This window comes from Coturnix japonica, chromosome 4, assembly GCF_001577835.2.
Source record: "Coturnix japonica isolate 7356 chromosome 4, Coturnix japonica 2.1, whole genome shotgun sequence".
Lineage (NCBI taxonomy): Eukaryota > Metazoa > Chordata > Aves > Galliformes > Phasianidae > Coturnix > Coturnix japonica.
This window is the reverse complement of record NC_029519.1, coordinates 5,168,309-5,240,397: the sequence shown is the minus strand read 5'-3', so window position 1 is coordinate 5,240,397 and position 72,089 is coordinate 5,168,309. Positions and strand designations below refer to the sequence as shown.

At 42.0% G+C, this 72,089-nt stretch overlaps 1 long non-coding RNA gene across 1 annotated transcript; it reads left to right on the top strand.

Moving 5' to 3' along the window:
* The first annotated feature begins 36,482 nt into the window (after positions 1-36,482).
* On the top strand, positions 36,483-71,136 carry LOC107312753. The gene is made up of 4 exons (XR_001554610.2): positions 36,483-36,645; positions 42,574-42,699; positions 64,386-64,472; positions 66,044-71,136. It is a non-coding gene; the product is annotated as an uncharacterized LOC107312753 (long non-coding RNA).
* Positions 71,137-72,089: the final 953 nt, after the last annotated feature.

Below are 72,089 nucleotides of genomic sequence, written 5' to 3'. Positions count from 1 at the left end.
AGATGAGTGCAGTATTTTATGCTGACTTTGGTTGGGTTTTCTACATGGACTTCTTTGTGTCTGACTTCCATGTATGCCCTCACGTCCCTTTGGAGGAGGGCTTGCTGGAGCAGCCAGGAAGCAGGTGAAGGATCAGCATCTGCTGAGCTCTTTGAATCTGCTCTCTGAGTCTCCCAGAGAGGTGATGTGGGATCAAAAGTGATAATGGAAAAACATTCACAGGCAGACTTTTTTTGAGACTGGTTGTTTGGTTAGAGAGATTTCTTTCTTTTTGTCTTAATACCCAGCTGCTGAACTGAAATTTATATGTACTTGGTCCGTGCAGATCCCAGATGACCTGGTCCAGTCCCAGCTTTTCCTTGCCTTGTCTTTTCTCACCCTATCCAGAGCAGGAATGCTTACCACAAACGAGTTCATCCTTGCCAGCCTTTCAAACTGCTTTATAGATTTAAGAATACAGCATCCAAAAGCTTTAAGATACCACAGCTCTTTCTGAAGGGAAAGCTTCTGTCTGGTCCTTCCATGGTTCTCTCCCAGGAAAACGCTGTCTCCAACCTGGCTCTTCCCATCTTGAACCCTCATAATCACAAGTTAAATTTAAATGTCAGTGTTATTCACCTGGGAAAAATAAGGCAATTTATTTACATGCCTATAGCAGAACTGCGTGTCACAGAAGGTGGCCAACCTGAGAAGGGCAATTCATATCTCTGGAAGGATAGGATGTTTATCTAAGCATTAAAGCAAGTTTTAAAAAACGGCATTCCCCTTCACATGCAGCTTTGAGAAAGTAGTGTGTTTCATGCTTAAGTCAGTTTCCTAGCTGGCTGGCAATGTGTTAAGGATGGCTGTATGGGAAATCACAGCTTGGACCTCTGATTAATTAGCTGAGGCAAGTGTTGGGTCAGCTGCAGGAGCACAGGTGAGAGTAATTTAGCTGTGCTCCCGGAAGGGGTGGAGCTCAACTCCACCTCCTCTAAGACCTCATATAAGGGCTGACCACCACTAAGGCAGCATCTCTTGGAGGTTGCTTCCCAGTGGAGACTGCCTCAGCTTTCTGGTCAAGGCATCGACATTGGTGAGTTTTCCTTTGCTAATAACCTTTGAATATCTACCATAATCTTTGTTAACATCTTTATGTTAGCCACCCTTGCAGATGGTTGAATGCTGGAGAGCAAAGCATGGTGGCTTTTCCCCTGCTAATCATACAGCATGGTGGGGACAAAAGTGTAAATGTAATTCTGGGATTTTGAAATCAACAGAGCAGCAACAACAGGAGCTACAATTTCACCTGAAGCTTGGAAAAAGGCTAGCAGAATGCTGCATTCTGCTTATCACCCTTAAGAAAAAAACTGTTATTGCAAAAGCCTAAAAGTAACACAGCCAAACATGGGCACTGCCTCTTGGTGTGTCCCTAAAGAACAAGGGTTCTTATTCCTTTGTTTGTTTTTATGCTTTTAAATAACAGACCTCCAACAGTTATATAATGAGGTCTTTGACTACTGTGATCATAGAATCATAGCGTGGTTTGGGTTTGAAGAGACCTCAAAGACCACCTTATTTCAAATTCCCTGTAGTGGGCAGAGTTGACAAGCAGTAGATGAAGCACCAGCTCAGGCTGAATTGGGTCCCAGCCAGCCTGGTCTTGAACACCTCCAGCAACCCATAGCTTTCTGCCAGCACCTCACCATTCTGTCAAGTGAAAACCTTCCCCTGGTATCAAGAATCTGTATAGAATAGGTTGGACTTCTCACTGGACCAAGAGAAGTCAACTTTACGAGGGAAAACAGCTGAGTTAGGCTCTTCCTCTCTCCCATTGGGCCTTTTTCTGTTTTTTCACAACAGTACCAGTGGTTTCTTTGGCTGTAAGTTCAGACTTCAAGGGAATTCTTGCCTGTGATATTGGAGGGAACCACATCTAAGCCTTTGGAAATCTCCCTTCTCAATCCTTTTTCCCTACACTTCGAAACCTGCCCTTTAAATCCAGAATCTTTCTAATATGTAGGTGGGCTGGGGGTAGTAGGGGGACAAAGAAACACTTTCTGGGAATGTGTCTCCTTTGAAGTACCATAGAGTTAATTGGAAGAAAGAAAATCAGCTTTCAGTTCAGGATCTTTACCTGGTGAGGCTGAATTCAATATGAGCAAGCATCATCCTTGGGTTTGCTGAGAGCTGCCAGTATTCTCTCAGTGTATGGAAAGGACAGGAATTTTTCTTTTCATACATCATTTACAAGTAGCTGCAGTGACTCCACAAAGGCAGTACAACTCTGTAACACAAAGCAGAAAAATGCACAAAGGAAAATAGGATGTTCTGTCAGTGTTTTGTAAATAGAGGTTCTGTTTAGGAATTGTTGGGATGCACTGGGATGGAAACAAAGGGCCAAAACGTATTTTTTTTCAATTTCTTGTATTTTGATGCTTGGTTTTTGTATCAATCAGTGCTGTTTATTTATTGAAGAATGCCTCATTGGAAGAAAGCACGGTAATTTAATATTTACCAGTGTAAAGCTCATTTCTAAAGCAGTGGTACTGGAACTTACAGTGGTTTTCACACAAACCATTTGCCAGAACTTGAAAGAGAATTGTTCTTGAACAAACAGCCATTTGGCGTAGGCCTGTGTTTCCTATGACCTGGGGAGAGGAAATTTGCAGTGAGAGGTGAAGCACAGCTTCAGACCTTTTGTGTGCAGTCTAAGCACTGTGGCTTTCTTCTTATGCACCCTCTCACATGCAAGAGCCACATTTTCCTCTAGCAGCTAGCCTCCAAACACAGTCATTCCTGCAGTTCACAAACGACTTTCAGAACAGGCTGAAAGCCAGCTTTCCCTCCCATCCTCACTATTTATTTGCTGGAGTGATGACAGGTCCAGCCAGTTATGGAGTAAAACTGCAATTTTTCCTTCCAGATGAGACTACATTCATAAGCATGGTTCCCTGCTGTGTGGAAGGGCTCCTGTCCCAAATATCTCTGTTATCCCCACTGACTATGGCTCTTCCGGAAGGCAGATGAGATACTCTTGTTCCACAAGTGCCTTGAACTTGATTTAGAAACACATGCTTCATGATAAAGAGATATCTGTGAGCAGAGCTTTCTCCCCGCAGCTGAAGCAATAGGCCAAGCAGATATGCAGAGTTTTGTGAAGGACCACTCACAGAGAGTGAGCAAGGGAGAGATAAGAGGTATCATGTATGGGAGAGAATAAAAGGAGAATGAGGCAGGCAAAACTCTACATGCAACAGAGCGGAGAAGGGTTTAGAAAAAAATCCTTTGTGCTTGTTAAGATTTTTGTAAATCCCAGTCTGCTTGAACGTGGGCTCGTCCTTCAGAGAGCAAAAGGGCTGGCAGAGAAAGAAGTGGTTTAGAAAATTACCTTTGTACATTAACTCACTAGAAAGAAAGAAATTTACTTGTAAAGGTTTGTTTTTGAAGGTCTTCTTACAGGTCTTAACAACTACAGCTCTGTTTACAAGACAGTGGAAAATGCAAGTTTGTTGTTTTCTTCTTTACTACGTAACTCTGAGGTTCATTGTCAAGTGCCAACAAAGAGTTTAAAAAGCATTTATCCATCTGTCTTGAGCATGACAGACCCTGTTGCTATTCTATTATTGCCCAGATATTTCTCTCTTAGAAAAGCTGAGTCTCTTTTAAGAAAGTGTGGCTTTCCTTTTCTTTCTGCAGCTGAATGAGATGGAGCCTATCACCCCACTCATCAGATCACAAACTGGGGCTGTCCTCATTTTCCTACCTTTGCCCTTGGATCACTCCTGTTTTGCTGCTACATTGTCTTAGAAGCAGTAATTGAGATTTTGTGTGATGTTCACACATCAGCCTATTAAGTATCTGGTATTAATGATCATTGTAAAAATCAGTCTGGCTCTGACGGTCAAGTGATGCTAAGCTCTCTGTGATACACTGAATTTTCTGTTCTGAATATCTGAAAAACTTAAGGCTCTCTGCCTTAAAGCCTTAACATTACGCATGCCTAATCTTGGAACAAGCTGCTCAGGCAACCTCGTCACTGTAGTCTTCCAGATTTTCTGATTTCATCTTTGTTAAAGCTTTGTTTCTACAGCTCATCACTTTAAGCCATCAGCATGTAGTATATATAAGCTTCCTGCATATCAAAAAGGATATGCAGAGAGATAAATTGCCAAGGAAGGATGTGTTCAAGGGGCAGACTTAAAAAGGCAGTTAGATAGTAGAGGGGCACACTAAGAGAAAAAATGATCAGAGGAATTACAAACTGACACATGTTTTGGAATTCTCGGTCTTTAAAATCTGCCCTGAGCTCCCTAATTATGGAACAGGTCCACAAGGAAAACTGTAACCTATTTTCCTTTGTTCAACTCTTTCTGGTTGGAAGGATTTATTAAGCCAATGTCAATATTCTTCCCATCAATTTTGGGATGTCTGACTCTTTGTTGAAACAAGCTATTAGCAGCAATAAAAAGACACAGGACTAGAATAATTTGTCCGGAGTTCTCTTGTGTGAAATATTCGCTATAGTGTGAAGAAGCCAGTAAGTAATATTATACTCACAGCTTATTTTGGCTCACAGGTGGCAGCAAAATCAATTAACTACTTCTATCCATAGGAATTTATTGACTTCCACCCATTTTAGAAAGAAATATGACTCTTACTTGGTAAAGTTACAAAATGCTTGTCTGATGCCGCACAGTTCTGTGATGTGCTGCAGGACATTCCTTTCCCTGCTGGTCAGCCTGGCTCTATGGCACTGTACTTCATCTGGTCATCTCTTCTGGAAAGCAGAAGCTCCACCAGCATTGAAACACTGACACTGTCCTGACACAAATGAGCTGCTGATCTGCATTCTCATTCGAAGCTTCTTGAACTACTGGTTGGCAGCGCTACTTACCTCTAATTACTTCTTGACGAAACTCCAGTCAGCAAAATTTTCAGTGACTCGTGTGAATCTCGTAATGCTGTGAACAGTGGGAAAGCGTGTTTTTGCAGATAAGGCACCACACACTGCTCATTTAAGTCAGTGCGGTCCCCTCACTGTGAACCTGGCATCGTACCAGAAGGAGGATGTGGGAGAAAGAGGCCAAGCGATTACAGCAAGTAGATCAGTGCACATAAATTTAGGCAATCATTTAATGGGAACTCAGCTCAACAAGCTGTCCCTCACCTTTTGTTCCTTTATAGATGTTTATGTTACTAATTAAGCAGTGGGTTTAGGTCTGCAAAGTAATGAGGCTCTTACACCTGCTGATGTCAAAATATCTGACTGTTTGCTGATACGTAACATAAAGGCAGGTAGGAGAGCTGGCTGTGATAATTGACTTATTGCCTGCAAAAGTTATTTCAGGGTGAATGCTGGAGAGCTTGGACTGGCCTAGAAATGTAGAAATAAAGGTTGATTTTTCCAGAGGTGGCTGGTCAGAATGTTTTCCTGAGAAGTCTCAGCATTTGGTTGTGTTCTGCACTCTAGGTGTAGTACGTACTAAGCCTACATCTGGGTTTTCATAAGGGAGCAGATTGTGTGTGTCTCTCTTGTATAGCCTAATTAAAATAACTTGCATACATATGTCAGTGTTCCCACTGAGTCGTATGGTATTTAGTTAACTGGTTTTCATTTTGTTGAATGTGGGCTGGGATGGGTTTGTGTTTCCAAGCTTTCGTTGCTGACAAAGTTTTAATTGAATATATAATAGATGCTGTTCTTAGGTAATTATTTGAACCCTGTGTCAGTGAAAAGCTGAAATCTAATGTGCTCTATTGTTTGTTGGTTTTTTTTGTTTAGATATTTGTGTCAGTGTTTTGAATACCTGGAACAGTATCTGGGGCTGCACATTTTGATACTGAACTACACTTGAGAGGGAGACCTCTGAGGGACAGCACAGATTGACTGAGATGAGCAGGCAATACTACACATTGCTCTCTCCCTTTTCTGTTCCTTCAGGATTCGACCCTGAAGCAAAGCCGTCTTTACAGTTCAGATGATTGCCAAGCTATCCAGGATGAGCTGCAAAATCCTAGGTGCTGGCAATGATGTTTTCCAGGGGTAAGACCATTAACCTAGATCTGCTGGCCAAATTCCAGTCTTTGTGTTTAACTCCTTATCTGAGTTCCTCTGGTAGTTTCAGTTATCATGATCTTCACCCTCTTTCATCTCTGCAGCTGCCATGCGGCATTTTCTTGCTGACTTCAGCACAAGTTGCAGATTACCCAGCTCCGGTTTTACTTCAGCAACTAAGTGTTGAGTTTTGCAAAAACACATTGGTGCTAAAAGATGTTCGTGATATCTTAAACATATGTTAAGTAAAAATCTGGATCAACACATAAAAATGAAATAATTTATTTCCATTTCTGAAAAGATATCGTAGCTTTTTGCTAACTACTAAATCCAGTCAGGAACTATTGCATCAAACTGTCTGCAATGAATGGGCCATTAACAAAGAAGCAGGTTATTAAAGCACTGTGTAATAAAAAGGATTAAATGTCCTTGTGTAAGAAGGATTTCAGCAATGGGATAATATGGCCTGTATGTACTGTTAAAAAGTAGATAAAATATCATAGCCAAAACAGAGGTGATGTGATAAAAAGGTGACTACTCAATGACTTCATGTCTAAAAGGAAGTAATGAGAGTGCAGAAATCAATATCATAATACAGATAGGTTAGCATGGGTTCAAGCAATAGGTGATGCAGCTTTTGAATAGATCACCTGGTTCAAATCCAAATTACAAAGCAAATTCTGCTTTGACATAAATCACATATTTAACCCCATCGACTTCAGTTATTAGAATTTGGCCCTGCTTCCATGATGACTTAAATTCATTATTGCACACGAGTAAAAAATTGAGAATGAATACTTTTCCTGTTTTTACCTGTTTTTATAGTCACAAGCAGATTAAAGACCTCCTGAGTATTTTTCATATTCCCCTTCCAAAGAGCTGGTTCTCAGATGGAGGGAACTATTTTTCAGTTGTTAGCTTTTACAGTCTGATATCTGTTTAGTGGCTCATGAAAAGTGAATATAAGCCTACTGGATGGCTGTACAGCTGGGAAGCTTGCCTGGACTCTTATGATAGTTATTGCTACTTTGAGCTGCTTGAAGGGAGGGACGGTCTGCATCTGTAATCTCTATAGTACTTTTGGTAAAGTTTCTCTCATCACTCAGATTTTGGGTTGTGCCTAGAGACAGAAGTTTGAGTTTTCATTAAAGTTCACCCAAAGCAGTATCAAAAAGTTGGTTTTCCTACTGAGCTCCTGATTCAGACTAAAGCTGAGTGTTCAATAGGAATTCTGCTGTTAAAGAGCTGTGCAGAGTAGGGATATACTGAAAACCATAACTGATTTTGAAGATCTAAGAGGGAAGAATAAAGAACAGAAGGGAGTGGAGAAGAATGTATTATGTCTGTGATTGTAGCCAAGATCCACAATAGCTTGAATTGTACCATAGCAGTAGTCTGTTGGCTATCTACTTAGAACACTGAAACTGAGGCATCATCTCATCCTTTATAAACTCTTCACCATGAGATCTGACTAGAAAAGATTTGCATTGCTGATGTCTGTTAAACAGATAGAAAAGACGGTCTGAATTTAGTTCAGCCTCAAAATGACTTTGAAACCTGATCTAATTACTGCATTGTTTCCCAAATAATGCATTCTTCTAGCTTGTAGAAATGGGCTGCAGCAAAGCTGCCACACAAACATAATGCAGGAAAGAGACCTTAATCAATATTTCAATCAGCCACCTGTGGGTGACTGAGAATTGCTAGTTAGGGGATCTCACTGGTAAATAAAACGCTACTTGTTTTCTTTCTTTGAGCAAAGAGCTGTCAGAAAGTTTGCTTCCTTGGGAATTTCTTTGTTTATATAAGCAATAGCATTCTTTATTTAAAAAAAAAAAAAAAATTAAAAAAAAAAAAATCAGTGAATTCAGTCCTGGCTTTTAAAAAATGCAGGATCCTGTTAATTTTGACTGCTAAAGGGAATGTTAGATGTTTATGTATCAGATCCAAGCTGGTATTAAATGAGTACAGCCCCATCAATTGTCATGGGGCCACACTGAGTAATACACGCCATGTGACAATCACACCCACACTTTTGCAGGGAAGATTGGTTGGGGTATTTTTATTCTTTTGTTGTTCAGAAATTCTCATCTGAAGAAAACATGAAGCTGTATCTTCTTGGCACTGACACTGCTATGACCCCATTGATTGAATGAAACTTGCTCTGGTCTGACTGTAGAGTCTGTTCAGTGATGTATATGGTATCACCACTGAAAGCCCATCATCTGCCGAATATCACGTAGTGATAACTGGGAGCCTGCATTTTCCCTCATGCCTCCCACCTTCACGTAATGCCATATGGTAGCTGTTGCAATGGCTGACCTTCCGTGGCTATGAGTGTGCCTTCACACCACCCTCATTTATTAAATCACTCTTTTTTCATCTCTGGGACTTAGTTGCACACCAAACTTAATAGGATCATTTACTACTGTAGATATCTTCCTAGAAGAAGCACGTCCTTTTAAAGCTGCTTAGAAATAATGACAGCAGGCTACAGTTTGTTCCCTAAGGCACCCATAGAGCTGGCAGGGTAGGTTTAGAGCTTCCAGCAGACAGTGCTGCCTGTGCCAGGGATCTTGGTGGACATGAGCTGCTGGCTGTGCCCATGTGTAACAGTCTCAGCACATGTAAACTGATCTTATTTCCATGATTTTCCATAAATTTTTGTGTATAGCCATGAGTGTGTCTCAGATCTGTAACTAAAGGGTCTTTATGGCTTGGGAAGAGCTAAGGGAAAGCCAATAGGTTGAATATCAGGGAAAATTCCTTCTCCAAAAGAGTTCTCGGGCAGCTGGACTGGCTGCCCTGGGAGGTGATGGAGTTACTGTCTCTGGAGGTGTTCCAGAAACATGGAGATATAGAGCGGAGGGGAATGGTTATGGGTTGGACACTCGACTAGATGGTCTTAGTAATCTTTTCCAGACTTAGTGATTCTGATTATAAGGGCTTCAGGAGGGATTACTCATGTATTGCCTGTCTATAGAAGGTGGGGCAATACTAATATCACACTAATGGCAAAGCTGTGTGCAGTCCATGAGATGTGATTCAGCTGACCACAACAAAGTGGTTTTACATACATAACGTTAGCCTGGAGAACTGGGGGAAGGTGTGTCACAGTGACACAAAGCTGCGTCTCTTCCAGCCCTTTAGTAAAGAAGCGGCACATTGGGTGAGGGGGGGAGGAGGGCAGCATGGGGGGAAGTCCATTTCTATAACGTTGGCCCAGGACACGAGAAGAGCTACAGCTGTGCTCAGTGTGCTTCTGGATATTGAGTGAGAGAAATGCCATCCGTGTGCTAGCAAGGATGAGTGGATAAGTGGGAGTGAAAGAGGAGAAATTTGCTTGTTCTATGTTTCCGTTAAGACAGATGTTGGGGAAGAGGAGGAATCGAAATCTATTTGCTCTAATACAGCTAATAGACCCTAGAAACTCTCCAGCTACCTTTTGCCCTCCACTATATGAGTTTTGCCTTTATGAGTTTATTTAAATGCCACTATAATACAAAAGCAAAGCTTTAATTTCTTCTGGCTACATGGTGTCTAAAGCTTTCTTTGCATGTTCTTTGTGCTCTTTGTAACTGGTAGAGATGCCATCCTTCATATCCCAGATTGAAGCTAGTAAGATGAACCTGAAGTGACATAAGAGAGTGTATCAGCAATGAAAAAGTCCCGAATCCCTGGGTTTCAGGTTGTCAAATCCCTGAAGCTCCTTCAGGGATCTAAGCAGCACAGTATAGCTCTTACATACTGTATGTACACTGGGGTGTTCCTCTTCTATTTCATGTGGGGTTTCCACTTTTATTCAATGACATGCTTATATTATATATAATCCTCCTTTATTCTTCCTTTGTACTAAATACACAAAACAAGTAGAATAGTATGAACAAACCTAATCATCTAGTCATTTTACTGCATCATATGCACAAGACAGCTGATATATTCTAAGATGTAGAACAAAGAAAAGGGAGGAGGAGAAAGAGATCGCTTCTGCAACTCTGATTTCTCCAATGATCTGTCAACAATTTTTTTTCTTAAAAGAAGTTGGATATCAGTGCCTGTCATGTCCACTAAATTTTGCCAGGGAAAAAGGCAGTGCTGATCCTTTGATTTGAAATTAAGTAGATATGTAGGGCTTTAGATTTAAAATAACAAGGTTTTTCACTGGTAAAGAAATCTTGTTTCCTCTGTTCCTGCTCTCTGACAGTTGGTTGGCAGAGAAGGGAGGAATAATAAGTTTTAATTATATCTCCCCAAACAAGCAGATTTGAAAGCAATGCAGGGATTACATGAGAATAAAATCCCTTCAAGCATTAACTGTCGCTGGTAAAAGGATGTTAGATATAATCCTATAAGGTTAGATGTCCAGACATCCTGGTTTAACCAGGACAGTCTAATTTTTAATTTAACGTTCTGTCATCCTGATTATTTTCTTCGAGAGGCTCATGTGTCATGTTTGCCTTTGTGCCATACTTGAGAGTGGCACAATCATGAAAATAACACTTTAAATCATCATGCAGCTTTTCTCCTCCAATTTCATCAACCAGCATCATATGTCAAAATGCATTGAACATCACAAGCCAGGAGCATAGGAATTGTATTATCTTCTGCATTAAAAAGGAATAGATAAGCAAGAGAACAAAGGAAATGTAATAAAGAACAGTGGGGAAAAAAAAGCTCCAGATCTATACATGCTACTTTTTCCTTTGTGAGGAAAGATGCCCGTGACAATACACAATACACTTGTCACTCGCTTGTTATGTAGAGCTTGAACTAAACCAGTTCCAAAAAGCTTCAGGTGCTGTCCCCTTCAGACACTTCTTGGTTGGCAGGAAAACAGTAAGCAAATGCCAGTGGAATAGTTACAAAGATGGGAAGATTTTTTTCATTCCACTCATGAGCTTTCAAACTCCCTCAGACAACAGATGGGTGATCCAAATTGGGTCTAATAAAGCACAGATAGATAGATATTTTTTCTGAGGCTAGAAGAAGTTTGATCAGACTTATCAGAGTGTTTATTGTGCTCTTGCAGTTTTTGGTTTTAGGCTGGAAGCAGAAAAATCTGCAGAAATACAGTGAAGTTTCCAGTTGAAACCAGGGCAGTATTGTGAATCACATGAGAGACGTGGATCCTTTGTGATTTCTAGGCAGAACAGGTTCAGAAAAGCATCAGAAATCCTCCAGGATTTTCTGATCATCCAAGCCTGAGGCTTCGCTTTTCTCATCCCTCCATCCCCTCTCAGAGTCTCATTGTAAAAGTCATCCAGCACTCTCTTTGTCCAGCTCCGCTGTCAGGCAAGAACAGTCATTACCTCTGAGAAGATGCCAGTATGGGATGAGATCTTAAAAATACCATAGCCACAAGGTAACACACAAAGTTTTAATAAGCATCTGATTAAACCAACTGGTTGTTTTCTTTTCAAGCCAGATTTCCTTTCATAAAGCGTTTAAGTCTCTTGAATGCGTTGCTCTTACACCCACATACTCATCATCACTTTGCTTAAGTCAGGACTTACGTCTGTGATTCATTTAGAATTTCCCAGGTGCTCAGAGGCGTTGGGCGCAGAGCCGGCATCTCAGCCAGCCTCAAGGATTTCTTGAAGGTCTAGCTGCTGTACAGCTCATTCTCCCCTTAGGGTAGACAATGGTAAGTTTAATAGTTGTCTCCTTGGATGAATAGGACGTGTCATCCTCTGACTTGGGCCAGATGCTGTGCACCAGGGTCTGGCAGCTGTAACATCCGGGCTGCCTTGCAAATACACAAGCACGGGGTAATGTGCTGGAGTACAGCGAAGCATGTTAGTCACACTGAGGGAAGGTCCTGCGGGAGCTCTCTCAGTGAAAGAAAATACCACTGCGAGAATTAAAGATGATGTGTGAACAGAGCCTTGCCACTGAGGAACTGAAGAAGCCCTTTCTTAAGCAAAGAACATTCCTGTGCTACTCCTAAGGAGTGAGCAGTCAGTAACACTTGGATGCTGTTGATCCATCTTTGGTCCAAAAGCAGAGTGGTGAGATGGCCATGTCAGTACAGCAGTGCAGCTCTATCCTCACTTCACATGCCATGGTACACATACAGCAGTCCATGCAGTAATGGAAGGAGCTCTCTCATCTCTGCACAGCCACATGGAAGCAGCAAAACAGTGCAGGAGAGGGAGAAGGCTACTTATTTGTAGCAGAGGGATAGCAGCAAAGACCTAGTCTGAGATGGACACAAGAGGGACAGGACAAGGGGATGGCCAGGCTATTTCCATTGTGTTACACGTTCTTGCAAACGCAGGGGTAAAAATTGTGGATGGAGGGACAGTTTCTGTACTGCCCACCTCCAAATGTGTCATTAAGAGGATAAATAGTGTTGAAATCCATTAATCTCTTTTTTTTTTCCTTAGTCTGTGTTCTGGCAATCTCATGATGGTTGGATTTTGCTGTCAATTTTTATCATTTTTATTTTACATCAAAGAATGAAAGAAAAAAACCGTTCTGCTCTGTCTGAGCAGATGAGTTCATGGGTAAATGAGCAAAACCAGACCACTGAAATCTTAGTGCTCGGAAGTTTGATGGGAGCTGAAACGACAAGGGACAGACTTCCAATAGGGCAGAGCACCCTCCACCACCCACTACTAATCTTTTAATTAGAGGATATAACTCAAGATGCTTCGTATCAGATTGTGATCTGAGATACACCTGTTTAAATCTGCCATCAATCTTTCTTTCTGCTTCTGAATTAATTAATGTCATGTGGGCTGTGTTTCTGTGGCTTGAGAGTGGGCTGCTTTGGATCCAATTTATTTCACTGGATCAGGCAATTTAGTTCTCTTTGAAGTTTTCATTGTGATTTATATTTGGATGTGTCTCTACATAACCGAGAATTGAAAATGAGTATTTATGACTTTTTATTATTATTATGTCCGTGTGATTAAATGCTTGTCTGTAACAGTAGGTTGTAACCCAGGAGATCTTTTCAAGTCCTGCAGTGAAGGCAGCAGAATTGCAGGCCATGCAGTGTGACATGGTTACAGAGCCCAAAGCATGGTGAAGCAGAAAGGGGATGGGTTTTAAAGACAGCTTTGAGTGAGGTTTGCTGCCAGCTACTAAGGGCAGCACTGGCAGCCCTGCTGCCGGTGACCCAGCCGGAATGCAAGGCTGTGGGCTGGCTTCACAATGGATGATTCCTCTGCATTCCCCACTCCTTGCCAACAGAGGCAGAATCCCGGGGCAGAGTAAATGAGGACAGTTTTGCAAACCTTTAACTATGAAAGGTGCTGTGCAGAAAACCAAACACACCTCTCCCAGCCTCAGGCTGGACTCAGGCATGATAGTTTGTATAACCACCAGCAGCTGTTCCTTTTCTGGCTGGGGCTCAATCTTCATTGAAGGTAATGGAGGGAGAAAGATTAAGTAATGCTGCAGGCTCAGCTGCATTTATTTTTCCCCCTGTGGCATCGCTGCTTTGCCACTTGTTAAATGAATAGCCTCTGCTGATTCCTTTCCCCTTCTGTGCAGTATGAAAGCAGGACAGACTTGGACTTGGCTCTTCACCCCAGAGCAGAACAGTCTAACTTCTTTACAGCCAACAAATTAAGCAAGGCAGTTAGGTCTGGCCACAGATTTGCTTGTTTTACCAGCTTGTTGAATTTTGGGTTGTGAGAGCTTTCCAAGTTTTTCACCCGCAGAAGAAAGGCAGGCTTCCCTACCCCAGCTCAATATGACCATCTCAAAACACTCCATTAATACTTGCTAAATAGTACATCAAACCGGGCAGCACATCTCCAACATGCAGTGAACTGCAGCTATCACCAGGGCTGGATACAACTCAGATAAGGCTCTTTGTGCTGGGTTTGAAGTGCTAAAGGAAAAGTTGTATAGGATGTATGGAGTGCTTGGGAACTCACATGACCATTCACATTCCCACTTTCTTCTACTTGGTTGCCACCCTCCTTGTAACCACTGTCAGCCCAGCACTGTGCCCAAGGGCATGGCGAGCACTGGCATAATCACGGCTCTCCACAAGTGGAGCAAATCTTTGCTGTGCCCTCTGTGTTAGTTGGAAGGTGTGAGGTCATAACTTTAACAGACATCAGCAATGTTATTTAGGAAAAGCCCGCAGTACATTTTGTTACGTACAAAGAGAGCTTGGTACAACATTTCTCATGACAAACCTTTGGCTAGAGCAATGAAAATGTTCTGGCAATAGCTAAAAGGAGCAGTGCGCTTTGGGTAGAATGCTTTCTGGCTACTTTGTCAAGGTGAAGCTCTCTCTGAACGGCTGGCCAGTGTAAGTCTTACTTAAGGCCTCACACATATATCATTACCCCTTCAATCTCCAAATCCCTCTGAAGTGGAACTGCAGACCCTTTCTCTCATCTAAATCCTTTGAGAATCCTGTCCTGACGCTCACATTTGAGTTCATCCGCCATCATCTGAACAAACCAGCAAAGTTCTGACTCTACTGAAATCAGTTGTTTCTTGTCTTCCTTGTGCATTTTACCTCCACATGTTAGCAGGCCTTCCAGAGCTTTTGGATCACCGACAGAAGTAGCCACTTCTCTTTCTCCCCACATGGGATTTTGTATTTTTAGTCATCAGGCTGTCACATATGCTTATATGGTACTTTAAATTTTTTTTTTTTTTGCTTTACCTTGGTATATTTCCTTTAACTGTAGAAACCATTGCTGATTTACTGCAAAGAAAGGTAAATTAGATCCATAGGTCATGAGTAATGTAGCATAAGGACTTTACCTTCCTCTCACCTAGAGAACGCAGTGCTATTTAGGTGCTAAGTAATGACTGCAGTAAAAAATTGAACTGATTCAGCTGCTGAGGTGTCCCAAGGAAGAAAATTCCACTAGAGAGGCATGGAGGATTAAAAACCAGGGCACTTGGAACATAACAAGGCTTGGGATGAATAACGTACCATAGAAGGTCGCAGCAGAAGCATAAAGAACATGCTGTAGAAAACAGTCATTCTCTTCCATAAATAAAATAGTGTTGTGATCTTAAAGAAGTAGGACTTGGAAACAAGTAGACAGTGTAAATAAGTAAGTAGCAAGGGGAATGTGAGAATATCAATCAAGAAATTAAGCCGACAGCATAAATAAGCAGGCAGCCATAGCCTGGGGGGTTGATGGAAGAACACAGAGTCAAGCAAAGATGTCAGTGGAATAGTCGAGAGGAAAGAGAATCAGTGCTATGAAGATAAATGGTGCAGTGGATGAAAAGAGTTTCACCTCAAATACTAAATTTGTGATAAGCAGGGCTGGACAACGACCAAATGGATACAAGTAAAGCATAGGTCACAGTCAAAGAGACAGCATAGGATCTTTGCCACTGATAAAACTACATTAGCCTCAAAGTGATTTTGTATTTAAGTCACTGGTTTTATATCTCTAAATTTTTAAATACCACAGACTATATAGACTGTAAATGTGCCTAGAGAGGAATCCATTATGGTTATAAAACTGTCAGTTATTCTTTACATTTCTAAAATCCTTTACTTTGAAAACCCATAAATAAACTGTAGGAGGGCCTTTTTGAAGCAGGCAGATGGAATTTTTGTTCTGTTTTGTTAAGCTGTATCATTAGCAAATACTTTACTTTTGCAATTAATAGTCCTTGTGAGATGTATTTGAATACCTACTAAGGGCAGGAGGGTCAGAAGGTGTATGTGGTGAGCTTGGCTTTGTCATTTGGTGCCTCTTCCTCTAATAAGATAAACCATCCGACTCTCAAACTAGTTCTGTTTGGCCCAGTGATCCCACCTTAGTGCTTTTTCATTAATAAAAGCTGAAGAATATATCAACAGTTACAAATTAGGAAGTGTTTGAAGAGGTGTTCTCTGTTCACAAGGAAGCGTATGTGTGAGGGGACAGTTTGGCGCGAAAGTTATATACACAGTTGAAGAAAAAGAAAAAGATCTTTCTTCTTTCTAACAAAGGAAAAGTGGCTTCTTCAAAATGAATAAATAAATAAAATAAAGGGGAAAAATAGCTGGATAACAAAAAACAGGGTATGGCAAGCCAGGCTGACAGAGTGCCCCAGGGCCACTGAATGCAGTGAACATGACTGGGATTTATTCTGATCACTGAATTGTAGCATGACTTGGGTTGGAAGGGATCCCCTGGAATCATCAAGTTTCAACCCCCTGCCACAGGCAGGGCCACCAGCCTGCTGACATTCCTCTTACATCACCAAAGCACAGCTTTATGGTGTTGGTTTTTCTGTGGGCAACCCTTGGAAGAAGCCTCTTGGTCTTTCTCCAGAACTGGGCTTCATTTTTTCCCCTTCAGATCCACAAACCACAGCTACATTCAGAAGCTATAAAGAATGGGAGAATTATGTGCTTTCCTTCCATTTGCCTCCTACGAGATATTGTTTTCCTGCATTTTCTTTGGGGAAAATCTTGATTAGGCTTAGTTCAAGCCTAAGAAATTTCACGACCTTTCTGGGCTGGGCCCCGGGGTTCTGTTGTTCAGAATACAAAGCTGGCTAATAGGTTGTGAGGGCATTCGTTATATCTTTAGTTCTTGGAGGAGCTGTGTGTGTTGGAGGGTGGATGCCTTTAATCAGTGCTCTAGAGGCTCACTGCTCCAAGGCCAGCAATCTGCTTGCTCTGGTTACTACTTTGGGTTTTGGTTTTGGTGTATATGTGTTTGTTTGTTTTCCTGAAGAAAACAAAATGAAATGATCACATTACGTGGCAGTATGTCGAGTCTTTCACATCAGCTCCAGTACAGTGGTTAAGGGTCTTGTTATCTCTTCTTTTTCACGCGGTCTTTATCTCATCAATTTATTTGGCCTGGTTAGAAAATCTTCTACTCTTCTAGTTTGAATTTAGTTTTCACTCTCCAGAGAGCGCGTATCTCGGTGCTCTGAGGACACTGTCTGCTAGCCTGTGCAATACAACTTTATATTTTTGGCTGCTTCGTGCAAACTACATCCCCAAATACAGACACAAAACAGAGCAGGAGATGGAATATGACATAAATTACAGAAAACATGCGCTCAGTTATAACGTTTGGAAGGAATATGTATAAGTAATCAATCACAAAGCTCAGGGGTAAGCTCTCTGGGATACGGCCTTTTCTGTACTCAGAGCTTCATTCACATAACAGCAAAGCCCTCGGCCACTGTGGAATATCTCGGCATTACTACAATTCAAATAATAATAAGAAGAAATAAGGTGTTTAATTCATTGCAATTCCAAACAAACTCTGCGGAGAATTCTGTAACAGCAGAAGATAAACAACATAAAAGGAAAGGCACTGTGTGCTTGATTCAGCTCACAGCTGTGATAAAAGCTATTACCAATTTAGGCTGACTTATCAAAGAGCAGTATCAGGTGTATCAATAAGTAATGGGTAAAGAAAAAAACAGCACTATTTATTAATTAGTACCTATCACTTCTGCACAGAAATCTTTGCTTGCTGAAGAGGCAGCCCTAGGGCCTGGCCAAATCCCATGATTCATCCTTTACAGTTTTTAGGTACTACTTACTTGCTTTACACAAGTGGCATTTTTAGATTTACAAGGGGTTTTTTTTCAGTACCAATCCCAGCTTTTTCCTATTTTCTATGATTTTCTACCATGTATGGCCAAACATGCAGATTTTCCTTGAATATGGCTTCCTGCTGAACTGTTTGAATGGGGGTTCCTGAGCAGAACTCTCTCCAGGAAAGCAGGGCTGTGGTGGGCTGGGCTCTGCTGTGTGGATGCTGGAACAGTGCTTGGGTCAGGCCTGTGCAGGATGGAGTATTTGGGTCCAATGCTTTGTGTCAAGTCAGTGGTTTCCAAAGAGACTAACAAGTGTCTTTCCAGTTTCATGATGCTTCCATGTATCCAGTCAATCTGAGATTTCTAAAAAAAATTTAAATGAGCACTCTGTTAGGGCTCCTTCTCATTGCAATCCAGTCATTGTAAGATATGGGCTTTTTTAATAAAAATACAGTCAATTCTCCTTCACTGTTGCTAGAAAACAAAGATTGACTGTTTTTGATGTACATTTCAATTTACAGTGCTTTTCCAAGCCATGAGGGAAATATATAGTCCTAACCACTTAGCTGAAAGTCGTTGTTATGTCAATACAAAATCATTATGATAAAAAAAACTCCTGTCGGCTCTGAGCTTAAAAATCTAGAAATAATTTAACACGTATTTTATACAAATTCATAGCCTACCTCAGTTGGAAATGGTATTATGGTTATCTCCATTATCATTACTGCAAACTTATGATCATAATCATGGCACCCCTGCAGAAGAACTCTGAAGGGATCTGCCTTCGCAATGCTGGCAAGCATAGAAGAGAATATGGGAAGAGATCAAGGTAATGGGTCTAGTTAACATGTTGTGAGTTGGCTGGGATTGGGTCAGTCTGTGTACCTGGCATTTTCACCACCATCTGGAGCATGTTGACTCTCTGACAAAGCAGGGGATGTGGTGCAATGAGTGTTGAAAGGGACATCTGGAAATCAACTGCTCAAATCCCTGTTAGCTAAACCACGTAGCTCAGTGCCCTCTTCAGCCCTCGCTCTTGTAGCTCAGATCTCATGGCACTGTTGGGCACTTGTTACAGTGCTGGATGATGAAAACATTTTTGCCCACATATAATCAGAATTTCCCAGCTCTTGTTCACCGCCCCTTGGCATTTAGAATACCTATAACAGCCCAGCTAAGACTTGCTGCACCCTGCCATTGAATCACAGAGTCACAGAATCAACAAGGTTGGAAAAGACCTACAAGATCATCCAGTCCAACCATCCACCGATCACCAGTAGTTCTCATTAGCCCATGTCCCTCAACACAACATCCAAACATTCCTTGAACACCTCCAGGGTCGGTGACTCCACCACCTCCCTGGGTATTCCAGGTACTCCCTTGAGTACCTGGCAGCAGCAGCGAGGTCATCTCACTCTTCCCTTCTTAAATCTGACCACAGCAATGCTGTCAGCCCCAAACCTCACACTTCTGGGAGTGGAGATCCCACGGCCATTTCTCTCTGGAGGTTTCTGGCAGGGTGCCTGACCCAAAACAAGAGTTCAGACAGGGTATGGTGATGATGTATGATGTGTAATAGGGCAGTGTGCAGTTTTCAGGCTGACTGGCTCAGGTGATGTGGGAGGAGAGTGATGATGAGCTGCCAGTTAAAGAATGTAGCAGGAGATTTCTTGCATCTTTGAAAGGCGGGCAGATAGGTTTTACTTTCCAGTAAGGAAAGGCTGAAGCAGAAAGCTAAGAGAACAAAATCCCCTGCATTGCTGAGCTCCAGGTGAAGCAGAAAACAGGTCTTTTTTGTAATGAGCTCCTCAAAGAGATTAGGGAATTGTGAAGGCAGAATCTCTCTCTCTCTAGATTGAGCTCCACGAGTGACAAATGCTTTTGCTATGAGAGCAAGCCTCTGACCTTTTCCTTCCCATATCTCCTGCCTCTGCAGCGCTCTGCCTGCTCATTAACAGTGCTTAAGTATTAACCTCAGGGTAATCCAAGAGAGAAGCACAGAGGAAGCCTCCTTTCTTAAATACTCTGTTCCAGGCTAAGTGAGTGGAGCAGATATCATATTCCTCCACCCAAGAGACCCATGTTTTGGAGCTGACAAGTATAATCCTTCTGAAAACATTGATGTGAGTATACCAGCAAGATTTTGGTTGACCCAGTAATGTCTGTTAGACATTACATCTGTAGCTTCACATGTGGTATCAACAGAAAAGAAAGGACTTCTTGCTGCCTCTTTTCTTCTTTGCCATGCCCAGACATATGTTTAAAACTTAAGAAGGATATGACACAGTGCAAAGAAAGGACTTGAAGGGGAAGGTGCTGGCAGAAGCCTGCTGACATCTCTGATGCTCCCTGACACTCCTGGACACTGGTTCCTCACTGCGGCTGTTGCAGGCACAGCTGCTGCTTGTTCAGCTCCTGTCAACACCCCGTGCTGCTGTTGGAGCCTGTAGGAAGGAGAGAGCTGCATCTTTCTGGTAGCTGTGCTTAATATAGATTGGGGTCAGGACTGACTCCCAGAATGTAACGCCTTTGTTTTTGGGAATGGCTTGATTTGGGGCAACGTTTTATCTGCCTCTAAAACAAAGACTTCTACATGGTATTTTTTATATCATTCTTCTCCTCACTATTTTTAATATTCAGTGATTCCATTTTAATTCAGACCCCCATATGTAATTGGCATGTTAGGGAGCAGAGTTACAGAGCTGGGAGCCAGCTGCCTTCTCTGGAGGCTGTCAAGGTGTGCCAGCATGTGTCCACAGTGAGCCAGCGCCTGGCACATGGCTGCACTGCCTCCAGACATGCTGATATGACTTGCAAAAGCCTCTGGATTGTAGTTCCCATTCGTTTTACAAGGCTCTTCAATAAATGATCAAGTACTGCTCTCTACTCTCCAGTAATTTGATATGCATCTTAAGGCAGTAATATTTGTCATGAGCTACCAGTCTCACTTTGTGCGGATACAGGCCAAAGAGACCAAAGAGACTTGTGGCCATTTTCTCTCCTTCTCTACTTAAAAAGAAAAATGGGGGAAAGCGTTTTATTCTGTAGCTTTTGAACATTCTGCAGCCGTCTTTTATTGTGATTTTGCAAGCTTCCATAAGGTAAGGAGGGTTACTCCAGGTCACTAATAGGTGGTTTCTAAGAAACAGCTGGGCTGCTGGAGAATTGTCCCTGTTTGATTCAATAGGTGACGTTTTTCTCTGCACTAATAAAGATGGAGTCTTTTAAACAAGACGGAAAGCAAGCTTTTGTCATTAGAGCTGACTGCACTTCTGCAAGAGATTGTCAGATAAATTCCCATTTATATTAACCCCTGTGAACTATGTTTTGAGAGAAGAAATATGCAAAAACATGCAGCGGGCTGACCTAGCTGTAAATGCCCCTGTTCATTGCAGGGAAATTGGACTAAATGACCTTTAAGGGTCTCCCTCTGAACTCAAACCCCTCTGTGATTCTCTGTTTCCAGTGTGTTCGTTTGCTTGTTTGCATTTACCATTTTTCTTCAGACTGTTGTAGCAAGGCAAACAGAAACTCTAGTGACTTGTTTGATCAAATATGACCAAGCAATAGACAATCCTTTAGCTCAGTCGTTTGTCATCCTATAGATTACGTTTTTTTAAAAAATCGTAATTATTTGTTAAGCAAACTGAGATTGTTCCATGGATAAATTGATTTTGTACTTTCTGTAATGACTCCCCACCCCCAGCCTCCTCCCCCCTTTCCCTCTTTAAATTTCCTTCTGGCTTCAAACGGAAAAGATGCTTTCTGCCTCCCATCAGATGAACTTGGATAGTGCTGACCTAAAAGTTCACATGTGCTGTCTGCATGCAAAGGAGGGCTTCACATAAACTCTCGGGGAAGCTGATCCTTATTTCTCAGGGCAACATGAGGATGACCAAAAGAACAAAACACAAACATTACACTTCTGAAGTCAACCTCAAGGAGACACAGAGTGATCTTGCGCCTGTTAGAATTTATGTTTCTAGTAATTCTGTTAAATCACCCAAGCAAGAGAAGCCCAACATCCAAGCTCAGGAAAGTGCTTCAGAAGCACTATGCTATCAGTGCATTCCAGCTCTACCTAATCCCTCTCATCATTTTTCACATGAACAGTCTCACTGACTTCAGTTGGTCTTCTCCCAGGTTTGATTTCAGGAGGAGCATCTAAGTGTGCCTATCAAAGCACCTCCATTTGCAACTCAGCACTTCGTCCCACTTGGTTGCTTTAAACAGGTATGGCCCTGTCCTTCATGCTAAAGTGTACAAAGTGTAGCCCAGAGTGAGAATGGAAGTGGAAAGAGCCTCTCGTTATGCTAGGAACGGTTAGGAATAAAAGGTGCAGTAGGAATGTATGGTGGAGATCATTATCGCTTATCTCTAACTGCCAAACACTCTCAGCTGTCGGTCCCACTGAGCCTCTCCGTTAAAAGTATCGTTATTGCTTGCTGTCCATCTGAGATCAAACCAGTCCACCGTCTATAACTTCTCTCTCTACATTTATTTTGCTTTGAAAGTAAAGCAAAATCATCCATCTGCAGTATATTGCCATCAATATTTCCAGCATCTTGCATTAGCCAAAACAATCATTTGACAGTTAGGGAAGGTGATTATTACTTAGTGCCTCTTTACTCACTACTACATTCCTCCAAGCTCAGCTGTATGCATTAAATTAAATGGGGAAAAATAACAACTTTAAGAAGAAAGATCACATGTCATAAGAAGCTGAATTTGAGGAGTTTAACTTCCTACAGGGAGTTATACAGCAAAAATATATATACATTCTAGCTGCTTGCTATGCTGTTAAACTCTGCACATTTTTGCAGGTACCTGGTTTTACATGGTGCCATCCAGGAGTGCGATGCTGTAGCTGGCAGAAATGACATTCGCAATGGGAGATAAGAGACCAGACTTCCTTAAAGGTACTTACCTGTCAGATCCACCAATGCAATCTTGGTTTTGCATGCAATTTGGTTTTGCAATGCAATTTGGTTTTGCAGTGCAAGGGGTGGTCTGTAGGAATTAAAAATCATTGCTGAGCTTGCTTTTTTCTGCATGGAGAATGGAGGTCTCAGCTTTCCCTCTGCAGAAGTGGTTCTTTAGCTGTGGTCCCTCTGTGGTGGTCTCTTAATCATTCCTTGAATTTTCTCGAAGGCTTGATGAGATGCCTCACACTCAGCTATTAATGCACAACTCTCTCGCTGCTACTGGGCACTGGTACCTGATTAAACATTTCCACTGACTACACAGTTTAGTTTCCAACCTAAATGCATCTGCTCAAAGCAAACAGAAGTGACAGTTCCTCCTTTAAAAGCCCATCAGCAGAATCAAGAACAAGCCTTAGGGTGGTCTCATTAGAAGCAAATGGTAAGTGCTATCAAGGCACAAACAGTGATTAAAACACAGCACGGAATGCAACAAAATTATGATGATAGCTTTTTTCTCTCCCATGGATGGTAAGGAGAGGACATGTCCCAGCTCTGACATCGGAGCTCCTTGATCACTCCATCACATATCAGAAAGCTCCTTGATCAGCTCTGTGATTGGTACAGCAGTGTTCAACTGTCATTCCTGTGAATGTTTTCTTGTCAATTTTTGTTTTACCCTATGGAAGTCAGGGACAGCATTAACTACAAAGGTGCTCTGAGGTTAGGCACACTCATGAAAATGAGTGTCAAAGCAGTTGGTCACTTTGCTATGGATAAACCTAAAGGTCGTTGTTCAGACCTTCATTCCTTGCCTTTCCAGCAGACTTCCCAGTGGCTTCCTTCCCCAGCTGGCTGTGCTGGCAATGGCTCAGCAGGACACGAGGAGGAATTTGGCCTTGTACCTACCCCTGTAAGTCTGTAATTTTGTTGTTGTTGTTCTTTTGTACCTGAAGCATTCTGGAAAAATGCTGATATCTTGGCAAATATCTGGACATCTTTGCTGTTAAGAGAGCAGTGATTAATGTGCTTTTTTGTTCTCTGATTAAATTAAAACATGTATTCTAACATGTCTTGGAGACATTTATAATTGTCCTTGTGTAGCCCAGCTTATCAGGACACAGTAGCAGGTGTTGTCAGCTCCGCCAGCCAGGATTTTCAATCCTGCATGCCAGCCTCTCTGCTGAAGGCCAAGGCCCAGATGCCGCAGCCCTTTGCTCACACTAAGCAGCATTTCCACCAGCAGCCCAATTGCCCAGGAGGATGTTCAATGGTTCCTGGGGACCACAACACAGCTGGGGTGGGCTGAGCAGCAGTGCTGGACATGCCATCTCACAAAGGTCTCTTTGCATTAACCTGCCTGGCTGCACTGCAGATTGGGAAAGGTGGCTTTTCAGATTTCTCCAGATCTGACAGCACTTGAAACAAACTTTACCGACTTTATCTTAAATAGAGCTTTTTGCTGGTTTATCTCAAAGTGTGTTGCAGAGCAGGGCAGTAGCAGTGATGATGTAAGAAGAGAGTGCTGTTTCTGTGAAGAGCCCATTCTGTTGCCCTGTGAAGAGCCCACTCTCCTCTCAGTGTAACCCCAAGCAAAGTGTCCCCTCCATTCACCTCTCTTCTCAGAGGGGTACTTGAATGTAGGGGCTTGAGTAGGTTGTCATCACCGAGGTCGCTGCCTCCACAGTGTGCCCTGACCCTTGCTGCCCTGCCTCCAATTCAGGCAACTTAGTCCTCAGGGCTGATCTGGTGGCCACTCTTTATCCAGAGCTAAGATTAGCTTTTTGCTAAGGAGTTGCTTTTGCTTCTTCTCTTTCTCTGGTGAATCTTAAGCAAGTAGTGCACTGTCACTGTTGTCAGCCCCTTTCTTGCTAATGTGACAGGAGAACCTTCCCCTCTGAAGAAACCCTTACAGACCTGGAGGTCATCGTTTGACTAGAACAAAGTTGAAATAGGTTTCCTTTGTACTTTTGCCACCTTTATACGAAGAATAAAGAAAAAGCTGATCAAGAGCATTTACAGAATTGCAGTTGTACACAAAGGGTTGATTTTTTCCCATTTCTGTCATTTTGTCATTATTTTCCTTTAAGGAAGGTTAGGTCCATGGAGGTGTCGGCATGTACTCATTGAATGCTTGAAGGAATGAGTATCAAAAGGAAAGTTTAAAAGGCAAGACAGTGTTTGCAATGATGCATTCAGCAGCTGAAAAGAGGAAGGTGTCTCTGTGATACTGTTCTGTTGCGACAACTGATTCTCAATCTTTTCCCTGCATAGAGAAAAGAACTATCCATCCCTAAATACAATAGTTTTGAGCATTTCTGCAATTGTTCATTTGTGTCACTGAAGTTTCCTTTGACCACCAGCGCTGGAGTCACGCTAATTCATCATATGTGTTTCAGGGATGTAAATCCATTGCTGTTCTGAAATGCCCATAGATAGGGATCTGGTAGCAGCTCAGTCAGGGCATTCATCAAAAAGCATCAAAGAAATGGTGTGTCTGATCACAATAATGGATGCTCGGGGTTGCCATTGATTTAGAAGGAGATGTGCAACAGACAGCTGAGATTTTTATCAAAGCTCTTCTGGGCAGTGAGTTAGTATGGCAGTTGCAGTAAGACAGAACACTGTAGGATCTTTGAGAAGGAGTCTGTTATAATTTTACAGTTCTACAGGGCGCATTGTCCAAGAACTCAAAGCCCCCCATTATGTTTCATTGTGCTATTGTGAGGCAGGTAAATATGATTGGATCCATTATTAGATGGGCAAAACGAGACACAGAGGCGATACGATTCCTCCGCCGTGCCATGCATACCACTGGCAGCAACTCAGTGTTCTTCTGTTGTACGAGCCCAGCAAGACAGCTGCAGGATACCTGATCAGCCCTTTGTGCGGTTCTCCAGTCTCAGGTGCAGCTGTTTTCCCAGTGCCGTCTGTTCCCTCTCTCTCAGAGACTCAGCCCTGTAGTGATTATTTTACATATTTTACTTGATGTATCTGAAAGCAGAGTTCATTAAGCAGTCCTTGAAAAATCCCTACCACAGCTCAGCTCCTTTGTTAGCATCCGTGTGCCGTCAGTGCTTTCATCAGCCCCCCACACACCTGAAGTTTTACCCCACTGAAATCAGTAATCTGCGCTTTGCTCCCACCTGGTGCACTCGTGGCTCACACCATCCCTTCTAGCCATCCTCCATGTCCTAGATTCTTATAGCCCTGATGTTCTCATGTGCCTACCGTAGCTCCTTTTGATTACAGAGCAGCAGCAGCTGCCCTCCTGGGAACTCACATGCATGCAGGTACAGGCCAGAACTTCCTCTGAGCAGAGTATTTTTATTAAAAATTACTCCCATAGGCTGATTGTTATTATTACTCTTTTTAATCCTGTCATTGCCTCCCTCAGGCCAGTCAAACTGAGAAGAGACAAACTTTAATCTGCAATTGTTTTTACACTTGCTTGTGTTTCACACCTACTGGGAGGTGCTAGGCTCCTCTGTCACTCTCCCAGCATGCTGCTTCATTACGTTCCTGAGATTCTTTTTGCAGTCATTTTTCTCCTTTTAAAGTCAACCTGTGCTCTAAAGGGAAAAACAACTCTTGCTTCACCCCTCCTTCCTTGTAGTGTTGCTCAGACTTAGTTACGCTTGGGTTGTGCATGGTTTAGGCCCTTCCAGAGGTACAGTTTGGGATGGAAGCAAGGCAGCTCTTCCTTGCTTTAAAGCCAGTCCTGATGAGATTTGGCTTTCTCTGGGATGAGGCCAACTGCATTATTTTACATTTGAGTTTATTCCAGCTCTTAGATCTTGTCTAATCTGCAGACACAGGGAGCTCAGCACAGTGGGGAGCAGCGGTTGTCCTTCCAAGAGAGCCTCAGCCATCACTGCTCAGTGTCAACCAAGGACAATGGCCGAACCTGCAGCTGTGGCTCTAGAATACAGTCCAGAAACTGATAAAGGATAAATGAAAAATGAATTTGTAGTTGTGTATAACAGCAGGCTTTCAACTCAACCCTACAGTCTGCTCACCTGGAACATGGGTGCATAACTCCGGCAATGGGAGCATACATGTGAGCATGAGTGCACTGTGCCTTAGGGACTTCAGGCTGATGGGCTCTTTACTTTGTGTTCCTTCTCAGAGGACAGAGAAAGGGAAAACACAATATGTCAAACAATGTTTTAGCTGTGTAATTAAAACAATTAGCACCGTTAGTGGCTTCATCCTTCAGAGCTTAGGCTGCCCCAAGTAGTCTTATTTCCTCAGTTTAGAGTCTCCACAGTAGGACACATCTACTGCCACGTTCCTAATGGCATCCAATATCTCTTGATGGTCTCCAAAAATCCTAACATCCAGTAAAAGATCTCCCTTCTTCTTGTTTTCTCTCACCACAGCATCCTGCTGACACAGGCATCTTGTCTTGCCCTATCATCCCAACAACTTTTTTGCTCAAACTTTCCCAGTCTCTCCTTTCTTGTCCCTTCACCTTACAACAGCTCCTGTATGAACCCCATTCTTTCCTGTGCTTCATTTCATAATCCCTTACTCTGGCCTCAGATATTCTATTATGGGTCTTGCTGCTTCAATGTGAAATTGAGCGATAATTTTGATTTTTAATAGTAGTCTTTAACACACCTGAAAACAGCATTATTGATTCATCTCTCATGTGGTCCTGGTTAGGTGTTTTCTGAGAGGGGAAAAAGAAAGCATTGCTTCTTCTCTTTTTTTTTTTTTCCCTGACTTTTGGCTTTTGTGGCAGCACAATATTTGACTCTCTGCTACTTGTCTTGCTCTGAAACAGTTTATCAAATCTCCTTCAACAATTACTGTCTGTTCCCCTATTATTCACTTTCACTAGCTTGATTCTTTCCTATCAATCAGTGTTCCTTTCCCTCTCCAGCCTGCATTCTGCCAGCATAAAAGTCTCCTGCCTTGAAGTGCAATTTAGGGTAAATGCAGACTTTTAACCCTTCCCATGAGTGCCCAGCTCTCTATACTTAATACAGCAATTAATTTCCTATCTCCTTGGTTCAGTTTCATCTGTTCAAGCTTTCCATCATCTGTTTGCTCTTTCTCTCCATTTTCTAAGACAATACAATGGCCTTCTGCAGTTTTTGCTCACAACCCCAGTGATGTTCCATTGGTATTTTTTGTGGATGTTATAGGTTTTTAGGGCTAAAGCAAACCCTACTGCGGTACTGCAGCTTGCCTCTGATTTTCCTCTGAATGAGTCTCTGTCAAATAACTCACTGCACTATGAGTATCTCCTCAATCTGTATAATTGGTTTCAAGTTAAACTGTGGGGAGGCTGCTTTGCTCCTGAAAATGAGAGTTGTCTGTTCCTTCTGACCACAGAACTGAATTCTGTCTCTTGTGCTCCTACGGCCTGCGGTGTTCTTGTCCCTTTTATCTTGGAGTCCCTGCATCCTCCTCCCCTCACTGTTCTTGAAGTGCCGACAGAACCAGCTACATTCACCTTCACGTGTTTACCTTGTAAAGGTTCTCAGAAAAATAGGTTTTCATAAGTAGGACACAAAACTCTGGCTTTATCATAATCATTAATAAAAGCAATTAATTTGGTCAATGCAGTACTAAATTCAAAGACCTTTGCTAGGTCATGCTTAGAAATACACGTCTTTTGTATTAGTGAAGTGATAAAATTCAAAGGGAAATGAGAAATGTGGGGAAAAAAATACTAGTATTTTACTGGATTATTAAAGGAAATATGTTGTCAGATTTCTGCTATTATAGAATCATAGAATGGCTTGAGTTGGAAGGGATCTCTAAGATCATCTGCTTCCAACCCCTGCCATCAGTAGGGTTGCCAGCTTTTTCTCAATGCTATTTCAGAAGAATACATGAAATATTTTGGTTTTTTTCCATGACAAAATTAATATTTTGTTAAAAGGCACTGTGTTTATTTAAGATACAATCGTTCTTGCAGAGGATTTGCCTCCAGTCTGTGTGTAGCAACATAAAACTGGTGTGAGCCATGAGAGATGGATTCCTATGCTCTAAACATTAGTGTCCACTCATATTGCTTAGAGGGAGGGAACTAGAAAAGGAGTAATTGTATCTGTGCTTCTTATCAATTAGAATCAAAGCTGCTTAGTTGGCTGAGCTTTGCTTCTTCTGAACCCTCTTTCTGGGTTTCTGTCATGCTTCTCTAATCTTCTACAAAGCTACATTTCCATAAAAAATCATTTTCATTCTTCCTGCTTCTTTTCGTTAACTAGAAAGTCTTCTTAATGATGCTTTTTTGGATTCAAAAACTCTTCATCTAGGTCAGCATTTTTAGAATGCCAGTTTCCTAGTTGTTATATTGCTATGCCTAAAATTCTTAATTCTAAACAATAAAAGTCTTGGAACAGTTCTTGCTTTTCTATAGTTCCTTTCCTTCTGAGAGATGAATTTTTCCTCTCGTCACAGTCTCCATCCCAGCTTCAACTCATTTATCAATTTATAAGTCTCGCTTCTTCCAGAATAGTTTTTCAGATACGTATTTTTAGATGAGCTGTTCCATCTTTCCAAAATGATCACTTCAACCTCAGCAACTGGAGCTCAGACATACAATATTTAAATTATTATTTATAGTACAGGAACATGCGGAGACTTTCATTAAAGATAAGGCATTAGGCATGTGCCTTGATGAGTAAAGGCACAATGAATGATGGTGACCTTACTGCGAGCAGTTTGTTCTCTTGAGACGCAGTGGACTTGCTGGGAGAATTTATAAAGACGAGTCACCCAAGAACACATTAGGATCACTCAGATTTGGGTACAGTCTCCAAGTCTTGTCAGTTAGCCTGCCCTGCCTTTCCCATCAGTACCAGCCCATCTCAGTGTGATCAGACGGCAGGATGGCATCAAACAGAGGGACGAGAGGCTGAGTGCTGACAAAGCACAGCCATCCAAGGGAGAAGCCAGGTGAGCACACATGGGTGCATCTGCCTCCACCGTGTAGCAAAGGGATCCCCAGAGCGGTACCATGGTTCTATAGCTCAAGGGCATGACGAGGAAATACCATTTTGAGATAACAGATTATATATATAAACATGACCAGACAACTCCTGATGCCAGGGTTTTTTTCCAGTCATTGCTAGAGATCCTTTTTCTCCAGTGTGTCCCTAATTTTTTTGATTCCTCAGCTAGTACCAACTTCTGATCTGTCGGGCTTAAATAGTCCAGTGCATTTCTGTACTGAAAGAAACCTTTCTACTTGCATCACCATTTATAGCTCCACTTTTTTTTTTCACTAAGTGGTGTAAATTAGTTCTCTGTGACTTAATGGATTCGCTCCCTCCCCCTTGACAACAGTGATAAAAGATCTGACCCCTTTCTGAGCATTTGTAAAACCAAACATACAGAATCTAATTTGTTTACAGCCAAGCTTTTAATTGCTTTACCATCACAATGCAGAACTGAATGCTTTAGCAATCTTGGGCATTGATCGACTGATTTATAACAAGGGACTTGACCTGAGAAGTGTTATTACCCTTAGATGTAATAATACTTTTGGGATGGCTAGGACATTCGTGCTGACTTCTGTGGGGCAAGATTTTGGTGCACAGGTTTTCAATCCTGCTGTGGTTGCTGCTAAAATTCCCAATAAAATATTCTTCCAAGCTGAATCTCTTACCGGGACTGAACATTATAACAGAGAAAGAAAGGTTCAGAGTAGCACACAGTGTTTCTGTGTGCTCCCAGAGGAAATCTGGCCAGCAGGCCAAAAATCAGGCCATTTTCCCTCATCTAAGAGGGTGGAGGAAACCCCCTGCATGTTCGGGGGTTGGTTTTGGGTTTGGTATTTGACTGCTTAGTGTTAGACTTGTAAAGCAAAACCAGTGCTTATGTGCAGAACATTTGTTGTCTCAAAGTTTGTCTAATTAAGGGCTCTTTGCACTGGACCATAGATCATAAAGCCTTCTATAGCCTTTCAGAGGCAGCAATGTTCTAGCCGTCTGTTTGTGCTGATTAGTATCAAGTCAGAATAATTCTTTTTTCCCCAGAGAAATCCCCTCTGTTTTACTCATAAATAAAAAAGAAAAGGAAGGAATATTCTTGATGGTATTTTTGCAGTGTGACTTTGCCATCAGAATAGAACAGCACACATACAGCACTTGTCGTGCCTAAAACTTACATTTTGAAAGTTCTTTGAAGATGTAAATTACAGATCTTTCATATGAAAAGTTAATGAAGGACTCTAAACAAAATAAAATAGAAATGATGACATGAAAGAGCCTTCTTATGGCTTCAATGGCAAGATAAACAGTTTAATATTCCACATACTGCATTAAAAATAACAGCTGGGCTCTATGGAGATGAATCCCCTAACTCAACCACATTGACTTTCACAGTAGCTGAGGACAGTTAAGGGGAGTGATGACTCTCCCTTAATTGCCACCTCCTTTTGGCCCCCAGAAACACTGAAAGCAGGCAACACCTGCTAAGTTTTAGCAGACTCCAGAAGTGCACTAACAAACATAGCAGTAAAGTGCCATTACTACCATCACTCGAGAAGCATCCAAAGTGATAGACACATACGGTATTGACAGCCTAGAATTTTAATGAGCAATAGCTGTTTCAGGCCGTATTGATTGTCCCTTTTTTCCTCTTCTTCCGATTCAGACAAGAGGAAACACGAACCAGCATTTCATTAGAAGACTTTGTCTGTTGATTCATATTTCATGAACACTCGTGAGCGAGCATGTCCTCTAAAATAACCAATTAATTCAGCCATGTTAGGACTGAGGCTGAAAGCTGAAAACTACACCATTACATTTACAGAAGCCCACGTAGGCATGAGGTTCAAAACTGCCTCCCATATAAAACGTTCCCAGACAACACTTTGATCCACATCCCTTGGTTCATGTCACTTTCTCCTTCTCAGCTTTCCCGACAGCTGCTCCTGTGTATTCAGCTCTAAGTGACTATTGCACTGTGCTCTTGGCAGCTCAGGATGTTTCAAGATCCAATGCCCTTTTTTTTTTCTGTGTGTGTGTGTTGGTGGTGTTGCTTTTGACAGCATCACAGACTCAAATCGAAAATGACCAGGAGAACAGGGGAAGGAGTAGCCCACAATAATGATTTGCAAATTGTGTTAATTTCATAGTGGGACCCTGCTTTTTGATAGGATTTAATGCGTAATGAGCTCCTGAGACATTATTTTTGCTTCAAAGCTTTGCTGAGTACTAGATCCTATTAAATTCTTGCAGTGAACACACCAAAAAATACTTTGAGCTAATTTTAATAATTTTTAATTGAAGGAGTATTTTTATTCCAATTTGAATATTCAAGCTGTTTAAAAGTTAACATATTCTCAAAGTATACATCAGTCTTTTCCTCCCATAATATCTTTTTTTAGGCAGCCTGTGCCTTTCCTTTTTTTTTTCATTTAGCTTTTTTTGTCCTGGATTTGTTTGTCAGACCAACTGGAAGCAAATTTTGAGTTTTTATTATTTTATTTATTTCTCTTAAATTGCCAGCACGCTGCAGTTTAATCTCCATTCTTTTTATTGCTGTTTTATAGTCTGCTATTACACTTTGTTTGTTTCCTTTTTCCTCTTTGTGACAACAGAAACAAAATCTAAATATCTCCACTGGTCCTTTCTTGTGTCATAGCAGGAGCTAGATTTGTGCGTGTGTGTCATGCTCAGTAACATATGTATTTTGTTACTTGTAGTTCTGCTACATTACATTAAATGTTATGGACCCCAGCAGAGACCGGCATCCCAGGTTGCCAGACAGCTAGCAGGCGACCAACAACACCATAATCTACATATATAAGCAAGAAGAGTGTTTTTCCACCATGCTGCAGGAAGGCAATACATCAGAGAATCAGAGAATCATCACATGATTATGGAATCATTGGGTTGGAAGGGGTCTTAAAGCCCAAACCAGTTCCAACCCCTGCCAGCAGCTCGGGCTGCCCAGATCCTCATCCAGCCTCCAGGGATAGGACACCCATGGCTCTTTGGGCAGCAGGGCCAGGGCCTCAGTGCTCTCTGATTAAAGAATTTTCCCCCTAACATCTAGCTTAATTTTCCCAACTTTTAGTTCAAAACCATTACTCTTCTGTTCTATCACAGTCTGCCACGTAAAAAGTCTGATATGCGTTTGCATATGTATGGGAAATCACAGCCTGAACCTCTGATTAATCAGCTGAGGCAAGTGTTGGGTCGGTTGTAGGAGCACAGGTGAGAGTAATGGAGCTGTGCTCCTGGAAGGGGTGGACTTCGACTCCACCTCCTCTGAGACCTCATTTAAGGGCTGACCACCACCAAGGCAGCATCTCTTGGAGATTGCTCTCTGGTGCAGTTTGCCCCAGCTTTTCCAGCCAAGGCATCAATACTGGTGAGTTTTCCTTTACAAATAACCTTTTGAATTTTTGCCGTAATCTTTGTTACCATCTTTATATCATTCAACCTTACAGCATAGATGAAGAAAAATCCAGTGAACTGTTTCAAGCCTTCCTAAAGATCTGGGATTGGTTCCCATAGCCACAATACTGTTTCTCTGTTTGATTTATCCTCTCAACCTTATTCCTGTGCCTCAAAATCACACGGGAAGCTGGAGGGTGGTGGGAAGTTATATGGCAAATGAAACACAGCTGTGTCATTTGTTTCATATGCAACTCTGCCTCCTTTTAAGCATGGTATTGACTAAGAAATTGATGCTAAAGTGACAGCTGTGTTGAAGGTAAGCCCTGACTAAACAGGTTCTGTGCCTGAAGTCATCCTGCCTGGTGGCCTCTCAAGATACATAGGGAGTGAAGAGGTTCTGAGTCTCACATGTACCCCCAGAAGGGTTTGGGGCTAGCAGAAGTGAGTGCTGATGAAGCTGCATGTGTGATCCCAGCCTGCCCATCATTTCCTTGCATGGTGCAGCTGGCCCAGGTGCTTTTTTTTCTGGTAAATGAAAGTGACCCTAATGAGTCCATCAAACTTTCTCTCTCTGTATCCATATTAATTTTTAGGAATGAGAGACAGATGGTTAAGAGCTTTGAGACGTTTGGGGTGACCTTGGAGAGACTGCAACTACAATGCAAAATTGCAAATGGCAAATGCAGTAAGCAGATTAAGAGTCTGGCACTCTGGCAAATCTCAAGACCTTCTCTTATGTTGCTATTTTCCCCCTATGGCAAACTTACAGATTCCAGAATGACTTTGCTATGGCAGTGACTTGAAAATTATAGTGAGTGAGTGTTCCCTTTTAAATAATGGATTATGAGCCAAAGATTAATTTTTGCTCAATTTTCACACTAATTCAGTGCCTTGCTGCCAGCAGAAGCACAAAGAAGGACACAAATTCACAGTGGCTTTCTTTTCTTTCAAAGTCTCATCATCTTTTATAAGAGGGACTGTTTGCAATAAAGTCCCATCATTCACATCTGGCTGCCTACCTAACCACAGGACTTTGACGACTCTGGAACATCGTTTGGTTAATGTCATCAGTGAAGACAGTCAAACCACTTCTCAACTTGCTTGACGCCTGTCTAAAGGAAACCAATCCTCTTCTGCTACAGACAGAAGGTCATATACCAATAATCCCTATGACAGCCAATGCTGAAGCTGCCAGGCACTGCTTATTTCTAGGCCAATTGAAAAAGGGTAAGGGGGGAGGGGGAAAGTAAGAGAAGGAAAGACAGACAGCTGGGAAGAGGTGAAACCAGAAATGCTACGTCCCAGAGGCATTTATCAGCCTGAATGAAATGGAAATAGTGAAAGGGAAACACTGCTTTGCTTTTCTCAAAATTGTATTTCCAGTTGAATGAGCCAAAAAAGAAAATATCCTTTCCTTTTCCCATGATTTTGAGAGATCTGTTTGCTAAGGCTGCAAGCTTAGTCAGGGGCACAAGGAGTATTTATTTTCAGTATATGCTGGTAATTTATGAGGTTGCTATAAATGCAGACTCTATGGAAGCAAGATCGAGCCATGAAATAAAAAGCATTTTATTCAAATATCCCAGCCTATTAATTCTTTTTAATTCTTCACAGAGAAGGAGATGAGTGAAGATGCACACAAGGTTTACTGAATTTTATGAGGGAGGAAATCCAGAAAAGTAGCAAATGCAGGTATATTTTAAAAATAGAAAAAGGGAAAGATAAGTGAATTTTATTAGGGTGGAAATGTAATTGAATTTTTATTTTCCTATTTTGCCATCAAAGATGTCAGAAAGAAGTTTACTGTTCTGGGAAAGAGGCTTGCATTGCTAACTAGCCTGCGTAAAGTGGCTTCACCTTCTTGTGCAGCAGGGTGTGACTGATGGGATGTAAATGCAACTCTTATCTATGACACATGAATGGGTGGAGAGGAGGCTTAGAGCCTTCAGCAAGTAATAAGATGCCACAATTGCTTTCACTGAGAATTAGCATCCCACTGGGAGTAAAAATGGGGCAAACATATTGTTCTTTGAGTGCAATATTAGGTACCAATTCCACTGAGCTCCCATCAGTATGCATGGCTGTGTTGTGTTAATGTCTTGCCTTGGCCTCCCAGAGTTGCCTGGAAGATGGAGCGATTGGTTGGAGGTCTTCACCAAAACAAGTTCTTCCTGCTACCTCGCTCTGGAAAAATGCAGATGGCTTAAGGAGTTACTTCCTTCTTGGTGCAGGCAGCCCCTGCACTGCCTTTTCCTGCCCCTCCTTCCCAGGCTTTGTAATATCTAAGTATATTTAATATTCCTTACTAGTTTCTAGGGTTTTTGTCAGCTTTTTTTTTTTTTTCCCCTAATTGCATGTCCATATGCTTTTGGACAGCAGGGACCAGGGTGCAAATAAATCCCATGGCCCTCATACCTGAGCTGTTTTCCTGATAAGCCCCAGAGTGTAAGAGCAGCTGGCAACTGCAGTCACCACTCAGCTCGCTGGGCAACATCTAAAACGTGTTTCTTGGAATTAAACTCATTTGGGCTCTGTAGTAGAGGCAAATTGAATGAAATGAGGAAAAGTTCCACTGTGACAGCTGAAAATGGTAGCATAAGCCTTCTTCCATCTTGGCATCTCCTTGACCTTATATATCTNGGGCTCCCAGTGCCATACATCAGAGGAGTTTCACAAGGAAGGTGGCTTCTTAGTGACTGTAATTATCTCCTGGCTCATCTCTGCAGGGATGAGCTGTGATCCCCAGAGCCCACGTGAGTGCAGCTCTGCCAGAAGGCATGTGAAAGCTGGTAGTGTGCAGTAGAGGAGCAGTGCTTCTCCCCCAGTGTCACTTGGCTGGATGACACAGAGCACTTCACTAGGCAGGAGTGGGCTGGAAGCCTGTGATGATAGCGTGGGACAGAGGGATGTAAGGGAAGAGTGGCTCTGGAGTACCTAGTCCAGTGGTGCCCACGGGGGGCTGTGAGCAGAGCTGTGATGGCGAGATGAGATGGGCTGCATCACATAGTGCAGGAGGGCACTGGTTGTAAGGCAGTTCCCGATACTTTGGTGTCTTTTTTTGGAATGCTTTGGAGGTGGCACATGACCTTCTGCATGAGAGATCTGATGCCTGAGGAATCTCCAGCTATAATATTGGCTATCAGTCCCTATTCTCATGTACAGAACTGTTACAAAGACAAGAAAAGCCTTAGAGAAAGGGTTTTCTATGAAGCAGTTCCCATTGTTATGTTCGCTAAGATTTTTGGATCCCTAAGGTATACAAGGGAGTGTCTGAGTTGTAAGTATCAAAAGAAATTAATTATTCTATATTCTAATTAAGACTTTTTAATTAGCTGAATAATTGGAAATGTTCTTGCACTGCAGTGCAGCTTTTCACTTAACCAGATCATTGGAAACTTTAAGGCTATTTACCTGAGTAAAAGAAATTTCTAGCACCAACTATTCTTTTACCATAATAAAAAGTGGTAAATAACAGCTCTACTGTAGCTGCAAGAAAGGCGGTTCACTTTAAAAGAAGTCTGTCAAGACAAACTTGTCCCTCAAAATGCATGTTTTGTAAAAGCCTTCAGAAAATGTTGGGTCGAACTGTTTAGTGTTATTGCGAGGAAATCAATATTTCCCTGCAGCCTTTGCAACCCCTGAATTGTAGCATGTTGTTTGTGCAGAAGAAGCTGAAAGTGAAACTGTCTGAAAATGAGAGTGAAGAAAACTGGCCTGCTTCTATAATTTCAGCAGAAAGCACCCCCGGTAAACAAAATGGCACACTTCTGCAATCAGCAATGAAGAATTCTCCCTGTTTAAATGGCTGAAGTGAGACAAGTTGAGAGAGGTTGGTAGGATGTTGTTTTTTTGGTTTTTTTTTCCTCTCTTTTTTACCTTTTGACTTTACTTTCAGCCTCTGTCCCTCTTCTTTCCTCATTCATTTACTCATAGGCCTGTGCTTGATATTACTATGCCTTCCAGTGAAGGCACTGAGGAAATTATGCCAGTTCACCATTTGGTTCAATACAGAAATTAGTGAATTACCCACAGTGGCCCCTTCTCAAGTGGAGAAGAGGAAAAGTGTTTCATATTGCTTAAATAGACCAGCAAAGTGCATCACACAGAGGTAGGAGCCACCCTACCTGTGGAGTAGGGGACCATTATATTGGTCCCATCCAACATGATGCCTTCAGGACCCACAGGCTGGGAAATGTATCAACAACACTGCTGAGCCTGCCTGATCCCTGATGGGATCTCAGTAGCATCATGTGGCTGTGGGTCAACAGCTGTGCAGTATTAGGGCTGGCTAGGTGACACCAGGAGGAATAGAGTTTGTGGTCTGATTCTTTCAAATGCTTTGGGTATAGATGTGCATTTTAAGCTGCTGAGGGTGATTTCAGAACACAGCCCCATTGGTTTGGGGAGCTTGGCTGGGACCTATGTCAAGAAAATAAAAAGGAGTCTAGGAGACTTCTTGTTTACTGATAAACTGAACAGTGACTGAGAATGTAATAATAGTTCATGGGCACCACAGACCTCACTGGGAAACCAGATACTTGAACTTACCACAGTCAGTGTCAGTGTTTGGGAATGTTAATATATGCATAAGTCCTCAAACATTATCTGGTGCAGGGACACTCCTCAGTTTTGTTTCATAGAATTGATATTCGCCAAGCCATTTTTATTCTGCTCTGTGCCGGGGTGCCTGTTTGCATCATCAGACTGCATTTTACTTGTGGCAGATTGGTGGTAACCCAGCAGTCAAGAACATGAGAGTGAGCCTATGAGAGCCTGAGCAATGCAGGGACAGAAATCAAATCATTGCCACATAGAGTGAACAAGAGCACTTGAGTTCTGGGACTCCAATAAGCAAGTAAGTGAAAAAAATAAACAGAAGTTGTCAGCTAACCTGGATATACTGGCTGCAGTACAAAGTGGAGAAGTACTGACCTGATGAATAGGATTGGGATGTTTGGAATGATCCCATTTCACCTAGTCCATGCCCTCAAAATTAGCTTCCTTTGCATAATGAGCTGTGACCATACAAGTAAAGGAGATGCCATCATGGTAGAGAATACTACTTGCTCAGGGAGGTGTGGACCAGCATGAAAGAGACTACTGATTCACTGCTGAAATGGAGTTGGTTGATACCCAAGGCCTAGATTTTGATATCAGATTGGGACCTTTAATAGGGATATTTGCCTGGAAATGAACTGTATACAAATGGATTGGTCTAACAGTAGTTAGTAGTAGTAGTAGAGTAGACCAATTCAGATGAAAATACTACAGGTATGGCTGGATGCCATGTTGATCGTGACCTGGAACTGAGAATTGCAGTGCTAAGAGTGTGTGTTGCAGTACAGTGGTGTGACCTGTGAACTCTGCTCATATAATTGGGGTCTGGAAATAGAAGAATATGATGGAAGGACTCTAGAAAGAAAAGGAACTAGAAATAAATCTAGCCAAAGCAACTCCTACCATTAATTATCCCTTTTTCTTATCAGGGTCCTAAGAGCAAACAAACCCAAAGCTCTTGAGGATGAAAGGGACCTTTGCCATCCTGCAGCCTGTAGGACTCTGCCTGTGAGAAGGCAGAGGAGTTTTCTCTGAACTGGATGATTCTTGGAAGTGGCATTTGAAGCAGACATGAAAAAGAGTTTGGAACTGGAGAGCCTGGGAAAAGATAGAGCTAGGTGGAATATAAAATCCATTAGTGCCTTAATGCATAAATTGGCAGAACTGCACAATGAAAAACAACATACTGAGAGACCAAACTCATTAGATTCTGGTGCCTCAGTGACTGTTGAAATTACTATTTTGCAATAGTATGGGCGCCTGCGAGGTACGTGATACAGGCAAATGTATAGGGTGTGTATCAGTTCTGCTCTACAACTGCTCCCAGTACAAACTGCTTACTACAGAGTGAGGTTTTGTTTTATTCAGCATCATGTGCAGGAAAATAGAATAAAATAAAACAAGGATTAGTTTTTGACAACCTATTTCTTAAACAAAAGAGATTATTTTAGACCTATCTGACTGTGGAAGGATAATAAAGAAATCTAAGGACTCATGACTGTTTTACTTGAACAAAGATTCCCATAATGGTTCCAGAAATAGTCAGAGGACCTCAGGATGAGGGTGAGTTACCTTTCTGTAAGTATAAGCTTCAGATAAGTTGGAGCATGGAAAGATTAATGCCTTTTCTTTAATAACAGGCCTTGATCCAAGACTACAGAAATGATGTAAGTACCCAGGCGAAGCCCAGAACAGATTGTTGTCCACTATTAATAGCCTGGTAGATCAAGGAGTGCCAGTGCAATGACCCAGTGTGTGTAATTCCCCTGAATGGCTGGTATTAAAGGGAGATAGAAAGATGCATCTGACTATGGATTTCGGAGCATTAAATGCTGTAACTCTGCAAACATCACTTCTTCTTGTTAAAATGCCAGAAATTATGGCTGCAGCAGTACAAGTTGCTAAGTGGTTTTCAGTCATAGATCTAGCAATACATTTTTCTTCAGCTTTCTAGCAGAGCGTTGGTAAAAGCATCAGTAAAAGCTTAGTTTTTTTACATTTCAGGAAAAACAAAATTGTTTCACATGAGTTTTTCAAGGATTCACAAGGTCCTGCGATCTTTCCTATTTGCATCATTCCAATATGGGAGAAATTAGCCCACATTTACAAGGAACATGTGTCACCATACATGGATCACACCCAAATTTGTGGGATTCTGAGAAACAACTGTGTCAGCAGACAGGAATTTCTGGCTGCAATCCAACAGGAAGGATTGAAAGTCAACGGACAAAAAGTTCAATTAGTACAACAAGAGGTAAAATATTTAGAAGCAATTTAGGCATTGAGGCCAAACTCCTGATAAACAGAGTGCGGAATTAATTCACAAGTTACCCAGCCCCACCGCTCAGTCTGGCTAAGAGCACTGTAAGACCCATTTAATTGTATGCAGGATTTTATTTTGATGTTCACTGAAGTGAGTCCGTCCTCCAGCTAAGCTTTTGAAGAAAGCTCGGCACTGGGAGCAGGGCATGGAAAGGCAGGCAAAACGGCTGAGCTGAAGACAGCCCAAGGTGCAGTGGGGGAAGGAATCTCTGCAGCCAGGAAAATGTGTGGTTTACTCCTTTTGGCCAGGAAGGAAGTACTAATTTGTCACCAAGAGAGATGGTATTGGCTATTGTTTGATCGTCTCTAATCTTATGGATACCACAACTCTTTGTCGAAGGGAATGAGCAGATTTCTAATAAGAAAAACTGGAGCAAATAGAAGTGAATGGTTTCATTTTACTCAACAAGCTCTTTGCCTTGCTAGGTATAAAGCCTGAATTACAAGTAGCATAATGCCCACAAACCTCAGCACAGGGCGAACCTGGCTTCTAAAAGACGCTTTAAGGAAGTTACTACAGATGAATGGCAAAAATGTGGTGTTCCCATCTGAATGGCTCTACAGATGAGTGCAGCCACCCATTATTATGTTCATTTTAAGACCACAGCATGAAGGGAGATGTGACTCAGTGTCTGCGGTTAAGCACTTCCATATCAAATGAACAGCAGTTGAAAGGTTTCACAGATTAATGGATAAAGGAATTTGACAGAAAACTGCAGAAGGATAATTAACAAATAGCTGAGGAATTAAGGAAAAATGTCCATAGAATAGATAAGAGATAGAAAATGGTAAATAACCAATGAAGAATGGCAAGCAGGGTGTCAAGTAGTGTATCAGGAGTTTCCTGGAAAGAAGCACAACTTGGGCTGTAAATGGGGTGGATCTGGCACTCGCACAGATAAAGTCATTCCTGTTATTTATTAGTTCCAGTAAGTTCTGACAGTGTGAGGTGGTGTCATCAATCATAGCCAAAGCTTTGGAGAACAGAAAAAAAAAAATAACTCATAGGAAAAGTTGTGTTAATTTTTCAGGATAGCTTGAAGGAGTGCATTAGCCAGTCCCCAGACCTGGATGAACATAGAAATACTGATTTACTGTACTTCATAAGAATGCTTTTAGCTGTGGCATCAGACATAAAAATTCCCAAAACTGGGAGTAATACTGAATAGTGTTGGACAATTTCTATTCTATCTGCTCAGTAATGGCAAGGTCTGCATGTAGTGTGGCGTTGCCTGTGTTTTGCAGAACGGAGAGCAACACAGGGAAGAAGACATCCCTCTGTCCTAACAGGCCAGCATGCAGTGAGAGTGCTGTAGACTAGCACTATCATTCTCATCACCTCTAAGCATGCAACCGATCATCAGCCCACCAAATCCCTCCCTCCCATCTTCCTTTCTCTGGGTTACATGAAACCTCAGTGCAACCTGAACCTCTCTATGCTTTCTTTGTCTTTGGCCCATCCTGGCCTGTGTAAGTAATCCACTGATTTCAGGCAGGGAAATGGTCTCATTGTGGCAGAGGGTCTTTAACTCACGACATTTCCTCTTACAGAGGCTAGTTTCTTCTGCTGTGAACTAGAATCCCCTGAGAAAAAGCAAGCTAAAAAAGTCTTTCAGCAGCCTTTTCTGTTTTGCCCTCCTGGTGCAGGTTGAAAGTAAGAAGAAAGGGGGGAAAAGATTAAATAAAAGAAAATAAAAAAATAAAAAAAAAGTTTTTCAAAAGAAGGACTTTTCAGGAGTCCAAACAATCAGTCGGACAATAGGCAGTAATGATTCCACCTCTATGCCCTCCTGCTGGATGGGGATTTCAAAACCTGTTTCTGCCAGAGGTGGTGAAAGACCTGAGTGATCCTTCTGGGCTCTGAACGCAGAGTCTTGGTGATGAGCTCAAAAGCTTGTTGCTCACGTTACAAACAAAGACTTAGCAGAAGGCAGAGGTAAAGCCAACCGGGGCCCGGCCTTCTAATCAGGCCCACGCTGTGAGCTCATGGTATTAATCCAGAGCCAGCGACATTGGGGCAGGAGGCTGGCGTGACCCCGAGCCCGTCCGACGGTGGCTCATGCTACACAATGCCGTGTGTTCCTCTTAATAAACTCCATTGATATATTTAATAAAGGCACCACACACTTCCACAGTTTCATGTGTGACCTCTCAGTCGTTGCTACCAAAAATACAAAGCGAAGGAGTCAAGGATCATTAGCTGACGAGGCAAAACTGCCCCTTCCCTTGCTCTTCTTTTTTTCTTCTGAATATCAACTGCTTGGGAGGCAGTGATTGCCTGTAATCCTCTCTGTTGCCATTATAAAAAGTACAGCTTTCTGTGAGAGCTGGGGTAAAAATCACAGCGTAATTCCCCATGGCCTTCAGTCACCACGCTCCTATCCTGCCCTGACCCTATGCTGATGAACTCCTGAGAGCTCACAGGGGCAGGGTGCTGCATCACCCCATTGCCACCTCCTTCCAATGGGTATCTGTCCACATCAGTGTCTGCAGGAGAGACACCAGGAATCCCGGAGCACCTCTTTGAGTTCCCCAGGCTGTGCTGCCAGGGAGTTTCAGCTCCTGGGAAAGGCTTCAGCAAGGGTTTGTTGCTCTGTATGTTTTCACTAGACAGGCTAATGAAAACCTTGTCAGAAAAGTGTCTGCTTTAAAACAAGCCTAGAAATGGGTTTGTTCAGTAGGTTTTTTGCTGAGTTTTGGGCTTTCTGGATTTATTTTATTTTATTTTATTTTTTTCTTGATTCAGTTTGAGCTTTTTTAGGTTGTTGTTGGTTGGAGATGTTTCGGTGGCTTCAGTGGGGTGTTTTTTCACATTAAAAATAGTGTCAGACAAGACTCCTGATTGATTGGTCTGTTTGGTTTCTTTTCTTCTGCCTAGCTTTCAACATTCACAAACTCATCTAATTGTTCAGGACATACTGAGTATCTGCACTTACAGAAATCAAGCTCAGGTGGAACTCCCTTGAAAGCAAGGCACCGGGAAGCCAAGATGGGTTTTCAGAAAGTAAGTGGTTTTCATTTTTTGGTTTTGCAAGGGCTCTTTCTAGGGACTCTTTGAAACAGATGGCTGGGAGATCTGCAGAATGGAAGCCTGCAGTTCTAATGGGGACAGAAAAGTGTATATAGAGGGGGTTAATTGTTTAGAGCTTTTTTAGTTAAATAATCTCCTTGTTTGACAGCTATTTGTGCTCCTTATGCTGCTAAAATGCCAGTGCATTTTTGTGGACTCTTCCTTTTCAACAAAGGGCTGAGGAGATCGTGACACTAATTTTCTAAGCTTCCTAGCAGCTCTTAAATATAGGCAAAAGAGCAATTTCCAACTTTAAAATACAGAGGCAAACAAAAGAATAAAAGCATGCACAGAACGGTTCCGTTCAGAAAGACCCTGGAAGCTCAAAGCAGCTATGGCTGTGTTCCCATGGCATTCGGAGTGCTTGCTTGAGCCTGTGCTCAAGACCAAGCCCTCCTCAGCTGCCCTGTTGATCTGTCATGAAAACAGGCCTACACTAAGCTTCCATGCAGCCTGGAGTGTCCATCAGCCTGTGCAGATGGACAGACCAGCTGTACCCAGGCAGTAGGATTATGCATCTGAGAGGCTTTGCACCCTCATACATGAATCAATGGCCATGGGCCAGCATAGTGCATGGGCATCACCTTGAGCATGGCCATTCCCAAGACACCCAGCTGTGAGCTTGGCCAGCCAAGATATGGCACACCTGCACCCCCAGCTCCCAGCACAGCACAGCCCAGCCTTTGTATCTTGGTAAGTGGAAACAAAATTAGACACTGTCAGATAAACTCTTATCTAGCGCACACCATCTGGACTCAGCAAAATGCTTTGTTGCATTAGAAGAACACTACCAGTCTTGCATCCCCAAGATGGGAAACTGAGTCCTAGCACAGAAGTGGTCCTGGTGGTTAGGTAGCCCCAGGCATTCCCCAGGGCCTTGCATCTCTGGGGAAATGCACATACACACACGCACCCTCCATGTCTGTGTTTGCATGGATTTGCTGTATGGTTGTCCCACACATTCTCCTTGCTAGCCCATCATAACCATTACTAAAATATGCTTATCTCATATATGCAAATAGCAGGATATTTATAAGGTTCTTTGAAATTTCCATAATTGTGCTGTAAAAAAAATCTCTTTGCTTATCTCACAAAGTGTTGTAGCCACAATGTTACTTTTATTGAAATCCAAAAATCACTCAGCAAAATAAGAATAGTTAAAAACCAACAGATTTTTATATTTTTGAAATGGAAAGAAACGGAAGAGCAAACCGGGTTTTATTATTTTAAATTAGAAAGTTTAACGCTCACCAAAAAGGATATAAGCTGTAAATGTGTTTTAGCAGTTCCCAGAGAAAAAGGAAGAGGCTTTAATAATAACACTGTGTGTTCCTATATCATTTTCATTAGAAAAATCTCAGAGCACTTTCTGCTTATTAAAGAATGGAATGCCTCAGAACACTCTTGGGATATACTATAGAAAAGTGAAGTAACAAATATAAATCCACATTATGCTCCATCCTGTGACTACCTGGAACTTCCATACAGCTCCCTGATATGGTTTGGGATGACAAGTCAACCATATGTGGCTGCAGCTGGCAGCAGGCAGCAAACGCAGTGCAAGGGACTCATGTACGGGCACCTGGTGCATGCTGGGCCAACACCTGGAAGGTATTTCATAGAATTATGGAAACCTTAAGGTTGTTACAGACCTCTAAGATCAAGTCCAACCATCAACCCATCCTCACCATGCCCACTAACCATGTCCCTCAGTGCCACATCTGCCTTTTGCTTGAAATTGTTCAAGATGATGAGAAGGAGCCTTGAGCAGAGGTAGGCCAAGCAACACGCCATGCTCATGTTGGCATCTGTTACCTCATATCTTGCTCTTGGGGACCACGTGAGGAGCTCCGTGGAGATCCCTTGGCCTGCTCTGGGGGGATCTGGCCTCACACACGTGGGTTGCTCAGCGGATATGAGAGCATCCCCCATGCATCTTGAGCATCACTTGGAGAGGATAGGAAAAAAGATCTTATCCTAAATTTAGCTGGAGTCGTAAAACATACACTGAAATAACAAAAGGAGGAAGAGAGGATGTAATGGTAGAGGATATTCCCGGGGCTGATGAAGAAAATAATGTTAAAAAATCTCTGGTGTTTAATTTCAGAAAATACAATAGGCTGAGTGAGTGCCCAGAAGAGGAACAGCGTGTTAACATATCTTAGATAAACAGGAGCCAAACTGTTTGCCTGACAGAAAAAATGAGAAATCCCATCAATACAATGGGGGAAAATAATAAGTTAAAAAACAGATGGTTCGAAGATGTGATTGCATCTTCAGCTTCAGTGAGAGGAAAGAAGGGGAATACATACGTAATGCACACAGGCCAGGAACACAAAAGCTGGAAAAATATGAACAGAAAAGCCAGACTCATCATAATGAAGTTAATTAATAAAGCAAGACTTCAAGTTATTTTAGGTCTCCATGGTAGGGACCCCAGAATTCCAAGCCTCATCCTTCATTGATATGAAAAGTTTCCTATTTCATCCAATGCTCAGAAAAAAGACCTGTTCCTTTATGTGCTGGAGAATGAGTCAAGGCAGATGGGAATTATTCTGAGCTTGGAGAAAACAAAGAAGCACAAATTAATGGATTACTGGCAGAAAGGCAGTTAAAGTGCTTTGCCAAGACACATTTCAGCTCTACACTTATTTTGCATATATATTTTTTTCTGTAATTCTGTTTAGATCAAAAGTACATGACCAAGCAAAGATACATGTCTGTACCGTGGGAATGGGCGTTAAAACAAATGAACAAGTAAGCAGTATAAAAACAAAGGAATGAAAAAAAGTTTAAAATGCCTGGTGAGATGATTTACAATCAGTACATGAAAAACAGAACAACCCCAGCTCATCCCATAAGTTCTGCGTGGGTATATATGCATCCACACATCCATACACTATTGTTCCATATGTATACATTCTATGTAGCACTGTCAGTTGTATGGGGTCCTTACAGCCCCAGGGATCTCAGCCAGGATCCTTGTTCTGTCAGAATGAGAAGTTTTGCATTTGGGTTCAGGAGTGTCAGGGTTTCACTTGATTCTTTTGCAGCATGAAAGCCTAAAACCTGGAGCTCAGCTTCTGCTCATAACTCTGCTTAGCCTCTTCTGTGAGAAATCTGCAAGTGGTTTAACTATGCAAATTAATCATACACAAAAAATACAAGATATGATACCAATGTATCTATGTATTTTTGTCATAATTGGGCAAGATGGTGGAGGCAGAAGCCTAAGTTGTACTTGTGTTTGTATGCTGTTGACTCTTTTGTAACTCATAAAACCTCAGTTTTATATCCCTTGGGAACAGAGCCTCCCTGTGCTTGGGGATTAGAAACATGAGACGAGGAGGTTCAGTTGTTATGTGACTTTCAACTGCTTCCTTATCTTCCTGACACTTTTTTTCCCCCTTGTGTAAAATTAGAATAATGACATTTCTTCTTATGACAGCAGCTTAATGCATTTATGCCTAAAATACTTAGGTGAAAGGTGCTATAGATTTCAGAGATTATTGTTTATTATCATAACTGTTATTACTGCTATTTCTAAGAGTTTTACTCTCACATATATAAGGGCAAAATATTATGAATATTTTGCCTTATTTTGAATTTGACACCAATTTTATTCCGAATTAATTCCTTCGAATAGAATTATTCCTGAACTGCACCAACAAGGGACCAGCTACTGACCCCAAGTGTTTAAGAACTACAGATAATCGTGGATGAAAAGAGACAAAAATACATTTTATCTAAGAAGTATCTACTGTTGTGATAGAGACTGAAATTAAAGTATAATCCAGAGAGAGAGAGAGAGAGAGGCAGAGAGTATTCTTTAATTAAAATCAGCTACCTCAAAAGATGGATATTCTCAGGAGTGAAATTTGCACTGTGCTGAAGGCTTCCCACTTAAACCCTTGATGATGCAAGGAGGAAGAATTCTCAAGGAGAAATATTGGCATTAGCTGATAGCCACTTGCCACCACACAATATAGCAAAATTTGCAGAGGAAAATATGTGGACAATAGAACGGAAACACAGACAGAATAGGAAGCTATGTGAAACACAAGGCCGTGATTATCCAGCAACAAATGAATAGTTTGGCAAAGAAAGAGACATAAGATAGGAACTCGGAGATAGAGAAAGAAAAATTAAACCCGAAGCAGTAGAGATCAATGAAAACAATCAGTGCTTTCTGCCAGGAGATATGTTAAAAAGGCTGAAACCAAAGTTTCAGATAACGTGGTTCGAAATGATCCATCGCCCCAGCTACCATCTCCATAGCAATTAATATCCTAGGCAAAGACAGAGTATGACTGAAGCAGCAGAAGTTGTGTGGACCCCAGTGGCAGGCATCAGGTGAAAGGCACAACAGCCATGTGGGGTAGTTTGGGGCTCACAGTGTAATGGCCTCACCTTCAGAGATGGACTGCTTCTGGCAAGATCCACAGCGCATGCCCTGCGGGAGTGCTTCTGAGGAGCGTTTCATAGCAAGTCCTCTTCTGTTCCCATTTTAGCTACCATCACAGATGGCTTCCTGCAATACAAAGAAGGCTTCTGGCAAGGCAGTTTGCTGCATAGCGTTTGAATTGGATGTGATGGAAGTATAACCTTACAGAAACTCCCTTTCACCAGCATTTATTTCTTTGTGCTCAGCAGCTACTTTGCACTGACACTGCCTTCCTCACAGTGTGCTCACACGAATCTCTCTTGCACAAATCTTACCTAACAGTTGTCTGCAACAAGGTGGTTCTTTGTGCAAAGTGGTAATATTGCAGTGAGAAAATATATATTCTTTTTTTTCTTTTTTTTCTTTTTTTTCTTTTTTTTTTTTTTTTTAATATTCTGGAAGACTGATTCATTGCTGTGGTGAAATCAGAGCTCTCCAGCTATGTCTGGGAGGAGCAGCAGGGCACCCTCCCTCTGCTGAGAGCACCCTAATGCTGGAAAGGGTGTTCCAAAAAGACTTTAAGTTGTTTGTATAATATTGACCACACGATATCACAGCTGGGCAGGATTGGATATGTAACAGGGGACTTCTTAATGCACCAGATTCAAAACCATGTATATGTCTTGGCTGAGTCCCAGATCCCAAAGGGTCACTGTGGATTCAAGAGGAGTTTCAGTTCAAGCAGAGCAGTTGGTTGGCCAGTCATGGGAGTACATCGTGCAGGTATTCCTTCTCCCAGACCTTTGAAGGTATTTTAATATACATAGTACTTCAAGTGCCAAAATATCTTAATCAAACCTGGTATTAGTTGCCAGTTTTCTCCTGAAAGGAAAAAACAATTTGAGGCAGTAAAAGAGCAAGGCCCTCTTGGCAATATTCCTTACAGTGGAAATTGGTGGATCAGTATATGAGCTGAGTTTCAAGTCTCCAAGTTACAGCTTCTCATAGCAGCTCTCATCACTCCTCAGTTGCCCAGTTTGCACAGATGCCACAGTCCTGTGGAGCACCCTTGGGCACACAAGATGGCTGTTTTGTGGGAGAAGACAAGTTCTGAAAGTCCAGTGATGGTGGAACATGCTGGCGAGCAGTATTCACATGTTAACAGATTTCCACTCAAACTGGCAAATAGGAATGTCTATGTTAGAAATGCTGTGTGAAAGCCAAGGCAACAAAAGTCAAAATGTGCATATGATAATATGTGGTACACACAGTATATGTCACAATGTTTACCATCACTTCAAAACATGCACCCACCCACAGTTCTTCACTAGCGGCATCCTGGAACTTCTCCAATTGGGATTAGCTATATGCAGCAAAAGTCAATTAAAATCAGCCATTATTGTACAGATCATGAGATCCATAGTGCAAGATACCATACTCATCCCAGATGCTCATTAGTAAAAGTGTGCTGCAAACAAGTCCAGGACAATTGCACGGGTTTTGTGTACTTTTCTGATTGCCTTATTTGCTCAGTTAGCATATAACATTTTCAAATGGGTTGGATTAAAATTTTTAGCAAATAGCAAACTCCCCAGAAACACATTCTGTTGCAATTTGGAACTGTTGTAAATGTAGGTCAGAGCCAGTAAGTAGGTTTAGCTAATGAAAACAGAAAGGGAGAGATATGTTTGGGGAAAGGGGAGTTGTGTCCACCCAGCTTGCTGCAGGAAGACTCACCAACCCACCTGTTAATCACCTGTTAGTAGACCCTTTTACCAAAGGGCCAGCTGCCATACAAGACATGGTGACTCATCTCCACATTATACTTGTCCTACATTTTCAGCTTTACTTTAACCACCTGCTAAAAGCTTGGTGCGCTTGGTTGGGTTCCTTCCATATCTTGCAAAGCTCTTCCATGTTGTTAAGAAAATGTGATTTGTCAAGGAGGTAAGCTGTGTAATCTCATGTACAGGAGCTCACACAGTCGTACAACTCTTAACAGTTCTGTTCGTGCCACACTTTTATTTAAAACAGTATTTACTGGCTCAGTTCAGAGAAACCTGCAAGAGTATCCTTGAGCAGGGATCATTCTCCTGGGAGTGCGTAGGATGCAAGCCCTGTAGGGAAAGCTGAGCATGAACAAGTATCTTAGTTCCCAGGTAAGGGCTCACCAGAATTACAGACCCACTGTGAATTGAGCCCTTGGAAGGGCACAAACAGGTTTCTGTTGAACAAAGCATTAAGTCAACATGAAATGAACATATATCTTGGAAAAAGATTTCCCAAGCCATGCATGGACATACACATTTCTAAGGTGGATTTATAATGTAAAAAATCTGTAAGAAACACTATTTTATTTGTAATTAGCAGGAATAAGTCGTTTGCTTTAGTGCTGTTGCCAGCAGCAATGGAAGCATACTCTTTGTTTTTCTTCTTAAACTGCCTCTTCAAGTTCAGTTGCAAGGTGAGATTAGTATCTGGAAACATGATGCAATTTGTGCTGTTGTCACTTCACAAACTTCAACAAATCTACTCCCAGTAATGTATTATAACTACACTGATGATTAGAACTGAATTTGAGAGTGCACAAAGACTGGCACCAACCGCCACTGCATGTCTGACTGGATCAGAGCATGAATGCTATGACTGCTGGCGTCTGTTGTCAGAGGAGCTCCAACACCTTTTTATAGACCGATATGGACTGTAAAAATTAAAACACTGCTTGTTTCATACACTTATCAGATTTTTGAAGACTTTGAGACTCATCTCTCAATCTCTGTTATATTTGTTCTCATTCAGTTGTTTCAGCAGTACCCCTTTAAAAGAAGCTTCCCTACTTTAAAGCCAAATGCAATCCTCCCTGCTGTGATGGATTCCTTCTTTTTCCTTCCTAATTGGAGCCATTTCATCAGATCGAATTTTGACAAGGATAGTAATTGTCATCTAATTTTAAGGCAATGACAAGATCAATATGAATTCTCCAATGACAAGTATTATTCCTGGCCAAGCACAAAGAAACAAAGAAAATGAAAAATCCATGTTCTGGGGATCAAAACAGTTTGAGCCACATGCTTGCCTTGATCCACGTGTGCGTGAATCCTGTTGACAACAATAGACATTGTGCATGTGGATGGATGGCTTGGAACAGATGGCCTTTGCCAGTCAAATAGCGAACGAAAGGGGAGTACCCAGTGCTTTAGTGCATCACAGTTTCGATAATGTGGGAGTCAATTAACTTACCAAATAGGCTTGTGGGGAAAATTACCCACAGCACCATCTCAGAGAATTCTGCTTCTCCTTAACATTTTGTTCTCCTTCTGTTTCCTGAGCTCCAAGAATAAATACTCATGAAAATCTGAGTTCTTTAAGGTAAATATTCAATCTACTTATTTTTATGTAGGCAGAATTGCTTGATTATTTTTATAACGCTGTTTAAGTGAGATGATCAGATTAGTTAATGGCCCAGAAAGTTCAGATAGCATTCAACTAAGGATCTAAAATGTGTTGCAGCATCTTTAGACATTTCCCCCACAATAGTGGGGCAGATGATCCTCCATTTGTGTGTGACTGTTGCCAGATACTGTCATTAAACATCAGTTGGTTTACCCTGGAACAAGAAGTTTCTCCAAGGCATTTGACCCTCAGCACTCAGCTCTTGTTCCACATTTTCTGCTCAGTGTGCATTCAGGTTACCTCTATACACACATTCATTTTGCCAGGAAACCAGACCTTCTGCTTTCCCACCCTCAAAATGCTCAAAGAAGGAAATAGACACTTTTCTTTTCTTTTGCAGTATTTATATTCAAAATACAGTTTAACTGGGGTAAGGGATTTTGGCAAAATAATGCATGATTGTTGTACTAATTGGCAGCTGCAATGATAACAACCATGACAAGTTTTAGCTCTGTCCACTTCAGCCCAGCCAAGTCATTAGAGGTTTCTAAGCAGAGGATTGTGTTATGAAGCCTCATACACACTGCTAGCTACATCAGCATCCCTGGGTTGCTAAACACATATTTTTACCACCCAAATTCAGGTTTAGGGGGATTTTGATCCATGGAGGAAGGTCTCAGCCAAGCACTGAAAAGATGCTCGTTAGCCTCCAAAATATAAATAAAATATTTACAAAGAGAATAATTGACTTTTGATGTTTACTTCAGGCTATGGTTAAGCAGGCAGTGTCTGTGCTGAGCAATGCAGTGACCACCTGCCACAAATGCTGTGATATTTGACAGATCCCTTTCTGCCAAGAACTATAATTCCTATTTAAATCTAAATAGAGGAGCCATGAATGCAGATTTCTCATCACAAAGACGCTGATGTTAATCCCCGGTACAGAAAAAAAAATAAGAAAAGCCAGAACGTTTTATTGGATTTTATATGGAAGATAATTAAACAGTATTTCTTCTTTACTTGTTATACAGCATCCCATCAACTTTCCTGAAATTTGTTTATAAAGGAAACCAGAAAGTTTCATTACATTTATATGTAAAAGAAAATTAGCATTTTGTATCTTTGGGCTCACATTAGAATAACAAAAAGGCAGGTAAACAAAAATGACCAAAAAAATATACCAATAAATGGAGGAGAATAAAAAGAAAAAAGTGAGGAAGGCACAATGCTGTTCTCCTACGTACAGCTTTATATTCCAAGCATGCTAACAGAATGAATGTTTATGTGCATACGTACATATCATATATATTCAAATACCGAGCAGTTCTGAAAAGCTAAGCTCCCAGAAGTTAGAGGAAATGCAAGAATTACATGTGCTTGCACACCCCTCATTTGGCCTTTTTGCTTGTGTACACGGACGGGTGCTATTTTTTTCACACACTCATTGCACAAAATGGTGCAGTGTAGGCAGAAAATTGGCTGGCAGCATGATGTAATCTCCGTGAGCTGCTTTGCAGAAGCCTGTTTCTTTCTGCCCACAAGCCAGTTTGGTATTTTGGATGTACCCAAGGAAGTTCTCTTAGCATGTTTCCCAGCAGGTGGGTGCTGCCAATCTGAGTCTGCGAGCGACTGTGTCTAAGTGTGCATTTAGAGCGCGTATTAATAGGGGGAGGGGGGGGTGGGGGGAGCTGTATCCAAGGTTGCATCCTCGGCATTTAAAAATGTTTCTGTTCAGGCTGTGCTGCCATTTACTGCATTATGTGATGCGTGTGGATTTTCCAAACAAAAGATGTTTATGAGGAGAGTATATTTTAAGATCCCTTTCATGACTGCACAGACCCCTCTCCAAGCAGATGGCCTGACAGTTGCAAGAAAACTATTCAGAAGCCAAAAGTGGCATTTATAATTCCTTTTAAAAGGCAGTTTGTTCCTCAGACACATGTACAGGGTAAGGGGGTATAACTTTGTCTGCAGCAGCACCTTCCCTGCTCCCTGATGTGTACCTGCTTTGCAGCACGAGCTGAGGGCTCCAGGCACAGCCTCCATTAACACATCTTGGTAATGCCATGCTGCATGTCCCATCCATCTTCTCTGAGCTGCATTCATGGTTGATGCAAAGAAGACCATAAAGTTCAGACTCCACTCGCTGCTATCTCAGAGCAATACTGGAGGTCCAACAGCTTGTCTTTTGTACTCAAAATAAGATGTATCCACAGAGAAGATGTTTACTTTGCATCTACAAGTGCACAGAAACAAGTAGGATTAGTGAAGAACTTTCCAAGGACATGGATAAATTTAATTTCATTCTCATTCACAGACTTGACTGTTACCTAGCTGTAATTGAAGTTCATTGGGGAAAATAGCCAGCGGAGAACAAAATACCTAACCCTGAGCCACTTGACCATTATTACATTTGTGTTTTCTGGAAGGAATCTATTGGCAGTGACTTCATACAGCTGCATTTACTGACTTCTTTAATTGCCTTCTACTGCTCCTCCTGCTCAAAGGAAGAGAGCACTCCCATATCATACACATGATAAATAAATAATGCCATCCCTCTGGAGAGAAAAATACCATCTCTAACTAATCTAAGCACAAGGACAGGGACTCACCATCCTTAGAGTTTAAGGGGATTGTTTGTTTTTGCTTTTACTTAGCCCAGGTAACTGAGGCTTATTGTTTGTAGCATCTAAGACATTTGGAAATATTTCTGGAACATTTGCCTATTATCCTTCAGCAATGAGTTGCAGGGTTGGTTATACACTGCACGAACTGTTTGCAGAATTTTTCATTCACCTTTCGGTGCATATTTGTTCTTGAGAGAAAACAGAATAAATAGCCCCTTCTCTCTGCTTCTGTTATATCATCTTTCACTCCTGTGCTTTGCAAACTAAACAATGCTAGTCTTTTTAATCACCTTTAAATGGAAGCTTCTTTCCTCGTGTGTTTAATCATTTTTGCTGCACTTTTTTTACAGCACACAGGTACCTGTATATGAGCATATTCACCTCCGGAGCAATCAATAAGTCTACAAAAAACACGTTTTAAGGCTTAGCAGAGGTTTGTGCTTTGCTCCCAAAACGATACCTGTTCATTTCATTTTAAATTCACTTTAAGAAATGGAGTCCCCCAGCGCAGGAGCTGAAATGCATGTACAGATGTGCAAGTGAACAAGCAAGGAACAGAACATGGAGGGCCGGGCGCCTAAAGCTGACACACAGCAGTGTCCCCAGGCCAGTCCTGATGGGCTGCAGAAGGGAAGGCAGAGTCTGGGCTGGTCAAGGTGGGTGTAGGTTAGCCATGGACCAACCAACAGTGTTTTGGGTTGCATTCTCATCATCTAATCTTAGCCTTCTGAAACTGCTCATCTAATTCAAACATTTTCCTTAATATTCTCCTGCAATAAAGAGAGGAGGTGGTTCATCCCACCATAAAACAGGTGTCTATGATAGCAGGGATGTCCTGAAAGTAGACTGTAGATTGAATTAGATTCTGCTATGGCAGAAGGTTGTTTAGCGATGATCAAGGTGATTACCTTTATGGGCAGGAGTACAGCATAACATAAAAAAATCTGAAGTACTTCATCACAGATCCCATTCCTTGGGTCAGTTAAGTCTTTCATACTGTTTGATTTTGGTAGGAGAACCAAAGAGCTCTGGGGTCCCAGAAGCTCTTGCAGTCTCGGGCTTCTTTATAGCAGTGGCTGCAAAGAGTAAGTATGACCACTGCAGACACTGCAGACACGGCTCCACTGCAAAGCATGCTACATCAATCAGCAGTTAGATGACATTTACGATGGTGATATATGGTTATTAACTAGTATATGCAATATTCAAAATGGGGCTTAGGATTGAGGAGAGGGAGGGCTGTTTCTTCCCCCTACCTAGTTACAGCTTATCTCTCTAAAGCTCTTTAAAAAAAGTTAAGGCACCAGACTTTCCTTTCAGTCTTAAAATTGATTCAGATATATCTTGCCCTTGGAAAGTTCTTTGTTAATCCTGTTTGTATTTTTTAAATGCTATGCAAACATTTTCACTGTGGATTAATGTACTGTTTCAAAGCAGTTGAGGTTGAGATTTTAAGATTGTCACTAATTCAGAGCAAGAAACTTCTGCTCCTATTCTGGTCCTTTTGGAAACCATTTCATTCAGTGCCCTTTCCAAAGCTTTGCACTAGAGCACTAAATGAATACTATAAAAGGCCACATTAAAGAGGATTGTATATAGTTGACCAAAGTTCATACCAGAGACTAGTTTTAGATAATGTCTTACATTGAAAATGTGATTCCTCAATTATACCTCCTATTGCCAAAATGAAATTACTTTGAATGCTTGGTCTAGTGGGCTTATTTCTTCAAATACAATAGTAAATGGTCAAATTCCTCCTCACATTAAAGCATATCTGATTTTAAAAAATGAAGTATATCGAGAGAGAAATATGAAAAGCAAAGTCAGTCACAGCAGTCCTCCAATCAGCAAGAGGACAACATGCACATAGGCTCTACCCATGTGAGTAGCCCCAGTAATTTCAGGACATTCTGAATGCTTCCAGCAGGAGTGTCTGAAGTGCTTCGTGTTCTACCAGCTGATCCAGGGCACTGCATATGGGGGTCAGTGGGCCAAAGCGAGTATGCAGAAGCTCTTAAACACATTCACACTGTTCACAGATATTAATCAAAGCGATTTGCAAATACATCTCCTTAGAAAAATGTAACATCTTTGACATCACAGTCATAAAAAATAATGACACAATTAGGGGTCCAATACTACATTTGGAGTGACTGCAGCAATTTACATTTATTACATTTTTAAGTGTTTTCTTGTCTGCTTTCCCAAGTCATAACATATATCTGATTTATTTGGCGAATAAGAGTGATTTACGGTCCTTTGCTCTTTCTTTTTTCTATCTCACAATCTGTGCAGATGATTTAGGTGTGGCTTTGTGGTGCATGGGATGTGGCCGCGTGCCCCTTCTGAGTTCCACCCTTGTTGCACAGCTTTGCCTGGTGGTGCTGGCGGGTTGTCCTCTGCATTTATTGAGCTGAGAGCCTACTGCTGCCGAATACATACACAACCTCGAGGCTACCTACTGTGGTGTTTCTAAACAGTCTGCTCTTCTAATTCCAGGATTACAGTGCTTAAAGGCACATAAGGATGATGAACATGTGGAAAGGATCTTATGTCCTTACATCCACAGGGAGTTTTGTGCCTCTGTCCTGTTGGCTTTAGTCATGTAAACCTCTTGTTCGTCTACCTTGGGAGGAGTGATTTGTTCAGCTTTTGGTGTTTTCAGCTGTTTTTGATGTGCTAACTGAACTAACTCAGTGATTGCTTATGTGTACGAGAATTAATTATAAATTTTTACTGCATAAAGCAGTCTTGTGGACTCAAGCTTCATTAGTAATCTGATCAGTCAGCCACTGCAATGCTAACTGACATCATTGGCGCTGCAGATATCATAGCCAGAAGGCAGTGGACATTTGTGTGGAACACAGGAGGCAGAGTCTCACCAGCTCCTTGCTCTGAATTCATAATATCTCCCTAGTACCAGGGCAGCATGTGATGAGAGGACAGAGCACAAGGCTAGGCATTGTGTGCCCTGCTGAAACCTTGATTTATGACAAAGAATCAGTTGCTTTACTTTACTGAGGAAAACAAGCTACTTTGACTGCAGTGGTCTATTGCTGGCCATGGACTTGCACCTTGAGACTCCTGTTCCCTCACTTTCTTCATAGTCATATTAAAATGTTCCAAGAGCTACTGCTGAAAAGTATAGCACAAGAGTGAAGTGGCTATTTTCTTCTTTTAACCACTCTCTTCCTTACTTTAGGTGTAAAATAATTAAAATTACTCTTAGGAATACACAAAGCATTTTGAGACCCTGACCCACCACCTGCAGGAATCTCATTGTTTGCTGGAAAATAATCGTTTTTGTTTAAAAAAAAAACAACCCTGAAGAGCACAAAGAAACATTTATTTGCTGTCTGCATTAGTAAGAAAGATTAGACAGGCTGTAATCTTGGTCACTCTGACTTCTACAATTATGGAAAATTACAAAGACTGATGTTAGTTGCAATTTATCTTATTGCACAAATTTGCACAGGATGAATCTTCTCTTTTGAAATACATATTTTGCTAAAGCTAGCTCAGATATGAAGAGATTTCTGTTTCTTTCTTTTCCCCATCAGATTGATAATAGACTGTGTAAGAAAGTGCTGAAGAACACAAAAAGTTGGAGCGATTTGAATTGTCATGGCAATATCCTAGATTTTTCAAGAAGTTTGGTTCTGTTTAGCTAGTCACTTTAATTTTCCTTCACTAACTTGTCTCCATTCTCTGCCATAATGATAATTCTTTATATGACTGTCAGCCCTTTGCATTGTGACAGCTTAAATTAATGTTTTGATATTTCTCCCTTTGTAAGAATACAACAAAGAAGACAACTGCCAAGGATAGGACAGAAACTGTATGAATGTAAAACAGACATTGTGCACCAATAAAGCCAGAAGGAATAATTTTCATTTTATTGCCTTGTTAATAAGCTTTTGCAACAACTAATCCTGAGGACTGGGTTCTATAGGCTAGCATGGCCCTTCTGCTTCATCTGGATTGCAGTAAACTTCTTACTGAAGACCCTGGACTCTTCTGGGAATACTTCAGCCCATTTAGGTCAGGAGGTATAATACCCAAAGCAGGCTGATTCAGCCTCTACTGCTACACCAACCATAGATGTAAGCTTTGGTGGATTAGCTTGTTTTACAATCATAATCACAATGGTACTTGTTCACAGCTGAAATCTTTTGCAAACTAATGTATGTTCATCTCATTTTTACATACCACTGCTCCAAAAGTTAAGAGGATCAATACTATGAATTCCAAAAGGAAGATGTAGGGGGAGTTGGAAGGATTTGGTTTTGCACTTGAAAAAGGAATGGTGGAAAGGAATTGCCTTAAGATGTTGTTGAGATTTATGCCAGTCCTCATCAAAAGTTCAAGGCCTTCAGCATCATCATTCTTGTTCTTAACTTATGCTTCAAATACCCAGCCCCATCTGACATTGCCTTACATGAAACTTGACTTCAACGAGGATGGCATTCTTTCAATATTCTTTTAAAAAATCCTTTTAGAAATATCTGAGATATTCAGATGCACTTTAATGTTTTATTACAGCTGAGGATTTCATTCTCTCATTTTTATCATTTTTCTATTTTTTCCTCTCGCACATTCCTTCAGGACCTGGCCTCACCTGGGACATACGGACTTAAATGAAAGTAGAGCAAAAAAAAAAAAAATTAAAAAAAAAATCAATTAATCCATTCTTTGTGGCAGGAGCCACCAGATGATGCTGTTACACTTATAGCTTCTTAGCATGTGAGCAAGATTTCAGTTTTTGAAGGAATGCTGCATTATTATTATTTTAGTTTTACAGCAATCCTCTGAGAGGTACTAGTAGCAGAGTGCATCTTTGACTTTATTCTATGCACTGGGATGCATTGAATATTCTTGGGACAATATAAAGAAGGCTTTAAAGAAAGTGCAGTTTGGATCACAAACCATTCTTTTGACCTGTACATCCCCATCTTTCAAGGAGTGCTGGTCCCAAAGAGATAGGTCCCAATAGATAAGAGATGTGCAACATAGGACAAGGGGGAATGGTTTTAAACTAAGACAGGGAAGGTTTAGGTTAGAGATTAGGAGAAGGCTTTACACCCAGAGGGTGGTGACACACTGGAACAGGTTGCCCAAGGAGGCTGTGGATGCCCCATCCCTGGTGGCATTCAAGGCCAGGCTGGATGTGGCTCTGGGCAGCCTGGTCTGGTGGTTGGCAGCCCTACATATAGCAGGGGGGTTGAAACCAGATGATCATTGTGGTCCTTTTCAACCCAGGCTCATTCTATGATTCTGTGATTCTATGATTCTATGAGCATACTATTTATCTTAATGGACTACGAGTGCTGAAAGCTAGAGATGAAAAATTTAACATCAGATTTGTCAAATATTTCACTGCTGATAGGATCATTTTAGCAGAAATGACCAATGACAGTGCTTATCCATCAAATTGAAGGTTTCATATAAAAAATAAATAACACAGGAGCACTGGGCATTTTGTGGATGATTCATTTATGCATTTTAATTAAAAATCTTGATTGTTTAAATGCAAATGAAGCAAATGCAGAAATGCCAGTGCATTACATTGGCATGCTTAGAATCACAGCAACAGCTGAGGATTGGTTCAGTCAGGTATAACAATGATAGGGCCCTGAGTGTAGTGTAAGTTTTACTGTATCTGTGGAAGATATTGCCATTGGCTGCTCCTTCCTCTGCTTCTAAAGGCAGGAACAACCCCCACAGCAGCTATCTGAAGAAAATTAGAGCTCATGCCTCTGTACTACTGGACAGTGATCTGTTAAAGTAGGAAGTTTTACCGAAGGGCATGTGTCAATGTTCAAACATCTCCAGATCTGAACAAGGCAACATTAAACTCTTCAGTCTTTGCTAGGAGGAAAGAGGTGGCATATACCTGAGTTATATTTGCCCTTGGATTTCTAGGCTTGACTGCCATTTTATGCAAAATAAGTTCTATTTACTTTTTATAGATTATATAAAAAAGAATAAGCTGGCACGTTCAGAAATCAAGCATGTTACAGAACTAATGCACCCCAGGTTTGCTAAGCCAATTAAGCAATCAAATCAAGGTCACAGCTGAGTCGGACTCAATAGATCAATGAGATTGAATGGACAAAATGAATACACCAGGAAATTAAATCAAAAGGATCAGGTTGAGACTAAATTCGGTTCGTTGGTATTGGACTAGGGGGCATCTATGGGGAAGCTGTTTTCCTTTCAGGCCAATTTTGAAGCCAGTTTTTAGCTCGAAGCGTACACACCTGGCCAACAAGTATGCTAGTACTCCAAGGATGTTTATGTCCACCAGGCACTGGTCATTCCCAAGGACACCTTCTAAAGCAAAGGCTGATCTTGAACCATTTCATTTAGGGAGGTCTAATGGCATAACAACCATTGTGATGCCAGCAGCTCTACTTCATTATTCCCTTCCTTAAATCTCACAGTTGTAACAAGTTATTAGCTTGCTGTTCTGATTTTCCTCTTCTAAAAGAGTAAAGCCTTCCATAGAAGTGACACAGATGACAGCCAAGTCAAGCAATAACAGCTTTTGGGAAAGAAAATATAATAAATCCTGAAGAATCTCCCTAATTATGTGCAAAATATGCAGAGTTTGGTGTTTACTTTTAGGGGCCTGTATGTAGTGCTGTTTCTCCATTATAAAGTGCAAATATGCAAGTGCGTGTTTGAGATAAGGCAGTATCACCCTGGTATAATGAAAAGGAAATGAAAGGAAAGAGTTCAAAATGCTTTATTCTGGGGGATCCTTCAGTCATGGTGTTGACAGCAGCTGTAGTGTTTCAGGTTGCGTGCAAGTTACCGCTCCTGTTGAAGGTCTCTGAGGCAGTAGCACAGCTGTTAACAAATCTCTTACCTCTTTCCCCATTAATTGAACAGTCACGAGAGGAAAAAGCCTTACATACAGGAGCTGTCCCTGCTGGCAGGAAATGAGTGCTCTGTTTCCCATCAAGGTCTTCAGTTCTTCACAGGTCCTGCTCATGGTGATTAAGACCAGCTCTTTGCATGGATGCTGCTGGAAGAGCCTGGGGCTGTGTGGCCACCGGGATGAGCACTTATCATCGTCATGCAGTATCTGCTGGTCTAATTGTGGGTTGCTTGTCAAAAAGAGAGATAAGGAGGGCAGGTTGTAAGCATTTTGGTTTGCTTTCTTCCTTCCTTTCCTCCTTTGGCAGGAGGGAAGCCCTGAACAAGGCATGTGGAGCCTCTCCTCCCCTCTCTGCATGCTTCATCAGCAGGAATTAATTACCAACTCTCCAGGTCACACCAGCCATCTGCCCCATCAGTTCTGGCCAAGATGCAACGGAAGGGCATGCATGGGCTTTGGGATTTTAACTGGAGCTGGAAGAGGGAGAAAAAAGGAATTTTTTTGCTGGTTGGCTTGAGTATGGCCATGGGTTTGTAGAGCCTGAAGGCTCATTGCTGACCATGCATGCTGCAGCTCAGCACAGTGTGCCAAAGGCTAAGACTTATGTGATGACTGTCACCCAGCACAAGGAGTGAGCTGCCGAGCCAGGCCTTCTGTTTGGCAAAGCCCAACAACACTGCTGAATTAAAGACATAATTGGGGTTTTGGCAAAATTGCAACACAGCTGCCCAAGGTCATCTCCAGTGAAAGTAGCTGAGGAGGTTTACATAGAAGATGTTAATTGGATTTTCGTTTTCTCTTTAGAAAGGTTCAGAGCTATCGGATCTCACCACACTACATGCTGCATGAGTATGTCCAATGATATTGTGAGCTGTGTTCAATCTTAACGGCTTTCCATCTCCGTAACAACGGTATTAGCATTAATATTGTGCCCAGGGCTCTGAGTGTGGGTACTAATGGAGCTCAATCAGCCCTAAAAGAACAAAGGATCTCTTTTATATCGCACCCTGTGACAGTCAGAGGATTGGATTAGCAACTTGTCAATCCTTTGTTTTACAGCTTTTTCTTTTTTTTTTTTTTTTTTTTATGCTTTCTGAAATACTTCGATAGTACGTGGAATTGTTTTATCTGAAAAATTAATACAAAACAATAAGTGAAAGCTATGTGCTATTCCCTCCTGACCTGATTATTGTAGATTATTTAACTAAGTAGCCAGCATACTCCCTAATTTAAGTAAGTGCTGAATTCCTGCAATACAAAATGCTATCTTTTCTCATAAAATAAGCCCAAGAAAGAGCAAGCTCAATTGCCAATTATGCTTCCTCCATGAAATCTCTTCTATCCCCTTCAGGATAGGTTTGGGTAAAAATATAATTGCAGCGGATAAGGAAGCTTAAGAAAAGACGTAAGTGAAAAAATGTTATGTGTTGGCATCTGATTGATCCATTTGAAAGGAAGAGAAGGAGAATTTGATGAGATGGTAAGGAGCTCATAGTTTGTTTCGAAGGAACCCAGCATTTTTAACCTGTACAGGGTGCTGAGCTATAATTAAGAACGGCAAGTCAGTGAAAAATCTATTTAAACTCCTGACAGCTTCTGCAGATTAGCATTTTTGACATCTACATTCACTCTGGCAAATCACTAATGTGATTTTTTTTCAAATTTATATTTTTATTAGCTTTCTGCATATAATAACAAAGTGAAAATGATGTTACAGTCTGGACAGGTCTTTAACTCAAAAGCTCAGTACTTGCAATGTGCTTAATTAGCTGCCTGATTATTGTTTTATTCTGAAGGAAAATTTGTAAATGTGCTTTCATCTATAAAGCATATTTAAAATGAAAGCAATTGTTTGATTTTGTTAGTTGGGGAGAACTATAGCAAGTCCTAGATTACAAAGCACTGTGATTAATTGATGTCAAGATATTCATCTTTGCCTTTTTTTTTTCTTTTTTTTTTCTTTTTTTTTTGGAGTTGGTTGAATCACTGGATAACTAAACAAATATTTGGGTGAACTTTGAGTTACATAAGTCTTTCTCATTAATAATTATTCTGCAGTGGAAGAGTAAGGCTTAGGCCTTGTAACTTGGGTAGAGGTACAATATTTTAAAGCACATCAGCAGTCTTCCTCATGCAATGAAGAACTCGCAGAAACATTTGAGTCAGACACACTGTGAATGTGTTGGTTTAATTTGATAGCAAAGAAATACCATCATTAACTAGAACACTTTCAGATTACTGTTTGTGTTGCATAATTCAACATTTGCCAAAGTTCAGGAAAGATACACACTAAGTAGAAATTATTACTTTGATAATGCTGCTACATTTCTTCTTATTATTCTTAATATGGCTTTTTAATTTGGGTAATGAGTATATATCACTAATCATTTTGAAAGCCTATTACCAACACTAACCAATCCATCAATTTGAGTTAATAATTTGCTTTATTACAAAAACTGGAACTGGACACAGCTGTGGAGGACCGAAAGAAAGAAAAATTATGGCTCCTTAGCAGATAACCTATTTTGCTTTGCTCATGCAGTGTCCCTTGTTCTGCTGGGACTTGTTTCCCACTGCTGGAATTCCATTGGTAGCCATTAAGCTCCTGCTTGAGACACTTTCCACTGCAGGGCATTTGGAAATTAAGTGCTCAAGGAATTAGACAAAGACGATCGTCTCTCGTACTTAATTTTCCTGTGTATTATTAGTAGCTGCCTCTGCACTGCTAATGCCCTTCTCCCACTGTGTAGGCATGAGCTGGCAAGGTCATTTATTTTTGAACGTGTTTACTGGAAAAATGCAGTTGCATCTGAATGATTGTTTTGGGAAAAATAAAAATCCTTGGATGAGTCATAAGTGAAGAAAAAAAGGTCATTTGAGAAGATTTCAGTAAGAGAAGAAATTGATAAGGAATATGGAAATGCATTCTAATTAGAATGAAAAGTTTGAAGACTGCACCCTGTAGTGAAATTAGTGTCTGCAGTAGACAATGCTCCTCATTAACAAACCGGGACCTCACTTTTATTACACTTAAACCAAGATTCTTCACCGTGTCCTACCACTTAAAAATATGCATCAATGACCACGACGCTCGCAACTGTGGTTATTCTTAACCCTCTGCGGTCAAGAGCAGATAAAAACTTGGAAAGAAGCACGAGTTGGAAGAGAGATGCCACAGAGATATGTAGTGCATTATGCTGAAGTTGAATCTTCCTTTGAATGGCAGAAGAAATAATAAGGATACTGCCTACTGAATCATGCTAAACTGCAGCATTTGTTTATTTTTAGTACAGTTTCATCTAGTGACAATGCAGTCATTATAGCCTTTTGTTGTTAAGGTGTGTGCATATCTCTGCATGAAAACCCTAGCATAAAAATGCATGAATAGTAAAGCTTTTAAAGCCAGACTTTTCCAGACAGTCATGATTCCAGTTCCCCCCACGTTCTGGTATCTTCTCTTGACTTTGGGTCACTGCATGGGAAAAAAAGAAAACAAAGAAAAAAAAAAGAAAAAAAAAGAAAAAAAAAATGGGAAACTTTCTGAGCAATAGAAATGAGAAGTTTTTTTTGTTTTTTTTTTTAACATCTTACTTTGAAATTAGTCCTCGTCTGTAGTTAAGAGGAGTCATGATGCCTTTCTTCCCTGCAGCTTCTACACCCCGTATTGCCCTTCCCTCCCCTGCTGCTACCAGCCCAGGGGATGAGTCCACCCCAAAAAGGCCAACGTAGCCCTGGAAGTGGAGAGCTACTCAATGCAGACAGCCCAGGTGAATGCAAAACTAAACACAGCCCAAACCTGACACTTTCGAGGTCAATGAAATACTTTTTCAGGCTTCCCAGGGGAAAATCTCACAAAAAATCAACTGCTTGCAGATGGAGTTGAAAGAAAAGTAAATACAGATTTCCACTTTGCAATGGAAAAGGATTTCCCTGCAATATATTGAGCTGCACATCATCACTGTGTGCAGCCCATGGGAAGCAGGGCTGCGGCTGCAGCAGATGAAGCACGGAGGAGTGCCAGCTGCAGTGGGCATTTCTGGGCCATGGCCACAGAACCTTTGGGCAGGGCTGTCCTACAGGCAGGTTCCCCCTCCACCTTTGTTTCCAACACCAGTCAGCCTGCAGCGAGCGCCAGGTGTCTCTGGCAGAGAGAAAACCTGACTTGCATAGCAAGAGAAGCAACTTCTATTTACTCCTTCAGCTCATACGAAAGCAAAGGGGGGTGAGGGTGTAGATAAAGGTAATAAACAACTCCAAGCTCTGGTAGCATCTGAAACGATTGTGCTGTTTATGGTTTCCTTTGGCTACAAGTAACTCTCTGTCTGTTCAATAGCCAGTGGTGCCTTCCTACTGATAGGACCGAATCCCAGCACGGAGCCATCGCCACAGGCAGGAGGATGACAAACAGGAGGCACAACAGGTACAAGGCAGAAATCCGTCTTAAATTCACTTGACTCGTCAGCTGTTTTATGGGCCTTGTTGTCGCTGCTCGCACACTTGTATTCTGCTGGTGTCAGTACAGCAACTTCACTGAAGTCCTCCTGTGTAAGAGCACTTCAGGCCCTCCAGACACAGAAGAGAAAGGCTTTTCATGCCATGGCAAAGCCTGACTTTGCACATGCACAACTCCCAGCCTCATGGCTCATGGCTTTATTCTTGCTGCACTGCACCACTGAGCTTTGGGGTGGATGTTTTTAACCAGGTGGTTATTTTTGCTTTCTACCTGAGCAGCACTGGTAGCTGGGTTCAGGTTGGGGCAGGGGCGTGTGGGGATGCCCTATGCCATAGGGATGGAGATGGAGAGCTGCAGCTAATTGCAGTCCAAAATCATAACTTTAGACAACTCTAATGTTTGCAGCTGGAAAGACTTAAAAGCTATTTGCTTCTAATCTCCCTCTGACAATCAATGAATTGAACAGTAAATGTTATTAGACTAATTTACTGTTCATCAAGAGTAAGAAATGAATAGAATAATTTACTATTCATACATCCAACTGTGTGACGTGCGTACAGATCAGTTTGAAAGAAAAAGCAATGTTATGGTTCCAGTTCTCCTCCCATACCTTTTTTTATTCTAATTTATTTCCATTCTCATATGTGAAGCTGCTCTGGCTTTGCCCCAGTGGCAGAATGACCACATCTGTTTGGGAACACATCTGTGTTGGAGCATAGGACAATGTGCAACCCACTGTGATTTCCATGGGGGGAAGCAGTCACAAACCCACCCCCACAGTGCCCACCAACCATATCCCTCAGTGCCCTTTCTGGAACAAAACCTGGGGTAGTGTTAGACACTTAGAAATGTATTTCTTACAGAATCAGGTTAAATTCATATGTGAAAAAAATAAAGCTGTGTCATCGTTAATCAAATGATCTCTGAATGCATATTTTAGATATTAAGGTGAGAATACCAGTCCCTTTCTGGACACCAAAGACCTGTATGGGAAATCACAGCTTGAACCTCTGATTAATCAGCTGAGGCAAGTGTTGGGTCAGCTGCGGGAGCACAGGTGAGAGTAATGGAGCTGTGCTCCCAGAAGGGGTGGAGCTCAACTCCACCTCCTCTGAGACCTCATTTAAGGGCTGACCACCACTGAGGCAGCATCTCTTGGAGATTGCTCCCTGGTGGAGACTGCCTCAGCTTTCTGGTCAAGGCATTGACACTGGTGAGTTTTTCTTTGCTAATAACCTTTGACTATCTACCATCTTCTTTGTTAACATCTTTATATTAGCCACTCTTACATACCCGAACACAAAGAAGGCACATGGAAAACCATACAGGATGGCTGGAACTGAGGTTGTCAGTGGGATTCATTTTGCCTGCTGTGTGGATGCTATTGTTCTCAGTGATGGTTTTGGGAGTTAAAAACCTGGAGTTCTTGGCTCTGGTCAGAGGTCTGGCAGCTCCAGTAGCCTCATCTCCCAAACCAGCACAGTACCAGTGTCACATTTACTAATACTGCTTGTCTACACTCTTTTTTTTTCCCGCAGGTTGCACCAAAAAGAAGCAGCTTTTCAGTTCAGAGGAAAGTTATTGCACATGGACAACTTCTCACTTCATCTGTATGGGCTTTCCAGCACCTCAAGAGATCCCACAGTTTTTGTTTTGATAAACAAGATGCCATCCACCATCTGCCATCTCCCATTGCCTCTGTCAGGAAGAACAGTTTGGAGAATTCTTCCAACTGGAAGAGTCTCAGCTGTCTCTGCGCTTCAACACTATCCTTTCACATAATCTTCAAAGATCTGTCCACCAGCTCTGAAATGTTAGCATGGAAAAGCAAATAAGAAAAAAAAAGAAAAAAGAAAAAACAAAGAAACAGATCGACCTTGAATTAGGATTGATTTTGCTTTTAAGACTAGGGAAAAAAAAAATACCAGCAACAAAGCAGAAAATAGAATTAAAACTTTTTTATGAGTTACAATCTACATCATTTTTCCCAGGGCCCAACAGTCAGGCTTGTTTTTTTTTCCTTCTCACACAACAGCACCAGGCAGAGATCCCATCAGCCAAAAGCCACTTCAAATCCCCCAAGCAACCCTCTTTTCAGAACATCTCCTTTCATGCACATGAGATGTAAGGAGAGCTCAGGAAGATCCTCCGATGAAAGCCTTCCTCCCAAGTTGTCGCCTTTGAAGAAGAGCCCCAGTGCCAGTGAAGCTCCACCGGAATTTGCCCTTTCCTGTGATGCACAATGGGGATGTGATGCAGTTTCTGAGCCACGCTCCCTCTGGAACATACCGCGCAGAGTCTGAGCTCAGGTGGGGCCGTGCATCTTGCAGAACTGCTCATATGGCTGACCCTTATGTCAATAATTAGCAGGGAGCCAGGTGGAATTATCTGCAGTATAGTTGCAGCTGGTGGCAGCAAAGCCAGTAGGAGAGCACCGTTAACTGCTTCAGCATTAGCAAGAAATGGTGCCAAAGGCTGGCTGCAATCATGTAAATAGCTCATGGAGGGGAAACATGAGGATTATGATTACCTGGTGCTGCAGAGGGGATGCCGCCTGAGAAAAGATGCTTGTGCCCACAGGGGACAACGCTCACTGCCAGCAGGGATATGGGGTCGGTGCAGCTCCTGCCCTGCATGGCAGAATGTTGGACTGCAGGGCTGGCTGAGCAGCCGATGTGAGGCTGTGAGAGGCAATGTTTAAAAAATAGAATCAACACATCAAACGATGTGTCATGTAAGTTTTCCATGTCAAGGAAAATAGCCCGAGGCCATTCTTCCCACATTTGCCGCTACAACAGCCAGACAACCTGGCCCCAGAATTTATTCTGGTCTTTAATCAGGAAAAATGCCTGTGATCTCTGAGGTTGGGCTTCACGGTTTTGGAAAGAGATGATCTGGTTCACTAGAAGGAAGGCGCTTGCCCACTGTTCTTGAGGTCTGTGGTCACTGTGAGAGTCGCACTCATTGTGCACCACCTGCTGAAGAAGTGGAATTGCTCTCATTTGCCCCAGTCATCTCTGTACAGTAAACATCCAGCGTAGCGGCTTCAGAGCCATTACTCATACTATGTTTCCCTCTGTATACACAAAAGCAGATGCTGTCCAGTACCCAGATGACCCCAAGTTCTGCTTTCATCCTGTGCTAGTTTTGTTTTATTTTTTTCTCCATACTCTTCATGCTGAGGTTTACCTTCCTCATGATTTTATTGCCCCGAGAACAAAGCTGGCCCTCCACAAACCATGCACAGTGAGGCTACGCAGGGTGCATAGTTACTAGAACGCTTGATTTTTGTTCCCTAATTTAGAGCACAAAAACAATTTCCAAGTGGCCAGAGCAAGATTGCCCCTCCGTGCATATCATCCTTCCCTTTGCACCTCAGGTAGCCTTTGCACAGATTTCCTTTGACTCAGGACATGGTGAGAGATTGGTTTTGCCTTTAGGAGAGGGCAGCAGCACAAAGGTGCCAACTCAGTGTGTAGGACTATCACAAAGCTCTCAGCACTCTGAGCCATTTGGGGCTCTTATGAGATCACTCTTGGCAAGAAAGATAAACCCAGATATGTTCATGGGTTTAAAACCCAAACCCTAAACAGGCTTTGAGGCCAGCACACAATTTCTCTAGCAGGCAATATGGTTTTCTTGTACATATAATAAGCCTCAGTCATCAGGATTGCCGTGAGCTGCCACAATGCATACACTCCTGTGGTGCAGCCCTGGTCGCTCTCACTGATGTGTGCTATTTCTGAACTAAAGCATAAGGTTTATCATCCCTGCTGTTCTACCCTGCAAGCAGGAGTAAAAAAGGTCGACTACTGTGTTCAGGCAGCATCAAATTACTGTAAAACAAGTGAGATACTGCAGCGATATATGGTGAATCTCGGCATCTTCACTTCTTTCAGGCTTGCATTATAAATGGGTCACAAACTGTTGCTTTCATAATAGAAAGACGAGCCATCAGCTCACTCATCCCTTCCAAATTAATATTCAGTGAGGATTTGCAAATGAATCTGTTTCATACCTGGGCATGCCATGGAGCACCTGGAGTGCTTTGTCTGAGCTATGTAATGGGGAGTTCAGTGTCATGAAGCAATTTACAGGCTGTCCTAGGGCTTCCTCTGATAAAAACTATGACAGCATGCATAGGTAGGCAGAGGATAAGTGTTATAGCAAAGTCTGGGCTGGACACAGGAGGGGAATTAGGCACAGGTTTTTTGTCTCCCAAACCCAAAGATCTCCTGCATGTTACCCAAACCTGGCCACACAGAGTCACTGAGGTCAGGCTGCCATTCTTCCACTCCTTACACCAAACTCCAGGTTCACCCAGGCAGTGCTGCCTCCATCAGCACTGACCAATATCAGCACCAATATCTGCCTTTCTGTCAGAGGAGACACGCACTTTTATCTTCTCAGACTGAAAGAGAGCCACTCAATAGATCTGCATCTATAGACCGCAGCGCTCTTCTCATTCATCTGCCGAAATGTGTGCACCTGACTGCATCGGAAGCCACAGATACAGCACTCAGCTGCAGCTGATTGTGGTGGTGCTGGGAGATGCTGTTGGAGCAGCCCCATGGGTGTCCCCAGCCCTGACCTGCTCACATTGCAGCTGATGGAGATGCCTCGAGCAGGAGCCCACGTCTGGCGGGGCCTGGTGGCAAATTGGAGGAGCTTTTCCCAGAGTGAGAAAGAAGCTAATTTCTTACTAATTATTTGCCAAACAGCATGTAATTAAATAGCGCAGAACTGTCGACAATGCATCTTTGGGTCTTTAGGCCATATTTTTTCTGTTCATGGCACGCTCCTCCAGCGCTTCAAGGCTACTGCATGCTGCAGAGCAGCGGAGGAGCAGAGTGATAATTGAACAATTAACAAGTGATGTCATAAAACATTGTACTTAAAATAAAATGCGTAATTAAAATAACTGAAGCACGCAAAAAAGAGATGCAGCGGCATACAGAAAAAAGCACACGCACTAAAAACAAAAATCCTTGAGAATAAGTAAGTCCCATGTAGGAACTAAAATATGCCATTTAAAGGGGAAAAAATAGCACCAGAGTGGTTAAGCGAAGACGTGGAATAAGCTAGCAAGCAACGATGATTTGCCAAAAACTATAATAATGTTGCAAAAGAAGTATTCTCTGTAGTTAACAAGTTTGGGCCATAAAACAGTCCTTCGGTGGCTCCCTGTGTCATTATTTGCTACCAAGACACTGCACTGATGGGCTCCTCGGGATCCAGCGTTAGATCAGTAAGCAGGAAAGCAGAGGTCCCCCCAGATTTCCTGCCTGGAGAGCTGTTAGGATCCGTGCTAGTTCTTTAAAGAGCAGAGCTGCGTACAGTGCTGCACTCAAAATGACCCCGTTAGGAATATAATCTGCTACAAATGAGATGTTTGGAGGGGAAAAAAACACAGGAAAGCCAAAAGAAAAGAGAGGGGGGAAAAAAACGATGCCTGCTTGACTTCAGCTCATCCTAACAAACGTGGTCTGTGAAGAGCCTGTATCCTGCTCATGGGAAGGCCAGAGAGGGATTTGAGCAGCACCATCTCCCCAAGGCTGGGCTCAAGCTGCTGCTGCCCAGCAGGTGCCCGGCTGCAGTGCCCATGCTACTGTTCGCTCGCAGCATGCACAGCCCTTTTTACTCCTGTTTCTCTGCTTTCCTTCAGCATGTTATTTCTTAAACTCTAGACACTAGCAGAGATTTTAAAGCATGAGGCAGACGTGCTTTCCAAGAATAATTGCTCTCTGGCTGCTGCACAGGAGCTCTGCTCATGCATTTCTGGAAGATACTTGCAGACTGCTAACTGCTCTGGAAGCCTCCTCAGCCTTCTCTGCCTGCAAATGGCATTATTAGTCGCTAATAGCCTCAGCTCACCATGTTGTCTCTTGGTTAGTTAGCAGCTATTCTGCAAGTCAGAGGCAGGGAAAGAAGCACATATGTTTAAGCAGGAGCCAACTTCTGATCTGTTAAAAAAGAAAAAAGAAACCTGGAAGGTTTCCTTAGAGCAATCCCACCATTAGGGAAGCAATGAGTAAGGAATGTTTCAGCATGGGGTGGGATGTCCACACCACCTCCCACTGAGCAGCTGCTGCTCTGGGTCTGGTTCCTGAAGGGAGGGACACAGAGGATGCTTTGCTGCTTGCAGCTGGCACTGGCCATGGAGCAGGAGGAGAACTGGTTCCATTGCAGCAGGAGATGGGAAACACAGTTTGGTGTCAGGACCTGAAAATCTGTGGCATAGAATTTCCAGACTAAAGGACTGCACTACTCAGAGCACTTAACTGACAAATATACCTACATCTCATTAAAAGTCAAGAGGTCTTAATAACAAGATCTTTGCTGCTGTGTTGTTCTTTTTTAAAGGTTAGGGACTGGGTTTGTTTTGTTTTGTTTCATTAAGGTTACTTGCTCACCTGCTCGTTCCTTTCTGGATATTGTAGGATTCTATTATTTACTGCTCAAGCAATTCCAAGAACTGCTCTACTGACATTTCATGGTATTTAGTATTGACCAAACACTACATGATAAATCTTTATAATACTCCAGAGAGACCATCAAGGGAGTAGTTACAAATATATACATTGCAGCATGTTGTGTTCTGGGTTAAATGAAATATAAAATCGCATCCCCAGCCTGGGTACTAATGGCTCCATCAGTATTCCATCACACTCCAGCTGTAAGTATGGCGGTTGCCATTAAGACATCACCATTTGTCTACTGCTGCTGATCATATCTGATGGATCTTCCCCTCAGTATGTGGGGAAGGAAACGGGAACTGTGGTAACATTTGTGTCTTGCCCCATCCACTGCTTGAATGAGGAACAGCTGTCTGGACAGAAGGATGGACAGCCATCACAGGCAGAGGCTGCACACTACCATCCCACGTTCTGTTTTCTCTGCTCCAGGAGATGGGGCATTTCCAAAGCTTCCAGAAAGTTCCAGATTACTTTCAAGTTTGGGGTAATATATAGCCAAGCTGATTTCACCATCATTAGCTTTTATACATTCAAACAAGGTTTAATTTTGTTTGGAAGATGCAGACGTGTGTACAGCTAGATAATGCCCTGTTTATTTTACTGACTAATTCATCACTTAAAGTGCAGGACTATAGGTTGGGAGACCAAGACTTATGCAGACTCTCATACCCCTAAATCAAGCCAATAAAAGTTAAATTCACACTGTTTGCAAGCACTTTATGCAGATGGAAAATGTCACCTTGTCTGAAATACTTTATGGCGTGATGCAGAAGCAAAAAGAAATCCCACAGTGAGAGATTAAAAAGCTTCACTAATGCTTAGCTGGGAGGCACACAGTTCTGCACTACCTCCTTGCCGTGCGGTAGGGAGGCTTCCCCAGGAAGCAGCATCACCTCGGGCAATGCTATGTGTAAAAACCCACCACAGCATCACCAGCCCTGGCCTCCTTCCCCCTAAAAAGATGAAGGGTTGCTCAGCCCAGGTGGTACCTGCTGTGCCTTGGGTGAGGGGCTGCCCACATGGCTGCAATGGGAGCTGGAAGCTTTGTTCTGTGGGGTGTGCCAAGCCCTCTTGCCATGATATCACCAGCTCCACATTGCCTCCTGCT